The 72,089-nt window shown below is 39.0% G+C and overlaps 1 protein-coding gene across 1 annotated transcript; it reads left to right on the top strand.

Moving 5' to 3' along the window:
• The first annotated feature begins 37,613 nt into the window (after positions 1–37,613).
• On the top strand, positions 37,614–39,424 carry LOC132343464 (uncharacterized). Its single transcript, XM_059879953.1, has one exon. It carries the CDS (start codon positions 37,614–37,616, stop codon positions 38,385–38,387), a length of 774 nt encoding a protein of 257 aa, XP_059735936.1. The 3' UTR covers positions 38,388–39,424.
• The last annotated feature ends 32,665 nt before the right edge of the window (positions 39,425–72,089 follow it).

The raw sequence follows: 72,089 nt of genomic DNA, 5'->3' as shown, positions 1-72,089 counted from the left end.
ATGAGGTGGCCAAAGTACTGGAGTTTCAGCTTTAGCATGATTCCTTCCAAAGAAATCCCAGGGCTGATCTCCTTCAGAATGGACTGGTTGGATGTCCTTGCAGTCCAAGGGACTCTCAAGAGTCTTCTCCAACACCACAGTTCAAAAGCATCAATTCTTTGGCGCTCAGCCTTCTTCACAGTCCAACTCTCACATCCATACATGACCACAAGAAAAACCATAGCCTTGATTTATAATGTTACATTAGTTTTAGATGTACAGCAGAGTGACTCAGTATCTTACAGCTTAAGCTTCTTTAAAAGTTACTACAAAATAATGGCTATAATTCCCTGGGCTACACAATATATACCCTTTTTGCTTATCTATTTTATATACTGAAGTTTGTATCTCTTAATATCATACCTTCTACATGCCTCTCTCCTCTTCCCTCTCCCCACAGGTAACCTCCAGCTTGATTTCTATAACCATGAGTCTATTCCTGTTTTGTTATATAGATTCATTTGCATTATTTTTTTAGATTCCACATATAAGTGATGTCATACAGTATTTGTCTCTGTCTGTTTCACTAAACCTACTACTCTCTAGGTCCAGAAGTCACTCTACATGTAAAACTGAACAGTTAAGTAAATGGACAATCCCCTGGAGGAGGAAATGGCAACCCATTTCAGTGTTTTTGCCTAGAGAATTCCATGGACACAGGAGACTGTCAGGCTTCAGCCTGTGGGGTTGCAGAGTCAGACACAACTGAGCAATGAAGCCCCCCCCCACACACACACCTAAATGGATAGTGGAGAGTGGTAGCTGGGTTTCCTATCATTGGAGCAGTAGTTCATATTTGAGAAAAGAGAGGAAGCCCGGAGGATTCATATGCTAATGGTTTAAAGACATCAGTAAGAACTTATGTTTAGTTTAATATAGCTATAGTTAAACACAGAAATATTTATAAATATTTGTATATACACAGGTTGGCATAAGCACGTATGTTTCTTTGCTCTGCCACCTACTTGGGAGAGTCTAAAAGGCACTGAAGCCACCACTCGAAGAGATTCCAATGGCCAAAGCTCAAAGAATGCAAGAAACAAAATAAAGTAGTACTGGATTATAATCCAAATTTTAAAAAGTCAGTATTTGTATTCATATAAATAAATGATTGAATAAATAAATTGATAAAAGACACAAATCTTTCTTGCAGATGAACTCAAAATAATTTACATGGATACACTGTTTCAAGCAGGCAACTGTATCTCCACTCTTTATGTCTGAGTTTTGCATACAGAAATTTCCCCAAAGATGAGAGTATGGGAATAGAGTAATAAAGGGTAATCTAACAGTAGAGATAGCAAACACATCTCAGCCAAATGATCAAGGTCAAAACCACCAGCAATAAATCATGTAAGCGGTAGGTATTCTTGTGATGACATTTTACCTCTATGGTCTTCCTCTCAAATGGAGAAGGCAATGGCACCCCACTCCAGTACTCTTGCCTGGAAAATCCCATGGATGGAGAAGCCTGGTGGGCTGCAGTCCATGGGGCACTGAGTCGGACATGACTGAGCGACTTCACTTTCACTTTTCATTTTCATGAATTGGAGAAGGAAATGGCAACCCACTCCAGTGTTATTGCCTGGAGAATTCCAGGCATGCGGGAGCCTGGTGGGCTGCTGGCTATGGGGTCGCACAGAGTCGGACACAACTGAAGTGACTTAGCAGCAGCAGCAGCAGTTTCCTCTCAAAAACACAGCACTGGTGGATGACTGAGAAAAACATGAGACAGACTCCAATAGAGGGGCATCCTACAAAACACTTCTCCAGAATTTCTCAAAAATGTCAAAGTCATCACAGGAAGTCTGAAAAAGTGTCACAGTGGAGAGGTGCCCCAAAAGACACAGAATCCAAATGTAATATGATGTCCTAGAAAGGATACTAGAAAAGACAAAGACATCAGGTGAACAATAAGAATATCAGGGACTTTCCTGGTGGCCCAGTGGTTAAGAATCTGCCTTCCAATGCAGGGGATGTGAGTTCGATCCCTAGTTGGGGAGATAAGAGCCCACATGCCATGGGCCCCACGTATCACAACTAGAGAGCCCTCATGCCACAACCAGCAAGTCTGCACACTCCAGAGCCACAGCACAAGAATCTCTTATACCACAATTAGAGAAAACCCATGCACCACAGCAAAGACCCAGCCCAGCCAAAATTAAAAAACTTAAAAATGAAGAATAATAACATCAGATTAAAATATGGATTTTAGTTAATAATAGTGCAACGGTTATGGTTAATCTATTGTGGCAAATGTACCCTACTAATATCAGATGGCAATATCAGGGAAACTAGGTGTGTGGGTGTTGATATTCCCTGTACTACATTCAATTTTTCTATAAGTCAAAGAGTACTATAAAACATAGCGTCCTCTTAAAAAAATATACTTGTCAGAGAACTCTAATATGTACATCACCTGTCCTGTGGACCACGCTTTGTCAGAACTCTCCGCCATGATCCGTCAGTCTTGGGTGGCCTTACACAGCATGGCTCATAGTTTCATTGAGCTAGACAAGGCTGTGGTCCATGTAATCAGTTTGGTTAGTTTTCTGTGATTATGGTTTGCCAAGAGAACGCACTGGTCATACCAAACACCCTCTTCCAACAATAGAAGAGAAGACTCCACACATGGATTTCAACAGATGGTCAATACCAAAATCAGATTGATTTTATTCTTTGCAGCCAAAGGTGGAGAAGCTTTATACAGTCAGCAAAAATAAGACTGGAAGTTGACTATGGCTCAGATAATGAACTCCTTATTGCCAAATTCAGACTTATTGAAGAAAGTTGGGAAAAGGAGGAAAACCAATACCAATACCATTCAGGTATGACCTAGATCAAATCCCTTATGATTATACAGTGGAAGTGAAAAATAGATTCAAGGGATTAGATCTAACAACAGAGTGCCTGAAGGACTATGGACAGAGGTTCGTGACATTGTATAAGAGGCAGTGATCAAGACCATCCCCAAGAAAAAGAAAGGCAAAATGGTTGTCTGGTGAGGCCTTACAAATAGCTGAGGAAAGAAGAGACGCTAAAGGCAAAGGAGAAAAGGAAAGATATACCCATTTGAATGCAGAGCTCCAAAGAATAGCAAGGAGAGAAAAGAAAGCCTTCCTCAGTGATCAATGCAAAGAAATAGAGGAAAACAGTATAATGGGAAAGACTAGAGATCTCTTCAAGAAAATCAGAGATACCAAGGGAACATTTCATGCAAAGATGGGCTCAATAAAGGACAGAAATGGTATGGACCTAACAGAAGCAGAAGATATTAAGAAGAGGTAGCAAGAATACACAGAAAAACTATACAAAAAGATCTTCATGACCCAGATAACCACGATGGTGTGATCACTCATCTAAAGCCAGACATCCTGAAATGTGAAGCAGGCCTTAGGAAGAATCACTATGAACAAAGCTAGTGGTGGTGATGGAATTCCAGTTGAGCTATTTTATGTTCCAAAAGAAGATGCTGTGAACGTGCTGCACTCAATATGCCAGCAAATTTGGAAAACTCAGCAGTGGCCACAGAACTGGAAAAGGTCAGTTTTCATTCCAATCCCAAAGAAAGTCAATGCCAAAGAATGTTCTAACTACGCACAATTGCACTCATCTCACACACTAGCAAAGTAATGCTCAAAATTCTCCAAGCCAGGCTTCAGCAATACGTGAACCATGAACTTCCAGATGTTCAAGCTGGATTTAGAAAAGGCAGAGGAACAAGATATCAAAATACCAACATCTAATGGATCATTGAAAAAGCAAGAGAGTTCCAGAAAAACATCTACTTTTGCTTTACTGGCTATGCCAAAGCCTTTGACTGTGTGGATCACAGCAAACTGTGGAAAATTCTGAAAGAGATGGGAACACCAGACCACCTTACCTGCCTCCTGAGAAATCTGTATGCAGGTCAAGAAGTAAGTTAGAACTGGACATGGAACAACAGACTGGTTTGAAATTGGGAAAGGAGTATGTCAATGCTATATATTGTCACCCTGCTTATTTAACTTATATGCAGAATATATCATGCGAAATGCTGGACTGGATGAAGCACAAGCTGGAATCAAGATTGCTGGGAGAAATATCAATAACCTCAGATACGCAGATGACATCACCCTTATGGCAGAAAGCGAAGAGTAACTAAAGAGCCTCTTGATGAAAGTGAAAGAAGAAAGTGAAAAAGTTGGCTTAAAACTCAACATTCAGAAAACTAAGATCATGGCATTTGGTCCCATCACTTCATGGCAAATAAATGTGGAAATAATGGAAACAGTGGCTAACCTTATTTTGGGGGGCTCCAAAATCACCACAGATGGTGATTGCAGCCATGAAATCAAAATATGCTTGGTCCTTGGAAGAAAAGCTATGACCAACCTAGACAGCATATTAAAAAGCAGAGACATTACTTTACCAACAGAAGTCTGTCTGGTCAAAGCTATGGATTTTCCAGTAGTCATGTATGGATGTGAGAGCTGGATTATAAAGAAACCTGAGTGCCAAAGAATTGATCCTTTTGAACTGTGATGTTGGAGAAGACTCTTGAGAGTCTCTTGGACTGCAAGGAGATCCAACCAGTCCATCCTAAAGGAAATCAGTCCTGAATATTTATTGGAAGGACTTATGCTGAAGCTGAAACTCCAATATTTTGGACACCTGATACAAAGAACCAACTCATTGCAAAAGACCCTGATGCTGGGAAAGATTAAAGGTGGGACGAGAAGGGGACGACAGAGGATGAGATGGTTGGATGGCATCACCAACACGATGGACGTGAGTCTGAGTAAGCTCCAGGAGTTGGTGATGGACGAGGAGCCTGGCGTGCTGCAGTCCATGGGGTCGCGGAATCGGACACGACTGAGCGATTGAACTGAACTGAAGATTACCTTTTTGTTGATGTCTGCTAATTTTCTTTTTCCAATCAAATTATTGTCAGAGTTCTTGGTATGACAGTTAATTGTTTTAAGTTTAAACCTGGAAACTTGGGGGCACTGCCCGAATGTCCCTTAAATCCCTTTTTTTAGCAGGAACCCTCTTACACTGCTCCACTGGGAATAAAGCATCACTACCTCATTACTGGCAGCTGCAGGTGGAACTCTAGTCTTCCCATGTAGGCTCTGTTAATAACCAGGGAAAGGGGCTTCTTTACTCTGCTGAGTAAGTTTAGGAGTTCTTGGGTCGCACAGTGACAATCATGGGGTGGGTGTTCTAGTTACTGCACGGTGGTTGTTAGACTCTAACTCTCTACTAGAATTCTTCTGATGTCAAGTCACGGGGGAAAGGAAGGAGCAACTCATCACCACCCTCTGGGGACAGAAGTCTCAACTGACATGGAAGTGGGGGGAAAGAGAAGTGGAAGGGGTGGGAGGGTTAGCAGAGATCATCATTGCCCAGAAAGGACAAAAATCCAGGCTCCCTACTTACCCCTAACCCATTATCACCCTGGCAGAATGGAGGTAGGGATGGAGTGCCTTATTATAACCCAACAGTGGTGGCTTTCTAGGTTCCCTATGAGGAATATTCAGGGCAATTCTGGACTAGAATATGGAAGAAAAAAATTATTCTATCTGAAATTCATAGTGTATATAAAACCATGTCATGTTTGATTTAGATTTGAAGTCTTTCAAAGTTTGTGGGTAGAAAAAAACTGAGCTCTTTCTTCTTAAATAAAATGAAAGGTGACTGGGGGTGGCTGCAAGATGAGGAGGGATTGGCTTTCCAGTATTTGGCTGGACACTTGCTAGCTCTTCCTGCATATACAGGAAGAGAATTGGAGTGAGCTGGCACACAGGCAGTAGGCAGTTTGGGAGGAACATGGGAGTTTCCCAAAAATCAAATGGTATCTGAGTTTTAGTCCCCTGGTTCATTTAGAATTCCCAACTCAAGATCAGGGAAACCCCCTGCAATGTAATAACGTAAACATGCATTCCTATGGGACTTCCCTGGTGGTCCCAGGGTTAAGACTCAGCACTTCCAATGCAGGGGACTCGGGTTCCATACCTGATGGGGAGCTAAGATCTCACATGCTGCAGGACATCTAAGCCCGCATGCCACCTAAGCCCGTATGCCACAATGAAAGATCCTTCATTCCCCAACTAAGATCTGATGCAACCAAAAATAAAATAAATATTAAAAAAACCCACAAAAAACAAAACATGCATCCCATGAGAGAGGCAGAGTTTACAAGTCTGCCATTTGGAGGAGGTGAAAAGTCAGTCAGCACTGGCAAAAACAACAGGAGTGATCCATAACAAGAGCATAAAAATCTTGTCTTGTTAGTTAAGGAGAAGTTTCACTTATGCCTCCCCCACCTTCCAACTGTAGCTTCTTGGATGAACTGGACTCCTACAGGTCTCAGAGTTAGAAATCTTCTTCCTCTCTTGCTGCCTGGTCAGCATCTCGGCTCAATCTTGCACAGGCAGCAGCGACTGGTGGCAGAGGGATGGGGGATTATGCAGAGGATGATGAGGAAATGAATTTTAAATTGAGTTTGACTCTGAAGCTTTAAAATGGACCCAATTTTAATAACTGCCAGTGAATGGGTTTGCGTTTTCAAGCTGTAACATGATCCACATTTTAATAACTGCCAGTGAATGGAAAGCTGTGGAATTCACATGGTATCATTAGTGGATTGCAAAGTGAAATTCAACAAAGTAGTGCTGGAAAAAAATAAAGTTCTTTCACATTTCTACCCCACCAAGTTGAGACTTCTTGACAAGTTGTTTACTGAACAGAAGATATTTAAGACATGAACTGTTTTTCTTCTTTATCATCAGGTTTGTGACCATATGACTGTGTCGATTGTGATAAAACGGTTATATGATATGCCTAATGCCATTGACTAATACAGAAAAAAAAGTTATTCTTCATTTTCAGTGAGGGCCATTGAACATAACACTTCTACTTTCTGTCTTCCCGTTTACAAAGCAGACTAGGATACAATCCCTAGCTTTTACTGCTATTCTCCTTGACATTTCTCTTACCTGCTTTTCTTCCCCATTAGCCTGCCTTTGAGAGAGCATAGGCATTGATAGTAGATCAACTTAATAGTGGGGACATCTGGTGCAGCCTGACAGACAGATTGCCTGCCTACTTAGACCCACTGCATGCATTAAAAAAATCATAAGAACTTGGTCTTTCCAAAGTGGAGTGTCCTGATCAATGTCACCTCCTTCCTGGGGGAAAAAATACAGAAACAAACAAACAAACAGGACTCAAAATTGACAACTGTACAACATCAGAGATGAAACAAGAAGAAATTAAGAGTTGATGAGACTTGGTTGCCATTTGATTTGTGAAAAAATAATATTTTTAATCTTAAATTTCACATTTTGAAGTCATTTTAAAACTTTTAAATGTTGCAAAAAATAAAGAGTAAAAATAGTAAAAAGAACACCTGTCTTTTACTTCTATTTACCTACCCTTAGTATTTTACCACATCCCCTATATGTATGTTTCTCTATTATTTTTTTCCTGAGCCATGTGAAAATAAGCTGTATATATCATGGCCCCTTTATGCCTAATACTTCAGTGAGTATTTCCCAGGAATGGAAGTATTTTCTTGCACACCACTAGTAGAGTTAATAAATTCATAAATGTATATTGACAAAGTACTTTTTCCTAAACTATCACACACTATAACAAATTTATCTGTTGATTTAATAACATCCTTTATAGCATTTTCCAAAGAACAAAGTCCTCTGAAATTTAAGCTTAGTAAGGAATACATCATCTGAGCAAGCAAATATAAGAAACTGTATGGAATACATTCGTAATGTCCTACTGTGCCAGAAAAAATTGGAAGAAATTGGCAAAAGATGCTCTGCTACTTAGGTCTTTTCATGAAACGTATATAGTTATATAAGAAGAAGACAAAAAAAAAAAAAATCAAAGAAAGAGGAATATGACCTTAGGAAACTTCCTGGTCTAATCCATATTCTAAAAGATGTTCATAAGGTAACTATGAGAGTTTGGTTGTAATTATTCACTCAATATGTTCAACTGGAACCTAAATGGCAATTCATTACCAAAAGACTGCATTTCTGGTCTGTGAATCCAACTGCCTAGATGACTGATAACCAGGGAAATGCAAATCAAAACCACAGTGAGATATCATTTCACACTTGTCAGAATGGGTATCATCAAAAAGACAACAAATGAAAAATGTTGTTGAGTATGTGGAGGAAAGGGAGCCCTAGTGCACTGCTGGTGGGAAAGGAGGTTGGTGCAGCCATTCTGGAAAACAGAGGCGGTTTCTCAAAATTTTAAAATAGAACTATGACATGATACAGCAACTCCACTCCTGGGTATAAATCCAAACAAAAGGGAAGTAATAATTTGAAAGGATACCAGCACCCCGATATGTATAGCAGCCCTATCTACAATAGCCGAAATATGGAACCAACCTGTGTCCACTAACAGATGAACGGATGAAGCAGACATGGCGCGGAACATTACTCAGTCAGAACACAGAATGAAAGTTTACCATCTGCAACAACATGGGTGAATCTGGAAGCCATTATGCTTAATGAAGACAGAGAAAGACAAATACTGTGTGTTTTCACTTACATGTGGGATCTAAAAATTAAAGCAAAGGAATGAATATTACAAAACAGAAACAGGTTCGTAGATACACAGAACAAACTGGTAACTACCAGTAGGGAGACGGTTGGGGGAAGGGAATAAAGAGGAACACTACAAATAAGATGCAAGGATATAATGTAGCCAATATTTTATAATGCCTTTAAATTGAATATAATCTATAAGAATATCACAACCCTATGTTATACAGCTGAAAGTAATACAACATTGTAAATCACTGTACTTCAATAAAAAAGAAAAAAAAAATGGACAGTCAATCCAAGTGATCTTTTAATTAGTTCATCGAATCGTGTCCTTCCTAGCATTTTCAAAAGAACATGCACCTTGGAGCAGACTTGATCCACATGTGCTACCACGCATTGCAGGGTAGGGGCTGCATCTCAAGGTGCAGAGCTGAAATGATAAACCAGCCACGTGTTCTGCTCACAGGTGTCCAGGCCTCTTCCCAAGGCAACTCACAGCTCCTCCCATCAATGAGTGGAGACCAGTTTTTATTCTTTGTCTCTGGTTGACTATATGTGACTTTCTTTTTGCCTATGGGACAAGAGCAAATGTGATTCAGACAAAGACTTGAAAATTGCTTGAACACGGGGCTCACTCACTTTTTTCTCTTCTTTAGAATCCTGAAACCACCTTTTTTTCAGTTTCCTGGGGCCTCCATAACAAAGTACCACAAATGGGTAGCCTGCAACAAGGGACATTTATCCACTTACACTTCTGGAGGCTAGAAGTCTGAGATGACAGTGTCATTGGGGTTGGTTCCTTCTGAGAGTTATAAAGAAAAATCTACCCCACGCTTTCCCCTGAACTTCTGGGGTCTCCCAGGAATTTTTGACCTAGGCTGGCATGTAGCTGCATCAGTGCTGGCTCCCCACCAACTTGACATGGCCTTCTCCTGTGTGTGTATCTGTTTGTCCTCTCCCCCTTCTTAAAAGGACAGCTCACATGATCGAGCTGAAGACAATTGTTGTTTTCAGCCACTATGTTTTGAGGTGCGTGTTCATAGCAAAAGCTGATGGGGCTATTTTCAACACCTCTGGAGCAGGTTTGCTATCAAATCAACTTAAACCAATAGACAGAACACTACTCCAGTCTGTTTCCCTTTGTGATTTCTCAGATAGAGAAGTGAATGCGATAAAAGCTGGTGCTGAAGATACTGTAATGTTGGTAATTAACCCTTCAGAAGAGTCACTCACAAAGGCGAAAAGGTAGGTGGAGGGCAACACCAGCTTGTGTTAGTCGCTCAGTCATGTCTGACTCTGCGAGCCCATGGACTGTAGCCCACCAGGCTCCTCTATTCATGGGATTCTCCAGGAAAGAATACTGGAGAATGCATTCTCTTCTCCAGGGCATCTTCATGACCCAGGAATTGAACCCAGATTTCCCTTATTGCAGGCAGATTCTTTACCACCTGAGCCACTAGGGAAGCCCTGAAGATACTGTAATGTTGGTAATTAACCCTTCAGAAGAGTCACAAACAAAGGCAAAAGGCAGGTGGAGGGCAACACCTAAGATTATTATGTATCTTTGAACATGAATCTAGATTGACATCTGAAATACACAGTCCTTGAATTTAGTTCCATGGAAGCTCCTGATTACACAGTGTTCCTGGAGAGAGAATCATTACTTGGTCTCTGCCTCAAAACTCCTCAAAGATCAGAATTATTATGGTACTAGAGTTTGACTCAAGGTTGCAACTTACATCTATTCAGTTTTTAATTCAAACTCTGGGCTTCTGAATATTGAGAAGGAGAAAGTATGAGAAAATGTGTATGGGAGTAATTGTAATGGTCATTCATTTTTTTTGGGGACAAGGTTTAGAGGAGTTTTTCCTAAAATATTTCCAAAAGCAGACACTTTCGCTTAGTCCACAGTTTTCCTGAAAAGACCATTATTACTTCAATGGATTAAAAAAGAAACCTGTCACTTTTATTTTGAACAACAATCTATTTTTATTCTCCTTAAAATGTTTAAAGGGAATGTTTAAAGGGTGATAAACATGCAGAGAACTAAAGAGAATCTCAACAATAAATGTCATTGTTCAAAATGTAATTTACAGCCAGCAGTAGGAATGATGTGGTATTCCCAACATGTCTCTCTATCCTTTTTCTACTCCCTGGAGTGTTTCCTGAGTGCTATCATTATATAGCCTGCCGTATTTCAGCTCACATCTTCAAAATGGAAACAGATTTTTAAAGATATGTGACTTTCCCAAAAATAAGTTCTAGATTTAATAGACTTTTGACATAATGTATTATCTCTTTAAGAAGTCAGAAGAACTGGAGAAGAATAAAATTGAAAAACTATATATATTTTTATTCTTCTGGATTATAATGGCTCCCAATGCACAGAACAAGGAATAATGAAAGAGAGAGAGAGAAAGAAAAAAAAAAAGGAAATTTAAATGGTGGAACAAAGCCATTAGGAGGCTATCCATCTGTCTGGATGGTTCAGAAGCATCCTTGACAGGTGGCAGATACATGAAATGATGACCTCGGGAGGGCCCCTTCCAGAACTGTGAATAAATGAAACTGAGTAAAAGCGGAGTTAATAGAGTAATTAATTCCTCCTCTGATCATGTCTTGGTTTGTCTCCCTAGACATTTAAAATAATTATATTAAAAGGAAGAGCAAGAAGTTTTTAGAACAATTATCTCTATATTTTGATTGGCTGTTCCTCAGTCTAAGAAGGAAAAAGACTCTTGTTCTTGAAGGTGATTGAGAGATGCTATTAGAGCAATTAATTCATTGCTCTAATTGTTTCTTGTTCGTTTGCACGTGTGGGAAGAAAAGAGTACAAAAGATGACTTCAGTGGATTTTTTTTCCTGAAAAGCATTTTCTAAAAAACTTTTGAAAGCCAACTCAAGAGGGAAAAGTCCATGAATTTCTATAGTTTGATTTAAATGATAAAATGGAAAGAAAAAGATAATTCTTCCAGTAGATCCTGCAGCTCCTGATGGATACTTACATTTGATGTTTTTCAACATGCTTAAATTAAGGCTAACATAATGTCCACCTTTTGGAGAAGGAAATGGAAACCCACTCCAGTGTTCTTGCCTAGAGAATCCCAGGGACGGGGGAGCCTGGTGGGCTGCCGTCTATGGGGTTGCACGGAGTCGGACATGACTGAAGTGACTTAGCAGCAGCAATGTCCACCTTGAACTTCCCCGTACACAACAGGGAAACACAGGATTGTACTTCAGAAGCACAGGCGTTGCCATTATAAAAGCAAAAGTGATTTAAGCTGTTACCAAAACCAGCAAGGAAGTCAGGGGGACTGTACAGACCCCCTCTTTAGGTCTAGGGAGTCTATACAGTCATCAACCAAAGAGAAGATCTGCAAAACGCATGATAAGCTATATATGCAGAGCTAGCAATCATCTGTGAGAAGATGGGATTTTAAGCCCCTGTTAGAGGGTTCGTGTGGGAAGATCCCATAGAGAAGGGAATGGCAGCCCACTCCAGTATTCTTGCCTGGAGAATTCCATGGGCAGAGGAGCCTGGTGGGCTACAGTCCAAGAAACTGCCAGGAGTCGGACACAACTAAAGCGACTGAACACAGACATAGCAGCAAAAAGATGATCTTAGGAAAAGTTGAATTCACTTGGAGAAAAGAGTCCTTCCTTTCTTTAGCAGAGGAAGGACAGAGTGCTTCTAGAACAGCTCTTAGATTTAAAGGTATGTGCTGCAGAACTGTGGGTAAATTCATCCAAAACTACTCAGTGGAGAGTTTAGCTCCAGTGTAATATGAAATCTCTGAATAATGCTGAGGCTAAAGATCAACCATTCAGTCCAGCAGCTGTTATTCTAACTCTATACAACCTAGTTGCTACTATTCCAACTCTTGCTACTTCTTTCTAAAAATAATTATTTATTTATGGCTGCATACTGGCTTTCTCTAGTTGAGGTGAGCATGGGCTTCTCACGGTGGTATTTCTATTGTTGCAGAGCACAGGCTCTAGGGTGCATGGGCTGAGTTGCCCTGTGGCATGCAGAATCTTCCCTGACCAGGGATTGAACTTATGTCCCCTGCTTTGGCGAGTGGATTCTTAATCACTGGACCACCGGGGAAGTCTCCTGCCTCTTTTACACTTTTCAAGATTAGAGCTGGCTGTAAGAGGAAAAACTTGGTATATCTAAGCAAGATCTATACGATTTTAAAAAAGACACTATGACGTCTTTCTGTACAGTAGCATACATTAGAGACAGCAGCTGATAACCGCTTCCCCAGACCCAAGGAGTGCTCATAGACCCAGGACCAAGAATGTGGAACCCAGAGCAAAAACGCCAGAAAAGATGACCTCTGGGGGAAATAAGGAAGGGAATATTAATAGGTAATATACTACATTTCTTTTGTTTGCGTCTTCAGATGGACTCTCTCCATATTCCCTTCTGCATCTGTCTCAGAGGCAGAGGTATAACAGCTGCAGCTTTGGGATTCTGCATTCTCTGGATCCTGGTTGCATTTAGCCAGTTGGTGAGGCCCCAGCAAATGTGAGGAAGAAAGGAGACTATGGAGTTAGGTATTCCTCTGGCTCCTTCCATGAAACACAGCTAGGGCTAGCTGTGTCCTAGGACAAAAGTCACTGTGTTTCTGAAGACAGTCTCCTCTGCATAGTCCTCTAGTTCTAGAATCCAATAACCATTCCATTCACTCAGGACTTGGGGTGTTAGGAGCATCAAATTTTCCCACAATCAGTGCACTCTCCTTTATTTTTTTTTTAAGAAAAAAATTATTTGGCAATTCATTTTTAAGTAAATATTTGTTCTACTTTGTTCAAATTGTTCTAATTTGAGCACAGTTTTTGTTTCCTGTCTACATTCTGACTGATGCAGGGAACACATATACAGGAAAAGTCTTCACCTTTGAATACATCACTCAAGGCTTCACACAGATAATCAAGGAGCACGCATTATGTACATTCCCGACTTGCTGCTCTTTCTGTCTTCTCTGAGAGAGGAGATCTATGGTTTTCATGGTTTATGCTAAAACGGAAAAAATAAACCGCTGTCTCTTATTAGTGCTTGAGTTTATTCTATGAAAAGAAAAATGGCTGGTGGATATTTAAACCTTCAGATAGTCTTCCTCTAGCTTATTGATGCACATTTGTAAAAACTGCTCTGTCCTTTTCTGTGAGGCTTCCAAAAACCTCTGCAGCGGAGTCACTCATTGTAGGAAAGCTGGATGCACAGGAAAAAGAACCACCGCAGCCCAGGAAGTCTAGATCCTGACTCTGTCTGCACAATAGAACAGACAGTGTTTTTCTGAACTCTGAACAATGGGCACGTAAAGATACTGTCAGCTGCAGAGCTAAGCAGTTTGGATTGACAACAACATAAATCAGCTCTGACAGTGCATCCCCTTGGCCAAGTTCACTCATTCATCCAAATTAGAAACCAGAAGCTTAGAAGTACACGGCTCGCTATTGAAGGATAGAAAACATGTTTGGGGAAGTGACTTGTGGTAACATGCTAGATGGGCAATAAAATGGTGCAGGACTTAGCTGAGCAATTAGCACAGTCACTAGTACTCTTCAGATATATGATCCAATTGTTTCTTTTTTTTGTCTTAATACATATATTCGTTTTCTGAAATGACAGGAGAAATGAAAAATGATTTGGGTTGATAGGGATGACAGTAGAATCAGGAAGGCTGATAGGTCTGACAGGAGGGAGAGAAGGCAGGGAATATGAAATCATCTAGCACACAGGCTGGGGATGGATATTTGATAATGTGTTTCAGTAATGTTTCAATTTCAATAGTCCTGGGTTCAGCCAGCATTCTACCAACAGAACAAGGAAAGACGGTATTTGACAAGTCCACCCTCTCAGTGTGCTAACGTTCTCTTCCATAAATGAACACTGAAAAGGAAACACATTCAGTTTCCTATACTGTCAGGATTTTATAAACAGTCACTACTATTCGATTGTAGAGTTTCATAGATGACTGGACCTACAGAGAATGGATTATTGTAGCAAAGGTTTTCAGATTCCATATGTGAAATATGACAGCACTTAGACAACTCTCTTCACTGCATTGCCATCAAACTCCCATCCCTTCTCAGTGATATTCCTTAGATCTTGCCTGGAAAATGACCACCATTTTCTTACTAACGTCAACACCCTCATATTCTTCCCACTAGTTCTATAATTATCTTTTTAAACGGCAAGCCAGGCTGCGCTATTCCTTTGGTTTCTGACTGCTCCCAGGACTAAGTCTAATTGTTTGCTGTAGAATTCGAGGTGCTTCCTGCTCTGACTCCATCTCATTTTTAGCGGCAGCTGGAAGTCAGAAGAATCAGCGCGATTTCTGGCTGCTGGCAATGAACAATGTGACCTTTGATAAATTCCTTCTCCTTCCTTGAGTCAGCTTACCTATTGCCTGAAAAGAAAACCAGAGGAAGGGAGGAGGAAGGCAGGGAGGGAAGGACAAAATGAGGATGGAAGGGGGGAAGGAAGGGAGGGAAAAAACTAAAGCAGGTACCTCTAAGTCTTTTCCCAGTTAACACTATGAATCTGTCCCTGCACTGTCCTGTTTTAACCTTTTAATTCCTAACTCCATGTTTTTCTATCATTTTTTCTCTCAACGTGGAACACAGCATCTACCTTATGCACCCACTAAACTTCTAAACATATTCTGAAGCTCAGTTCAAAGGCCACCTTCCTAATGAAGTCTTAGGTGGCCAGGTAAACATAGCTTCCCTTCATCTGCACTTTAAGAAAATGTTAGTAGCAATTTTTCTAGAATTTATACTACAGCTAATGATTTCCCAGTCAGCTTTTCTCTGGTAGTCTTTCTATACCGTTTTGTCTAGAGCAGCATTCCACAAACTTTATGTTACCAGGGCGCAGTTTCACGGAAGACAACTTCCCCATAGACCGAGGCTGGGCGGGTGGGGTGGGTGTGTGGTTTCGGTTTCACCCGCTGCTCACCTCCTGTTGTGCAGCCAGGTTCCTAACAGGCCATGGGCCGGTACTCGTCCTTGGCCCAGGGGGTGAGGACCCCTGGTCTAGAACATATCCTGACAAACAGTTTTATCAACAGAATGAGTGAAATGGTATCTCCATCAGGAAGTAGAAGGGGGAGTACCGGATGATGACATTTTTGGTACCATCATCCACAGGTCCTGCACGCAAAGACACAGAGTTTCTCCTGTTGCCAGATGAGCCAATTCCAACCCAGGCTGAGGAACAGACTGGAACAAATGGTCTACAGCACTCTGGACCCTTTTAAAAGTCATCACAAACGTTATGGAGAAATCTGAACGTACTTTTGGCCAACCAATACATTAAACATTAGAATCCCGAGGTGGCGGCGGTGGGGGCGGGTGCAGGCAATCCTTCAGGTAAGGAATTTGGGGCTGATCTGGTTTCATGCATTGATTAAGCAGAAGTAGAACCTGTGACCAGGAAAAACAGGGACGCCTTCCTAGTGATGGCAATGCAGGATCTGATGCCCAGTTCTTGACTCTTTCTAAGACCTCGCTCCTTATACTGCTGAACCCCCACACTGGCTTCCATCTTATCAAGAAACACCTTCCTCTAGTATGTCTCGGGAGAGATGGAGCTTGTCACAATCCCTGAACCACTGACCTAGCAGCAGCCTACCCCTGTAAGCTCCCCATAATCATTTTATCCTCTGAATCACCTCAAACTGCACCACTAGGAACTTCTTAAAGTTACTATGAACAGCACCTTTAAGAGAATGCTGATAATCCATCTCAAGTGTCAGGCAGGGAAGAAAACTTGTAAGGGACCAGAGTGTTTTTAAGTATCTCAAAACTTTATTTCCTACCCCATCATATCAGAATGCCACTACTTAATACTTTAGTGATACTTTAAGTAGAAAAAGTACTCTCCTCACAGTTCAAGAGGGTAAACATGCTCTAAAATGTAAGACCATCTCACATGGTTTTCTTTGTAGTTTTCTTTTAGTTCTTAGCCTTGATACCCTGCCATACTGCCTAATTTTATACCTACAGTGTGCGAATAGTCCTACCACGTTTAAGGGAACTCCATCCCTTCCACAGAGACAACAATCCCTATCTTTCTCTCACAACTCAGCACATGGGCAGGCCTTGATTCATCACTGTATTTCCCAAAGTCTGAATTATTCTAGTTGGAGAATATCACAAATTCAGTTTCCTCAGATGATAAGAAGTATATACATTTTTCTGGAGAAACTGGCTTTAAAGTGTCTGTAGGCATGTATGTCAAAAAACTGCTAGTTATATATGAATAACTACTCTCCATTTCTGTCCTGCTAGCAAGAATGCCCATGGTATTTGGTAAGAATATATGCTCACCTTCAAAAAGACAACAAATAAAGCATTTTATAGGTATCACCATGTGACTTGAGCAGAAGGTGACTGGCCTGGACAGGCAAGGAGGCTATTTTGCGTACATATATATTTATAGGTTTGGTTGACATCCTTTCTTCCATCCGGGAAGGTAGACACAATGCCCGGAAGCTCTGCAGCCATTCTGTGTCCCAGGACCAAGGATGACAGAGCAGAACGGCAAAAGGAGTATTCTGGAAGCCACAGCACTAACCCTGCACTGCCTACCTTTGGATGCTTTGCAATCTGAGAAAACAAGTAAATGGTTGAGTGAGACGTGTTTGGTTTCTTCTCCATGTGGCTGAATCATAAAGATGAAGCACTGAACAAGAGGTGGAAGAATTAAGATGCTCATTCATTAAGTCTGCTAGCAGCACAGTCTCTGGTTGACCTCTATGAAAATATTAAGGGGAGAAAGTACAAGAGTTTCCCCCACATAGACTTTAAAATATGAAGTGAAATACTTCCCAGTAAAATTGTTCCAGACACAGGGTGATTAATATAAATTTCTTTCTGATTGTCCCAACAGCCTTATGAGATACATATTTCACTTCCATTTTGCAGGTGAGGAAAGGAGATTTAGAGCACATAACTGTTTTAGTTAAACTTTACTCAGTGCTACAAGTCATGGAACTTGGATCCAAAGTCAGCTCTGTTGGCCAAAAAATCACACTTCTCAGTGTATCCTTAAAGTAACTTGAAAAACTTATCAAGGACACAGAAGAATGAAAATGGACCCAGCTTTTGTAACAGGGGACATGGAATGCTCTGAGTAAGATCTCTGCGTTTTTGCTACCAAAGATGTAATGGTGCAAAACTATAGAAATGGACACTGAGTAGCTATTGATTTTTTGGCTAAAGAGTTAATCACAAGCGCATTCTTCCTCTCCCCTCATGCAACAACAGAATGAGAAGCCATTCCTAGTATCTTACAGAAACAAGATTCCCTAAAGAAATACTTGTACTTTAAAGTTACATATTGTGGTTGAACAAGGCATTCAGAAGCTAAAGATAGCTGTAAATGACCACAGGAATAGGACAGCAGAAGAGCAGACACTGATTTCTCAGCACCAATGGGAAGAGGATGAACAGAGCATGGATCACTCAGAAGAGTAGCAGTGGAACTTGGACACATCAGGAAAATTTATACTAGTTAGCCAGCCTGTTTTCTTACTTAGGACTAATGAAATGTTTCCATTAGTTGAAAATTCATAGCACATCTTACACACATTTTAATTACATGCAATTATGCTTGAGTAAACTGTCTAGGAAATTTTACATTGTTTTCATTGCAAAGCCATGTGCCTAGTACCATTTATCTCATCTCTGTGTTATTTCATTAAATTGCTCAGGTGTTAAATCCCTTCAGATATTGGTGTAATGACACATGGATTGAGAGGATGCGATTTTAAAATTTACATCAATATTCAGGTGTACTGGTGAGAAAGTTGTGGAAGCAAAGCCTTTTTCTTTAACCAGGCTTGTTCTAGACTAAGTACGGCATATGTTATTTTGATGTGATAACACATAGTGTATACAGCAGAGATAGGAATGTGTTATTGTGTCATTTACAATCTCTCAGTAAATATAAAATAAATCTGAGCTTTCTTCCAATTTCCAGCACAAATTATGCTCAAGAGTCCAAGCCATTTGTTTTTCATCCTTTACTCTCTTTAAAAAATCTCACCGCTCCTGTTTCTCAGAGTTTGTGCTGATACCCTCTTCCTCTGGGACACTGAATGCTTGTTACCTGTCACCCCATGAGCTCCAAATCACTGGACTAGGAATAGCTACTTGAAACAGGACACAATCAGACTCTCTGCAGTCAGTCCCAGGTGATTCTCAAAGTGAGCACACAGAGATCCGGAAATAGGCTCGGACACAGGTTTCTGAAAATGTTTGCAGATTTTCCTCTATACAGTGAGTCTGTCTGAAATCCAGCCCGTATTTCACTTTCCATGGAGAAGGAAATGGCAGCCCACTCCAGTACTCCTGCCTGCGAAATCCCACAGATAGAGGAGCTACAGTCCATGAGGTTACAAAAGTCAGACACAACTGAGCGATGAAACAACAATTTCACTTGCCAAGTGTATTTAACAGACAAAGAACACCTCTCCCTAATTCTCCCAGTGGCACTATATGAACTCACGGCTTCCAGGCTGGGATAGGCAGGTTTACTAACTCTGTTAAGAGATTCCAAGACCCAAGAGGTGCAGAGACAAGGAAGCAAGAAAGGGTAAATCTGCAAACAAGAGAGCCGCGGGGCTGAGCCTCACTGTAGGTAGCTGAGAGCTCTCTTCTTTCTCAATACAGTTCCAGGTAAAGGTCCGCTGCTCTTGAGGCCCTTGGTTTTTGTGTGTGGTTATTTGCAGACACAGCTACACATGGGACTTCCCTGACTTCCTTGGACTTCCTTCGAGATCCAAGAGGGAACGTAGGTTTTCTTTGGAAACGCTGCAGTGTAAAAGGGCCTCCTCAAACGTGCAGGGGAGAATTTCGTGGTTTGCGTGGAGTTGTGGCGAGAAGCTTAGGGTTGCTCTTGAGTTGCGTGTGGACCTGGGGGACCCAGGTTCAGTAACGCTTTGGCCTGTTCAGTGGTTAAGACTGCATTTTCAATGTAGAGGGTGCAAGTTCAATCCCTGGTCTAGGATCCCACACGTGGTAAGATCCCACATGTGATACAGCATGGCCAAAAACCAAAACCCAAAAAGGAATTACAATCCTCCTTCTCTCTGGTCTGTAAATCTACTTCTATAACCAGGCAGTACCCTCTGGGGCCTTCCAGGACAGACCACCCCACCCCATGTCCTCCACCTGCCTCTTGTCTGTAAAACAAACTTTAGCCTCCAAGGTTTTCCTGCCTTTCCAAAGAGTAAATTTAATTAGAGAAGAGAGACAATGCAGAAAGCAAGGAAGACAGTCAAGCAAGATGAAATAATACTAGTTTAGCCATTAAACAAAGTTAGGCACCTCTAGTTACTCCTCAGTGAATAGGCAGTATTCTGAGTCATGTCCTTTGAGCTGCTTTTGCAGATATGGAACCCCCACCAGGTGGAAGAAGTGAACTGGAGGCTGCCCACAGGCATGTAGACCCCAGACTGCTTGAAACCAGAAGGTTGATGATGTTGACTTCCAATCAGAAAACATCCACTAGAGCTCATCATACACTCCGCATATCCCTGCCCTCACCCCATCTTTAAAACCTTTCCCTGAAAGATTTCATGGAGTTCAGGCCTTTTCAGCACTAGCTACCTGGACTCCTTACTTGGTACCCGGGGATAATGCTACACTTTCCTTCACCACAGCCTTGTGTCAGTAGATTGACTTAATTGTATGTGAACAAGCAGATTTGAGTGTGGTTCAGTAATGCTTTGGCCTGTAGAATGTGAAGGAAGTTCCACTGTGACAGCTCCAAGTGCAGACCTCAAGAGGCTGAGTGTACTTCTCTACTCCTGGGAGCTCTGCCAGCCACCACCAGAATTGGTCCAGGTTACTTTTGGGATGATAACAGGCATGGCCAAGTGACTCCTAACATCCCAGTCAATGGCCACTAACCCTCAGAAGCAGAGCCATGTGGTTGCCAGGCCACCACCACAGACGTCTGACCAGAGCCTAGCAGAGACCAAAAGAACCCCACTGCTGAGAGCAGTGCAAGTTTCTGACAAGAAAAGCATGCTCCAGACCAGAGGTGGGCACAGTTTTGCTGGAAAGGGCCAGATAATCATTTACGCTTTGTAAGCCATGTATCTCATATTCTTTGCTATTTGTATATAATGCTTACAAAATGGGAAAACCATTCCTAGCTCTTGATTTGTACTAAAACTCTCTCCTGGTCAGATTTGGCCCATTAGCCCTAATTGGCTGGCCTCTGATATCTATACATGTTTCTTCCTTTAAGACTACTATCAGGATTCCCTAGTAGTCCAGTGGCTAAGATGCTGCACTCCCGAAGCAGAGGACCCAGGTTTGATCCCTGATTGGGGAACTAGATCCCACATGGCACAACTAAAGATTCTGCATGCTGCAACAACAATGGAAGGCCACGTGCACTGCAACTAAGCCGAAGAATAGCCAAAGAAATTAATAAATAATTTTTTAAAAGGCTGCTATAGACTGAGTATAAAAGTTGGCTTAAAACTCAACATTCAGAAAACTAAGATCATGGCATCTGGTCCCATCAGTTCATGGCAAATAGACGGGGAAACAGTGGAAGCAATTACAGACTTCATTTTGGGGGGCTCCAAAATCACTGCAGATTGTGACTGCAGCCATGAAATTAAAACACGCTTGCTCCTTGGAAGAAAAGTTAGGACCAAACTAGACAGCATATTAAAAAGCAGAGACATTACTTTGCCAACAAAGGTCCATCTAATCAAAGCTTTGGTTTTTCCAGTAGTCATGTATAGATCTGAGAGTTGGACTACAAAGAAAGATGAGTGCCGAAGAATTGATGCTTTTGAACGGTGGTGTTGGAGAAGACTCTTGAGAGTCCCTTGGACTGCGAGGAGATCCAACCAGTCCATCCTAAAGGAAATCACTCCTGAATATTCATTGGAAGGACTGATGCTGAAACTGAAACTCCAATACTTTGGCCACCTGATGTGAGGAACTGACTCATTGGAAAAGACCTTGATACTGGGAAAGATTGAAGGTGAGAGGAAAAGGGGACGACAGAGGATGAGATTGTTGGATGGCATCACCGACTCGATGAATGTGAGTTTGAGTAAACTCCAGGAGTTGGTGATCAACAGGGAGGCCTAACATGCTGCAGTCCATGGGGTCACAAAGAGTCAGACACAACTTAGTGACTGAACTAAGCTGAACTGAGACTGAGTCCTAGTGTTCCCCTGAAATTCATACATTTAAACTTAATCTCCAATGTGAGAATATCTGGAAATGGGGTCTCGGGAGGTGATTAGTTTATCAGGGTGGAGCCCTCATAAATGGGCAGTGCCCTTATATAAGAGACCCCAGAGAGCTCCTTGGTCCTTCCCCTATGTGAGGATGAAGTAAGAAGAAGGAGATCTATGAACCAGGAACTAGGTTCTCACCAAACACCAAATCTGCTAGCACCTTAATCTTGTACTTCTTAGCTTCCAGACCTATGAAAATTAAATGCTTCTTGCTTAAGCTGCCCAGTCTAGGTATGCTTTGACAGAGCAGCCTGAACAGACTGAGACAAATGCCCTAGTTTGGGGATGGTTTGCTCTATAGGAGAAACCAGCTGACACAATATGAGATACTTCTATCACTTTAAACAAATTTTCCACAATTTTATTTTTTTGCAACCCAAGTTGCCACATTGAAATTACACAGTGCATGATGGAAGAAGTCAGTATCACACTGAAATAATCTGAAATGGCATGGTTGGAATCTGTCAAGAATCTGTGGCCTCTGTTTAGAATGAGTTCATATGTCTCTTTCTTACAAAAAGACCTTCTTTTTGAACCCTGAAAATCTAACATACTCAGAAAGCAAACTATTCTCTGCATTATTTCTTGTACTTAATGTAGCTTAGTTTTGTTCTAAATGTGATTCTTTACAACATATGCTTGCTCTGATGGAAGAAATTAGCAAAGGATTATTGCTTTCCCTAAGTCGATTAGGCTGAAAAGAAATGAGTTGTTCTTTCTTTTGCTGTCACACCAGCTTTATTTCTAAGACAACACGTGTGGGGATTGGATTCTATTAATGAAAGGATCACTGCAAAATTTGCCATCTTATGTTCTATGCATACCTTGCTTCACTCTTACTGGAATTGAACTTGGAATGTATATTCTGATGTAAATAAAATCAGGAAAACTTATTAAATATAAAAAAGCCTTGTGTAATGAGGTAAGGTGTGTGTGTCTGTGTGTGTGTGTGCATATAAGAGAGTGAGGGAGGGAGAAACAGAGCATTTTTTTTTTTTTTTACTTTCTTTCAAAGTTATAAAAGATAGGTTTTTAGAGAAAGGCAACCAGAAAACTTAAATTTCTTTACATGGAACATTTCTTTTCAGTTAGAAACCTAGCTTTGTAGAGATGTGGCTTTAAAAAGATGCTAATGTAACAGCCTCCTTCCTTATCTCTTAAAACTGTATTTGGTTCATTAACAAGGAGCATGATCAAAAACAAAGGAGATATCCTTTTTGTTTTCCAAAGTAGCCAAGTAAATAACATGAATTGCTTCGTTGAGCAACTGTGGCTGTCTGTAGACCAACACAACATTAGGAATCAATAGAAGGGTTTCTCTATATAGTATCTGAAAAACCTGAAACAGATAAGGATTTCTATCACAGAGGTAGAAATGAAGAGCTCAAAGTCTTCAGTTAGCTGGCTCCTTGGGCAATACACTGTTGACAAGATTGAATTCAATCATGAGTCATAATAAATAAAAGATATCAATAAATTCTATTGACATTAAGTGAAATTAAAGGCTTAGTTAAGAAACTTTAACATTTGCCCCAGAGCAGTATCTTTAAGTATATTAGTTAGAACCCTATAAATAGAAGTAAATCCCCTCTCCCTGTCCGCCTCCCTCCCTCCCTCCCCTCCTTCAGGAATAATGATTTATATCCTTTATGCAAATATAGCATAATGTATACAGGCAGGGTCAACAGACAATTTCACAATACTTTCCAGTGTTTAGCCAGGCCAAGATTCCAACTGTCTATTGCAGCCTGATTTCCATAGGGAAATACTGAATTATTCCACACGCCTAAGCCCCTCAGGATTTCTGTGATTTCTTCTTCTTTTTCAGGTTACCTTGAGTAGTCATTTAGAGACTGCATCTATCTTTTCCGTATATGGACAAAAAAATACCTTTTTCTTTCTTTTTTTTTGGCCTGCATATGGTTATATGTTAGGGCTTCCCTGTATCTCAGAGGGTAAAGAATCTGCCTATAATGCAGAAGATCAGGGTTTGATCCCCAGGTTGGGAAGATACCCTGGAGAAGGGAATGGCAATCCACCCCAGTATGCTTGCCTGGAGAATCCCGTGGACAGAGGAGCCTGGTGGGCTACAGTCCACAGGGTGGCAAAGAGTTGGACATGACTATTACACATTAACATATTGTAGAACAGGATTTTTAAGGTGTTTCATATTAAAACTATTTTCATATACCCTGGACAAATCTAATTACTTGCCCTTGTTGTAATACATATGTTATCATATCTATGTATGGTTGGTCTCATATATAATATATAAAATCACATATTATATACATGATTTTTTACATCACTCAGTACTCATCACCTTTTTTTTTACTTTCTTGTGCAAACCTCTCATTCTTTCATTCTTTGATTATTTATTGAGAACCTGCTATGTGTTAGGCTTTATCTCCTATTTAAGAATACAAAAATGATAAGATAGAGATTTTCTTTAACAATCAGGGTCTTCAGAAAAACTGAACAAAAAGGAGATATCCCTATCCATCTCTCTCTTTATCTCTCTATCTCGAGAGCTTTATTTTAAGAAATGGACTCATGCAATGTGGTGATTATCAAGTACAAAGAGTGCAGGATACTCTAGCATGCTAAAGAAGATTTGATGCTGCAGTTCAAGTCCAAAGGTTGACTGATAGTAGGATTTCCTCTTCATCAGGGAAAATCAGTCTTTTTCTATTATAGGCCTTCCACTGATTAGATGAGGCCCACCCACATTATGGAAGATCATCTGCTTCACTCAAAGCAAAAGTGAAAGTCATTCAGTTGTATATGACTCTTTGCAACCCCATGGACTATATAGTCCATGGAATTCTCTGGGCCAGAATACTAGAATGGGCAGCCTTTTCCTTATCCAGGGGATCTTTCCAACCCAGGGATTGAACCTAGGTCTCTTGCATTGTGGGCAGATTCTTTACCAGCTGAGCCCCAAGGAAGCCCAGCTTTACTCAAAGTATGGTGACTTAATGTTAATCTCATCCACAAATTGTTTCACAGAAATATCTAGAATAACATTTGACCAAACATCTGGGTGTCATGGCCTTGCCAAGTTGACACATAGAATTAACCATCATAGCTCTCAAGGAACTCTGAGTCCAGGATGAGGGTGAATCGACAATGGCTGATTATATCTGGAAGGTAAATGCTTGGACTGCACTCTGTGAAGACTGAGGAGAGGCCCTTACTCCACATGGAGTAGCCGAGGAGGATCCTTAAGAGGAGAGAGGCTCTAGTATTGATATAGAGTTTGAATAGGTAGTCACTAGGCAGATGAATGTCAGAACCAGACAATGAATTCCAGCTCAGAGGTATAAAGCATGTTAAAAATAAAAATAAATAGCAGAGATAATGAATGCAAAACAAATGTATGTTAGAGACTAGAAGTAATGCATTATATGTGGTGATAATGACAAGGAGCAGCAGTAGGAGGGGGTGAAATGAGGGGTGAGCAAGACCTTCTCAAACGCCCATGTTCTTCCTGAAACACCTCCGTCTACTGGTGAACACATCCTTACTTTCTGATACAAGACATTCCAGTCTCACTTTTGCTGGCTTGTTAATTGCTTTGGCTACAGTTCTGACTATACTATGTGGAATGATTTTGACATAGATGAAGCATGATGTAATGCAAAGAAATTTCCAGGGGAAGAGGCTGCCCCCTACTAAATGGAGGTCTTGGATAAACTACTTCCTGTTTCTGGGCTTCAGTTTACCCATGTGTGAAATAAAGATGACAGTTACCTTACATGCTTGGCATTCAGAAAAATGGCTGCCACTAGATAAAAGTGCCAAGCAAATGGTAGCTATTGTTATTATTTGGCTTTGAATTAAGAAATCTGCAAGTTTTCTTGGTAAGGAAAGAGGAGAAATTTAAAGAAAAGATAAAAGAAATTTGCACTGAATGGTTCATCATTGACATGAATGAGGTCAGGGAATTAGATTAAATTTAACAAAGTCCCATCTAATTCTCTTTAGGTTTGATTTAAAGATTATACAGAACATAAACTAAAAAAGACATTTCTCTGGAGTCACAGTGGCCTCTCTCAGGTCTTTTCCTTGCCTGGAACACAGCCATTTCTTCTAGCTGGACCCTAAGGAACATGATTCTGGGAGAAGTGGCTTTCAAGTATCAATCTCTCATCGACACTTGAGCCCATCTCTCAGCTGGTATCCTGCTTTGTCAAATGCAGATGATAATTCCGAATTCAGAGTGTGTTGTGATGACTAGTTGACAAGTTGTAAATCAAAGGGTGTTGCAAGTGGAATAGAGTTGACTCTGAATACACATATCAGCATCTCCCTCTAATTGACACTGGTCACAGAGAATGAAATCCTTCCTCTTTGCTTTCCTGTTAAAATAACCGTAATCCTTTCTGAGGCCATAGGTTGTTGCTTTGTTTGTTGTTCAGTCACTAAGTCATGTCCAACTCTTTGGGACCCCATCAACTATAGCCCACCAGGCCCCTCTATCTGTGGGATTTCCCAGGTAAGGGAATGGGTTGCCATTTCCTTCTCCAGGGGATCTTCCTGACCCAGGGATTGAACCCAGGTCTCCTGCATTGGCAGGCGGATTCTTTACTGCTAAGCCACCAGGGAAGCTAATGGCTAAATCCAGGGATAGGTATATACAAGTACCAAAAAAGAAAATTATGGAGATTCATTCTCTGTGACCAGTGTCAATTAGAGGGAGATGCTGATATGTGTATTCAGAGTCAACTCTATTCCACTTGCAACACCCTTTGATTTACAAACAACTTGTCAACTAGTCATCACAACACACTCTGAATTCGGAATTATCATCTGCATTTGACAAAGCAGGATACCAGCTGAGAGATGAGCTCAAGTGTCGATGAGAGATTGATACTTGAAAGCCACTTCTCCCAGAATCATGTTCCTTAGGGTCCAGCTAGAAGAAATGGCTGTGTTCCAGGCAAGGAAAAGACCTGAGAGAGGCCACTGTGACTCCAGAGAAATGTCTTTTTTAGTTTATGTTCTGTATAATCTTTAAATCAAACCTAAAGAGAATTAGATGGGACTTTTAATTCTCTGATGTTCTTAATGTATTTCAGATACGGAGCTAAGTATTTTGTGTCAAGTATTTGTTTCACAAAAGCAATGTGGGTTAGATACTATTAGCTTCATTTTATAGATGAGGATACAAGCTTATCATAGCTTGCCCAAGATTTTATTCATTTGTAAATTATTGAGTGAGCTCCTTTGATATGCCAGATAATACACCAGGCATTAGAAATACAAAGATGAATTCAGGAAAGCCTTGATTTCAGAGGGTAGACTTCCCAGTAGGTCAAAGAGAAAGCACATGACTAGTTAGCGTGTGATGCTAGCACAGGGGCACAAAGTTCATCATGGATGTAAGGCCAGTGTATGTAAAGCTTGTGTGTGCAGGGCAGATGCTAGGGAGGGTATTGCACAGAACCACAAATACAGTGCATAGGCCAGTAACTGTTGTGGCTAAAACACAGCAACAACTGGATCTTACTTTTAACAAGATTCTGTACATGATCTGAAATCTACTCTTCAAGCTCTGCTGCAGAACAGTTAATGATTTTTTAAAAGACTTCACAGTCAGTTATATATTTTGCAACAAGTTCTATGTACCAGGTAGCTTACACACTTCTGATATCCTGACACCCATGATAATTTCAAACTCCAGATCATGACAGACAAAAATATATTACTGCTGCTACTCAATCCTGCCACCATGCTCTATGCGACATGAATGAAGAACTTACTAAAAATACCTCTAAATTAGCGTAAATGCACAAAGAAACTGTGCTCATTAAAGGAATTTCTAAGACACATCAAAACCATCAATATCTCTGGGTTATCCAGGCAATAAAAAAAAAAAAATCAATTAGAACTGATAGGCATCTCCACCTAACAGATGTCTCTTGCATTTTTCATATAGTATCTGTGCTAATTAGGAAACAAACAATGTAAGACTATTGGCTTTAGAGACAGATCTATGTACTGTATAAGCAAGATTTTTACCATGTGTCAGCAATAAACTCATATTGGGTTTCAATTAAAGAAGAGTCTGTAAAGCTAAAAATGGTAAGAAAAGTATGCAGTCATGCTGATGAAGCACCCCTTGCAGTGAGGGCTTAACTTTCTTAATAGAGCTTTATGCGATGGGTAATTTCCCCCTTTTCAATACTTCCATCCAAGATAAACTCTACTTAACAAGCTATTTGACCTGAACTGGACGATATAACTAGCTGTTTTTGAAAAGAGATAGATGAATGGCTATAGATGGATCACTAATTTTACTCAGCATAACCTGAAGTATCCAAGAGAGATTTAACTTCCTGGATGAGAATGTATTTAGCTAATGAATGCTTCTTCTGGATGTTCATGGTAGTCATCTGTGTTTTGCACCTTTGGACTACTGTTCTCCCCAGTCAGCTTCATGGTGTTTCGAGACAATCCTTCTCCTTCACAGTTGTCCATACTGCCTTCACACTTCATCAAAGTACAGAAGAAAAAAAAAAGATTTTTTACCAATGATTCACATATCCACTCAGCCAATACTCAGCTGAAAATAGAGTAGGTTAACAAAGATGAAATCATCACTGATGGGAAGACAGAAAAGAAGCATACTTCGGTATCACATGATAACCATTAAAATAATGTATGTGTTTATGTGAAGAGGGTAAGTAGAGTGACGCTTGGAGTAGGTGGGATGACTGCACAGTTTATTATGCAAAGCAGGACACTTTCCAAAACAAAATGGATATGCCTAATAATGATACCAGAACCAGTTGTAAAGCTGGACTTGTCCATGCTATCTCACATATGTAGTCACCCCAGAGATAAGGAATGCAACATCTTTTCATCATGGTCAGTACTTAATGAACAGACTCAATATTGACTAAGACATATTGCTTGAACTTGATACCCAAGTAAACCTTGTGATGTTTGAGACATACTTCACAGTTCTATTTCTAGCAACAGCTTAGTGGCTTGCATATACCTCCTTAACACAGACTTGGGTAACTTGGGTTGTGCAACTGAGAAAGTTTTGAGGGAATGGCTAAACTCTTGCTGATACGATGATGATTAGTGGCACATGAGAAATACTCATATCTGTTCAGATTTCTGGCACATGAGAAATACTCATATCTGTTCAGTGACACACCCTGAAGGAGTATGTGGGAGTGTTTTCCTTCAACCTTCAGAAAGTCCACAGAGTAGAAGTGAAAAAAGGGGATATTACCACCCCTTGCTACTCAAGAAGGAGATCTTGTGTTTAACTGAAACCTTCCCTACTGCCGTAAAGTCCTATGTAAGTATCTCCCTCTTCCTGCATCCAGGGTAAACCTCTCGAATGTTCTCCCTTTGGTCTGTTCTCTACTGCTTGCCCTTAGATTGGAATCTGGCTCCTGTTCTCCCACCACCCAACTGGGTTTTTCTCCATACTCTGCCTCTTGTTTTCCGGCTCCTCTTGATCCACCCTAACCTGCTTCCATTAGACTCCCATGTATCTTTAGGTCACAAGCCTGACCATGCTCAGCCAAAATCACATCTACCCAGACAATATACTTTTGTTAGTTCTATGTAATATTTTGGTGAGCAATCACCATGTTTCAACATAAGCTCCCTATGGTCATACAAACATGACTAATTCTAGGCATCATATTTTGGATTTCACCTTTGCCCAAACTAACAAGACATGGAAGAAAGAGAAAGCATGAAATATATTTAAGCCAGACAAGTTCTCTGGCTGTAATTGTTAGAATACCATTTCATAGCATTAACCAGCAAAACTAGAGAACTGTACCTGAAAATGTTGAAATAAGGGAAAGCAATATCCTTATAAGAGGGTATAAACATTTTAATTTATGAACAAATTATTAGAATATCAGAGCTATTTTTTTTCCTTATGCCATTTTTTTTTTTAGAATCCTTATCTACGTAATTTAAAAACTCAAGTACTTCAAAAAAAAACAATCTGGCAATTTGGAAGTGTAAACATTTAGTAAAATACAGGACATATTTTGAATACGTAAGAAATACTGCCATCATTTTAGAGGCTAATCAGCTGCCTAATCTCCCTCTCAACTCAAGTGTCAGAGTGAAACTATTCATACCAATATCAATTTACTCTGCTTTCTTTCATTGGTTTTTCAGATTTTTCTCAGTGGTTAGATTCCTTCCTGTTGTGTATTTTCCTTTTCTAATGCTAGTAAAGCTAACTCAAAATCACTTTTAATATGATAATGTTCCCAAGTTCAGAGTGGACGACTTCATAACGAAGCAAATTTACTGTGATTTTTTTTTTTTTAGGTTAAACTAATCATAGACATCATCATTTTGAAAGCTAAATGAACTTTTTGTTTAGCTACAACTAGTTGCACCATAAATTAGGTTGGGTAGATGGGAATATAGATACAAATAAAACAAAGCCCTTGCACTCAGGAAACCTAAGGCCAAGACAAAGATTAGAAATATATTAACCCAGAAGTTTGGGCAGAGAAGAGAGACAAATGAAAAAATATCATTGACTGATACACTAAGTCACTCAAAGGGACTTTAAATTTCCAGCTTTGTATATGGATGTATCTATTTTATTCATTAACACAAAGTTCAGGGACTACCCTGGTGGTCCAGTGACTAAGACTGTGCTCCCAGTGCAGGGGGCTGGGTACACTCCCTGCTCAGGGAACTAGATCCAACATGCCTCAACTAAGATCAAAGATTCCACATGCCACAACTAGGAACTGGCACGGCCAAATAAATTAATATATTAAAAAATTAATAATTGTCCATTAAAAAAAACAAGGTTCATTGCATTCAAACATATCCATTAAAAAAAACTAGGTTCATTCTAGTCTGTGAAGAACACTGACAAATAGTATTAAAACTACTACAGACAAGAGTTTTCATTTAGTCCAAAAGTGCTTTATACAAAGAATGATGGTCAGACCATATAAGGAACTTTCTGAAAGTCTCAGAGTTGGGACTACACATTTCAGTCAAAAGATATCTCGTCCAATCAGAGTTTGGTACTCCTAGCAGTTCTAAGGTAAAATTCTAATGAGAATGGAAGCTTTGATTCTGCTGTTAATAAATATAAAATGGAAACATAACTCTATAAACAAAAGATTAATTTAGCAGTTTTGTTAGACACAAATATCACCATGTTTTACTAAATGAAACAATTCCAAAATGGAGAGAACAAACTCCATACATGGCAAACTCCAGTGACAAATTCTTTGAATCATTATGTAAAACAAATTGAGTTAAACAGTTATTAAGCAAAAAGCATAATTCAGAGGCTCTGAGATATTAAATAGTAATTAGAATGCAAGCAGAATTATATTTGTTGAACTTTGGAGAGCTAAAACAGAATACATAAATGCAAGAATCCCATAAAATCCTGCTGTTGTGTTGAGGCCAATTTTTAAAGAAGAGGAAAGAAAAAAATGTATTTGCTCTAAGAGCTGAACTTGGTCACCTTTTTCTCCTCAGGATCACCGTGAAGATTAGCAATCTTCTTATACTAAAATGAACATATAGACATTTCTACACTGTGAGGATTCAAATATGCTTATCAACTCTTTATATTCATAAATCACTATTTAAACACAATTCTTCTGAAGCTATACCACCAGAAGGTTACATGGGGGAGGAAGTGGCTATTGAAGAATGCTTAGAAAAATACAACATTACATAGCAGAAAAATATAAAGGATGGAAAGGGGTATAAAACAATTTTACATGTCCATAAAAATGTGTAAACCATGACACTTCAATCAATTCAGCAATCAACTTCTGTCAGCAAAATCACAATATTATTGAAAACTAAGAGCAGTGAAACAAGCCAGTAAGACCTTTTCTTTTCAGTTGCTCACAGAAATACAGACACCCAGTCAACTGTCTCATATAATCAGAATGTTAATACTCTCTAATGTGTTGAAAACTGGGTGTGATTGTGATTAATTCACTACAAAACGTAGTTCACTTGTGATTTTGGATATATCCACTCCCCGCCTCTCCCCCCCCGCTACACACACATTCTCAAGAAAGGAGAGCACTTTCACATGAAATTAGCCTGGAATATAAACCCTTCCTCCACGTCAGTGGCTATTATTTCATAATCATCCCTTCAATCTCCTTGATGGTGTTTGATATTTAGAAGGTGCACTGATAGTCTGAGTGCTTCTCCAAGGTCACCTATGGTTTAGAACAAGGAAACAGAGTGTTTACACAGAGAATTATCTTCACAAAGACCAAAGAAGGGCACATATACAAAAGCTAACAGTTATTTCTAGTGGATGCTACCATGGCCCGTGCTGTGCCCCACATAGATGCCCTCTACAAGACTGGGGCATCTGATACAGGCTGGGGTCTAGGTCCCTTTGCTGCACTGCTTGCAGCTGGACAAACATCTCCTCGAGCAACAAAATACAAAGAAACTATATGGGACTAAATGTACCAGTGCATGCTGCAGTTGGGGCAAATCCTGAACCAAAAGATACAAAAAGACCAAAAAAGCCCAACTGCTGCTTTTGAAGAGCCTGGAGCAAAAACTGGGTGTTGGCAGAAAAAGCCGGGTACTGCACATGCCCCTCTGCAGTCAATACCACCAGAGTGGTGGGCAAAACTACCTGAGCCACCCCTTGAGCCCAATCCCTGGACACATTCCTGCCCTCTTGCCAAAGAGGAAGGGACAAGCTTGCCACCACCCAGGGAGCAAGCAAGCAAGGGAGCCTGCTGTTTGTTCCTGCTCCCTACTATGGCATCAGGGATCCCAGTAAAGCCTCACCTGGACTTCCTGTCTGGCCTGTAGTCAATGTCTATTGATTGCGAAAGGCCAAGAATCCTGGTCAGTATCACATTCATCCCCCTGCTGTGGAAAGTGCTGACTCCTAAGTGCTGACTCAGAGCCACCCTCCATTCTTAAAGATTTCCCTGAGGAATGGAGGACGGAAGGTGCTCTCCTTCACTTCTGCAGGGGGATAGACTGCAATCAATGAAAAACTGACATGAGGGGCAAAAAAGACACCCTACCTCAAGGAGGGACAATTCTGGTACAATTCCTAGTTGAGTGCTCCTGTGAGATGAGGCTAAAGTTGACCACAGCGAAGAACATACCTGCAGCTCACTCCCCTTCCCGTGTATAGAATCTTAAATGGATAAGTTGACATGTGCTGAGTCAAGCCCTTAGCCCTACCAAGGCTCTCCTAAATACTGTGGGACTAAATGAGATTCTATTTTGTCTTCTAGAAACTTACAGGCGAGTTCCCTAGGTTCCCCCAATGTCATCTGACTTAACAGATGTTCACTGGGGAAAACCAGTCATGCATGCAAACCTTTCAAATTTCTAGATTTTTATGCCAGCTCTACATGTTGGCCAAATGCCTTTGTTCCTTTACACAGAAGAGGTTCTGTGTGAGGGATAAACTTCACACAGAACCTTAGCCAAAATGAAAGATCTGAAAATGTCTTTGTTTTTTGATAATGTATCCAGCTTTTCCTAGTTGTTGCGATAGAAATACTTGTTCTCTCTAAGCTTTGTCATCTTACCAAGAAACAGAAGTTGTTAGAATAGAGTTGTAATACGTACTACATAAGCACATAATATAAATCACACAAGATAAAGTTTTGCTTTAGAAGAAGTGTCTAAGAGAAAAAGGTAGTTTTAAAAAATATTTACTCAGTTTTTAAAATCATATATGGTATTTTTCATTGCTTCTTCAAGAATCAAGTGTCATCTGATAGCATGTTCCTTCAAACTTAAGACCATCCTTCAGCATTTTTGGATTTTAGGTCTGCAACTGATGAATTCTAAGTTTATTTTACTTGAAAATGTTTTCGTTTCATTTTCATTCTTGAATATTTTTACTAAATATGGAGTTGGCTGCGTTATTTTCTTTCTTTCAGCATTGTAAACCTGCTGCTTTCCTGTCTTTTAATTCCCATGATTCTTTTCTTCTAAGAAGTCAGCATTCACTCAAATAATTATTTTACACATATAACGTTTTGGTTTTCTCTGACTGCTTTAAGACCTCTATATCATTTGTATTCAGCAATTTGAGTATTATATGCTAATGCATTTTTATGTTATCCTGTGTTCTGTCCATCGTGTTCCTTGAGTTCATAAATTTCTGTTTTTAACCAAATTAGGGAAATATTTTCTCTTTCCTACGTTCATTCTCTTCTCCTTTTGGAAGTCTAAATGCACCTATGTTAGATTTCTTGATATAGTCTCATAGGTCCCTGTGATTCTGTTCATATTTATTCAACTTCATTTTTCTTTGTTCTGATTTGATAAATTATATTGATTAATCTGTAAATTCTCAATGTTTTCACCTGTAATCTCCACATTTTTTCTGTTAAACCAACTGGATAATTTTTCATTCTGATATTATAATTTTCATTTCTAAATTTTATCATTTCTATTTATAGGCTGATATGTACTGTTTTATTATTTTGAGCATGTTTTCTCTATATCATTGAGTATACGTATAATAGCTTTTTAAATGTTTTGTCTACCAGTTCCAACATACACATCATTTCATGGTTAGCAACCTTTGTTGCTTCTCCTGAATATGGGTCACACTGCCCTTGTTCTTTACATGATTAATAATTTTTGATTAGATCCAAAATTGTAGGGGAAGTTATGATATGAATTCTATTAAATTCCTCTGATTTTTTCCCCCAAACCAATCGATATGCTTAAACTTATATTGTGAGCTCTATATTTGTGGTTCAAATCTCAGGGTAACTAGATAAGCCTTTCCTACACTGTTTTAGTCTGTTTCTCATATAAGTGATTCACTAAAAAGCATGAGACTTGTGCGGTGTTTACATGGCACTCCCTTCTAGATTAGTTTTCTCAGTTCTCAGTGGACACCGAGCACAGCCTAGACTCCTTCCTTCTCTCTGACCACCTTGCTGCTGTACACTACAGCCTACACTTGAAGTCACAATACAAATGAATGGGAATTTCTTCTACAATTATTGAGTCTCCTCCAAAATCTGTCAACTTAAAACATTTTTTTAATTTTTTCAGAATTACTAAGTATTTATCTCTTTTTATTCTGTCCAGAAGTGTAGATGTCATCACCAGCAGGGTTGGTCTCTAGGAAGTGATTACACCACCAGACTTTAAAGGCAACCTCTGCCTCATGAACTCTTGGTAATTTTACAATAGTTTACTTTCCATAGCAGCCTGTTTTTTGTTTAATGACTGAATATCTTCTCTAACTTTCTGACAATATAAATTAGAAATTTAAAAATACTCTTATCTTATTGTCTCTAACATTTATTTATGTTAAAATTAGTGGGTCTGCTTTATTTAGTTAGTTTCTCCTCTCTGAATACCAAAATGTTAAAAGTACTGACTCTGAACCTTTAATTCCTAATGTGGATGCTGAACAAGGGTGCTGGAGGCAAAGGAGCAGAGAGGGTGATGTCAACCCAAACCATCAAAAGGCAAAGTTCTTTATATTTTTAAAACAGCTTTCTTGAGAGATACTTGATAGGAAATGCACATATTTAATGGGTACAATCTGATAAGCTTGAACACAAGTGAACATCTCTGATGCCATTACTACAATCAAATGAATAGATCTACTCAATAGATTTATCCAATAATTCCCAAAGTCTCCTTGTGACCCTTTGTTTTCGTGACCGTAATACATTCTGAAGTGTACAATACTGTGTTTTTAACTCTGGGCAGCATGTTGTACGGTGGCTCTCTAGACTGATTTATCTAGCACAATTAAAACTTCATACTCATGAAACAACAGGCCTTTGTTCCCCCCAACCCCTAGTTGAGGGGAACCACTACTATGTGCTTCTGAGTTGACTCTCTTGGATACATCATTTAAGTGCAACCTTTATGTTCTTTTAACTTTTCTGTCTTTCTTTTAACTAGTCTACTGTTCCTATCATGGGACAGCGGCCTTGATGTTTCAATACATGCACCAATTTGTAAATCCATTTCCATCTTCTACTGCATGGACTGTGAGCTACCATTATTTCTGCTCTGGTTCAGCTTTCTTCTATCCACATTTAGAGTTACTGGAAAAAATGAAAATAAAAAGCCTTGTTTTTCTGATTGCCTCCACGCTGTCTGCCTTTAGTCTATGTATGCTATTGGCATTTCAAATAATATTTTACAAAGAATAAGAAGTCAAAAGTCAACACGTGTCTTCATTTAGAAGAGTCCCAATACAGTTTTAACAAATTACTTTAACGGGGAAAGTAAAAATAAACCAATTAACATGGTAAGCAAATAGAACATCCTATTTAGTCTGGTAAATACTATCTTTGAACGAAACGTAAGCAAATACTCTCTCAAAGTGAGAGTAGAGGCCATATTTATTATCCAGATGTAACAATTTTGTGTGAGAGGGGTCTAAAATAATTAACAGCTGGTAACTGATCTACACTAAGCATAAATTGAGACTATGACCATCCAAGACTCAGGGCTTTTTTTCTCTTTTATCCACTCTTTTGATTCCAAGACCTTTGTTTTCTAAATATGGGAGAATCGTAAACTGATAAGAACCTCTGAAAATAAATGTCACTGGATTGGACAAATCCCCAGTCTGCAAAGTGCTGTCAGCCATTTCAATATTCCATTCCACCGGTCAATCTGCATAGCTGCTTTGGGATGATCAGGTCTATGGAAAGCCAGTGAATTCCAAAGGTATGAACGAGTGCAAATGTAGTTATTTCCTTTCTTCTCCTTCTCTATGAAATGCCTGGTGAGAGAGTAATGTTACTAGTCCAGTTTCTTCCCTCAGCTGCCTGCAGGTGACATTCCCCTATAGACAGCTGAATATCTCTAAAGCTGGGATTCCCAATGTGTGTTCCCCCAAAATTGCTCCTTGAAGAAACTGTTTCTGCGGCCAAGAAGTGTGGCAGCTCTTAAAAGACATATGACTAAAATAACTCTGCCATGACTATGAAGACAGAATTTCAGATTCCTTCTTCTTGAACTACTGATTCATATTTTAATACTTAACTGATGGGAAAAATGAATTTGAAGTGTCTTACAATGTAACTGTATGTAATGAGTGTGTTACACACACACATACACAGTCTAATTCAAATGCTACAAGTCAAATACAGTCACCTACTAAGCAAACCTGGTTAACATGATTGAATATGAGAGCTAGTTCTAAATTTTCTCAAAGACACTGTAAAGAGAGAAACTTAATTTTCTTTTGAAAGAGGATGTGAAGTAACCAATCACAGAGTTATCTTCTCCTTGGTACAAAATTTCAAAATAAGACTATAATATGGAATTTTATAAGTAACTATTGATTAATAGTTACTTATATTGCCAAATTCAAACTTAAATTGAGAAAGTAGGGAAAACCACTAGACCATTCAGGTATGACCTAAATCAAATCCCTTATGATTATACAGTGGAAGTGAGAACTAGATTTAAGGGCCTAGATCTGATAGATAGAGTGCCTGATGAACTATGGAATGAGGTTCGTGACATTGTATAGGAGACAGGGATCAAGACCATTCCCATGGAAAAGAAATGCAAAAAAGCAAAATGGCTGTCTGGGGAGGCCTTACAAATAGCTGTGAAAAGAAGAGAAGCAAAAAGCAAAGGAGAAAAGGAAAGATATAAACATCTGAATGCAGAGTTCCAAAGAATAGCAAGAAGAGATAAGAAAGCCTTCTTCAGCGATCAATGCAAAGAAATAGAGGAAAACAACAGAATGGGAAAGACTAGGGATCTCTTCAAGAAAATCAGAGATACCAAAGGAACATTTCATGCAAAGATGAGCTCGATAAAGGACAGAAATGGTATGGACCTAACAGAAGCAGAAGATATTAAGAAGAGATGGCAAGAATACACAGAAGAACTGTACAAAAAAGATCTTCACGACCCAGATAATCACGATGGTGTGATCACTCACTTAGAGCCAGACATCCTGGAATGTGAAGTCAAGTGGGCCTTAGAAAGCATCACTACGAACAAAGCTAGTGGAGGTGATGGAATTCCAGTTGAGCTATTCCAAATCCTGAAAGATGATGCTGTGAAAGTGCTGCACTCAATATGCCAGCAAATTTGGAAAACTCAGCAGTGGCCACAGGACTGGAAAATGTCAGTTTTCATTCCAATCCCAAAGAAAGGCAATGCCAAAGAATGCTCAAACTACCACACAATTGCACTCATCTCATACGCTAGTAAAGTAATGCTCAAAATTCTCCAAGCCAGGCTTCAGCAATATGTGAACCGTGAACTTCCTGATGTTCAAACTGGTTTTAGGAAAGGCAGAGGAACCAGAGATCAAATTGCCAACATCCGCTGGATCATCGAAAAAGCAAGAGAGTTCCAGAAAAACATCTATTTCTGCTTTATTGACTATGCCAAAGCCTTTGACTGTGTGGATCACAAGAAACTGGGAAATTCTGAAAGAGATGGGAATACCAGACCACCTGATCTGCCTCTTGAGAAATTTGTATGCAGGTCAGGAAGCAACAGTTAGAACTGGACATGGAACAACAGACTGGTTCCAAATAGGAAAAGAAGTACGTCAAGGCTGTATATTGTCACCCTGCTTATTTAAATTATATGCAGAGTAAATCATGAGAAACGCTGGACTGGAAGAAACACATGCTGGAATCAAGATTGCTGGGAGAAATATCAATAACCTCAGATATGCAGATGACACCACCCTTATGGCAGAAAGTGAAGAGGAACTCAAAAGCCTCTTGATGAAAGTGAAAGTGGAGAGGGAAAAAGTTGGCTTAAAGCTCAACATTCAGAAAACAAAGATTATGGCATCCGGTCCCACCACTTCATGGGAAATAGATGGGGAAACAGTGGAAACAGTGTCAGACTTTATTTTCTGGGGCTCCAAAATCACTGCAGATGGTGACTGCAGCAATGAAATTAAAAGACGCTTACTCCTTGGAAGGAAAGTTATGACCAACCTAGATAGCATGTTCAAAAGCAGAGACATTACTTTGCCAACAAAAGTCCGTCTAGTCAAGGCTATGGTTTTTCCTGTGGTCATGTATGAATGTGAGAGTTGGACTGTGAAGAAGGCTGAGTGGCGAAGTATCGATGCTTTTGAACTGTGGTGTTGGAGAAGACTCTTGAGAGTCCCTTGGACTGCAAGGAGATCCAACCAGTCCATTCTGAAGGAGATCAACCCTGGGATTTCTTTGGAAGGAATGATGCTAAAGCTGAAACTCCATTACTTTGGCCACCTCATGCGAAGAGTTGACTCATTGGAAAAGACTCTGATGCTGGGAGGGATTGGGGGCAGGAGGAGAAGGGGACGACAGAGGATGAGATGGGTGGATGGCATCACTGACTCGATGGATATGAGTCTGAGTGAACTCCGGGAGTTGGTGATGGACAGGGAGGCCTGGTGTGCTGCGGTTCATTGGGTCGCAAAGAGTTGGACATGACTGAGCGACTGATCTGATCTGATCTGATTGATTAATAACATTTTGTGAAATGCTTAAAAATAAAGATATTTTTCAGTTTTACTTTATTGATTTACTGATTTTTTTTTGCCTGATTTATTCAAGCCTTTAAAATAAAGGTTTGATAGAGTATTATTTAACCTCATTCACAAGTCCAACTTATCTCTTTTTATCTATGTATTTATATATTTGTTGCTGCTAAGTTGCTTCAGTCATGTCCGACTCTGTGCGACCCCATAGACAGCAGCCCACCAGGCTTCCCTGTCCCTGGGATTCTCCACGCAAGAACACTGGAGTGGGTTGCCATTTCCTTTTCCAATGCATGAAAGTGAAAAGGGAAAGTGAAGTCGCTCAGTTGTGTCTGACTCTAGCAATCCCATGGACTGTAGCCTACTAGGTTCCTCCATCCATGGAATTTTCCAGGCAAAAGTACTGGAGTAGGGTGCCATTGCCTTCTCCCCATTTATATATTTAGGATTACTAAATTCTGCATCCAGGTGGTGCTCTGGGGGAAGATGTCACCATTTACAGAGTTTGACAAATGTAAATGCTGCACAACTCCTTCTTTAATTATACTGAAAGTATCGCAATATTTAGAGACTGTGCACTCCTTCATTCAAGGATGCTTTATGCCTTGTTTAACTTTATTAATCCAAGAGCTTGCCAAAGTAATTTGACTTTTGAAGCTCCTTTTCGTAATTAATTTTTCATAAAACCTAATAAATTACTTTGGTGAATGATAGCATAAATAATCCATATCAGTTGCTATATACAGACATTTAAAAAAATAATCACAGTTCGACATTTGATCAATGTCTGCTTTTATTGTTTGTTAATTGTCCTACCTTAAAAATCATCATTCACATATATATATGAACTGATGAGGGGACGGTTACAATACATATATTCCACAATCATAAGAAAATTATTGGTCAAATCAGTATGGCTGAAGCAGAAGTCAGTGAAGACATGTGTGAAAATGTTTTACCCAGTCAACAATTTGGAAATTTAAAATTTTCAAAATGTTGAGTCTGATGGCTAGACTTAACATTACTGGCCAACTTTCACGGCATAGCTACACATGTTTCTTTGGCAAAAGCTATTCTTTATGTAATATATCAACTTATAAAATGCCAATAAAGTTATTTTTAATAGTTTCTGTTGGTTAATTTAATTCCCAAATACATACACTATAGTGATGTGGGTCCACCAGCCTCATCACTCCACCCTACCATCCAAAAGGTGGTCACATAATAACCCTTAAGAAATGTATTCCACAAAATAAATAGGTGGTCCCTCAACTTTCACAAAGCAGATGGGAACGATTAAAATTTCACCAACACATGTGTAAATAAATTGAAATGCTTTTAGAAGGAAAATTTCAAGTGATTTTTAAAGAACAGGGTCCACCTTTCTTCAGTTCAGTTCAGTCGCTCAGTCGTGTCCGACGCTTTGTGACCCCATGAATCGCAGCACACCAGGCCTCCCTGTCCATCACCAACTCCCGGAGTTCACTCAGACTCACGTCCATCGAGTCAGTGATGCCATCCAGCCATCTCATCCTCTGTTGTCCCCTTCTCCTCCTGCCCCCAATCCCTCCCAGCATCAGAGTCTTTTCCAATGAGTCAACTCTTCGCATGAGGTGGCCAAAGTAATGGAGTTTCAGCTTTAGCATCATTCCTTCCAAAGAACACCCAGGACCGATCTCCTTTAGAATGGACTGGTTGGATCTCCTTGCAGTCCAAGGAACTCTCAAGAGTCTTCTCCAACACCACAGTTCAAAAGCATCAATTCTTTGGTGCTCAGCTTTCTTCATAGTCCAACTCTCACATCCATACATGACCACTGGAAAAACCATAGCCTTGACTAGACGGGTCTTTGTTGGCAAAGTAATGTCTCTGCTTTTGAACATGCTATCTAGGTTGGTCATAACTTTCCTTTCTTACTGTCTCAGATAGAGAGGAAAAGTAATTCATATCTTTAAATTAGCTTTGAGTAATGGTGAAGAGAGATTTGAATGAAAGTAATTATCAGGTGTATAATCTCATTAACTTGAAATAAAAATGAACTTGGGAACTGCAGTTCTGAGTATTCGTTTCCCAAATCTGTTCATAAAAGCATACATACCGTCCAACTTTTCTCCTATATCACCAACTATATATTCAGAGAAAATAATTTTGTAATGAGTAATATAAGACTTGGAAAACATAAAGAGGAGAAAAATAAAATTTGGACCAAGGGTGGTTGATGGATCCAAAGAGCATACGTAAGGATACTTCAGAGACTCAAAAGAATAATTTTACTTCAAATTTAAATTATTTAACACAGCCTTTCCTCATTATTTATTGTTTTCAAGTTTACAAAATCTTATATGTACATAAGTTTTAAAGACTCAAGCTATCAAAGTACAGAGTATAGAAATAGTATTCTTCTTTCATCTTCTTTCAGCATGTCATTTATGAGCTTCTAGTGAGATCTGCTGGGCATGTAAATATTATATATTGTATATTTTTATAAGTAAATACAATGTATACTGAACATTTTCCAGCCATTTATGTTTTTAATTTAAAATATACCATAAACCCCATTTTATGACAGTTCATATAGACTAGCTTCCTATAAAGGATTGCAGAATATTTGGCAATATGTAGATAATGTAATTTATTTATCTAGTTTTCTACTGAAGGATATTTAGGTGATTTTCATTGATTTTATATTATACATGGTGCCCTAAAGTGGATTCTATTCAGTGTACACAGAACCTTCTTAAGAATATGTATAGATAGCATCTCTGAAGTGGTAGGTTTGAAATGTGTAAAGGATAATGTACTTTGCATATTCCACTTGGGTGCAATCATAGCTTCTATTCATCTGTGGATGTGCATGGAAGCTGTGAAATAAACTTGCAGAAAAGTTTTACAATTTTTTTGACCTTGTTCTTGGGATTTTATTATTATTGGGAATAATTTTTAAATATGCTAGCATCAAGATTTCAGGTGTCTTTGAACATTTCAGCCCCAAAATGTTTGAAATATGCTTTCATGACAGCAGAGAGGGATAAAAACTGAAGTACTACCGTTAGGTGCTCTTACAAAGGCAAGCACAGGTATCATCTACTTATTATAAAGGAGCTTCTATTGAAATTGCTGCAGAATTTTATATTTTGAGTAGTCACAGGAGGGGAATTACAATATTATGCTGCTGCAAAAGAAATCTTTGCATTACACACCATGATGAATATTTGATTCCCAGACTTATTTTTCATTCCTTGCCTCTCTAAATACATCAGAAACTACATTCTTTTTTGTCCAAAACATTTGGAAATAACCCTGGTTTTTTAGAGAGTCTCAAGCTAGCCATGTTTTTAAAATGGCTTGTTCTTTAAGACATTTTCAGGATGTTTACTGTTTAAGAACATTCAGGATTTATTACTGCACCTTTGACAACTGAATACATTTTATCCTGATCACGAATATTTTTGTCTTGAGTGTGTTAGTCACCCAGTCATGTCCAAGTATTTGCAACCCCATGAACTGCAGCCTGCCAGGCTCCTCTGTCCATGTAATTCTCTAGGCAAGAACATTGGAGGGGGTAGCCTTCTCCAGGGGATCTTCCCAACCCAGGGATCGAACCTAGGTCTCCTGCACTGCAGTCAAATTATTTACTGTCTAAACCACCAGGGAAGCTTGAATTAGACACAGTTCCAGCTGTGAGGCTCACAATATCTTTGAGAATATGGCAGCAGGTTAGGGAGAGAATGTGGAGTGAGCACCACTCATCCTGACCCAAATGGGATAACTTCAATATGAGGATATCATGAGGCTCTGGGTCATAAATGACAACTGTTTCTACCTATGGGAACTGTAAAAGTAAAACCCATTTTCATTTCCCACTATAAAGATGCTTTAGGTTGAAGTAAAAAAAATCTGTGGTCATGCCTCACTCTTCTACCATATACCAATTGTGGCACTTGGAACTGTCACTTACCCTCCTAAGCCCCAGTTTCCCTGCCTTTGAAACTGAAGAGTACAACAATTATCGATCACAGGCTTTTTCACCATGTTGCTCGAGAGGAAATAACACCCTTTTGCTTTGTCTTCATCCCACTCCTCATCCCCACCAATCTCTGCTGGTAACGTTCTTAGAATTTTGCAACCCATCTCTGAGTTCACTCCCCTTGGAAATATTACTAGCTTCTTTTGACAGAAGTTGTTACTCCCTGTGTGTGATACCCTGACACATTTCATGTAACTCTACTATAATAGAACAGGGAGGTGGAATTGGAAATTAACACATTTTTGGAGAACTTGCTGTGTGCCAGGCACTGTGCAAAGGATATTCACACGTTCTTAGTTAATTCTAAAAACAACTTTTAAAGGAGGCGATGATATCTCCATTACTCAAGTGAGAAAAGAGCCTCTGGCGGTTAAAGTCATAGAACTGGGGATCAAGGAGCTCACACAAGAGCCCATTTCAGATGATGCTGGGGTTTGTATTCTTTATGCTAAGTAGCACTCACTGTATTGCTTTATTATTTTACTTTATGTTATATATTACCCTTGTTTTTTTCTGAAGATTCCATTTAAATGGCATTCTTTTTAACAGTTTAATCGTGAAGTATAATTCACATAATATACAGTTCAGTTAAGTGGTTCAATGGTTTTTAATCATTCACAAATATGAGCAAATTAAAACCATAGTCAGGACTTCTCTGGTGGTCCAGTGGTTAAGAATCCACCTTCCAATGCTAGGGACACATGTTATATCCCTAGTCCAGGAAGATTCCACATGCCATGGGGCATCAAAGCCCGTATGGCACAACTACTGAGCTGTTTGCTCCAGAGCTCATTCTTCACAGCGAGAGAAGCCACCACAATGAGAAGCTCATGGACACAATAAAGAGTAGCCCCCTCTCACTGCAACTAGAGAAAGCCTGCAAGCAGCAATGAAAACACAGTCAGCCAAAAAATAAATAAATGAAACAAAGAAAATCAACATCATATTTTTTTTTTAAAAGTCAATTTTAGAACATTTCATCACTTCTAAAAGAAACTTTGGCTACCACCCTTTAGTTATCAGCCCCCTACCAATCCACTCCTAGCCCTAAGTAACCACCAACCTACTTTCTGTCTCTACAGATTTTCAAATTTTGGACATTCACAGGAATGGACTCATATTTTATATGTAGACGCATGTAACTGCTTTCTATCACTAGCATAAAGTTTTTTAAAGTCCATCTAAGTTGTGGCATGTATCAGTACTTCATTCCTTTTTATGGTTGAATACTACTCTATTTTATCTGTAGAATGCATCTTGTTTATACATCTATCAGTTGATAGACATCTGGATTGTTTCCACATTTTGGATATTACTTTGTGAGTAATTATGCTATAAACATTCATATACAAGTTTCTGTATAGACATATGTTTTCATTTATTTCGGTATATAATGAGGAATGGAATTATTGGGTCATAAGGGAGCTCTTTGTTCAATCATCTGAACAACTGCCAGACTGTTTTCTAAATTAAATACAGTTTTTTTTTTTTTTTCCACTAGCAGCATATGAAAGTTCCAGTTTCTCTACATCGTTGTCAACACTTGTTATTATCTGACTTTTTGATCTTAGCCACCCTAGTGTGTGTATGAAGTGATATCTCTCTCACTGAGATTTTGATTTACATTTCCCCAATAACAGTGGAAACAGTGTCAGAATTTATTTTTTGGGCTCCAAAATCACTGCAGATGGTGACTGCAGCCATGAAATTAAAATATGCTTACTTCTTGGAAGAAAAGTTATGACCAACCTAGATAGCATATTGAAAAGCAGAGACATTACTTTGCCAACAAAGGTCCGTCTAGTCAAGGCTGTGGTTTTTCCAGTGGTCATGTATGGATGTGAGAGTTGGACTGTGAAGAAAGCTGAGCGCCAAAAAATTGATGCTTTTGAATTGTGGTGTTGGAGAAGACTCTTGAAAGCCCTTTGGATTGCAAGAAGATCCAAACAGTCCATTCTGAAGGAGATCAGCCCTGGGTGTTCTTTGGAAGGAATGATGCTAAAGCTGAAACTCCATTACTTTGGCCACCTCATGCGAAGAGTTGACTCATTGGAAAAGACTCTGATGCTGGGAGGGATTGGGGGCAGGAGGAGAAGGGGACGACAGAGGATGAGATGGGTGGATGGTATCACTGACTCGATGGACATGAGTCTGAGTGAACTCCTAGAGTTGGTGATGGACAGGGAGGCCTGGCGTGCTGTGATTCATGGGGTCGCAGAGTCGGACACGACAGAGCGACTGAACTGAACTGAACTGAATGACTAATATGAACATCTTCTCATGTACTTATTGGCCATGTGTATATCTTACTTAGAGAAATGTTGATTCAAATTCTTCACTCATTTTAAAATTGGGTTATTTGTCTTTTTATTACTGAGTTGTGTTTATATGTATATTCCAGATACATCTTAATCAGACACACAATTTGGAAATATTTTCTGCATGCTGTGTTTTCATTTTCTTTATACTGTCCTTTAAAGCATAACATTTTAAATTCTGATTTAAAAGTAATCTCTTTGGCTTTCTTCTTGCCTCCTTCCCTATACTAATGACAATTATCTTAAAAGTTCAGTGCTGGCAACTTGGTCATAAGTGACTGCCCATAAAATTGAATTGAACTGAACTGGACAAATCTGCTGGGTTGCTATGAGGATTCTGTGAGATAACTGAAGCCAATGAGGTCTGAGGCCATCAAAGTGCTAAGTAAAGATCAAAGGTCACAAGGTCTGAGTTTCAACTTCACCAGGACAAAGAGAATTTTCAAGTATCTGTGAATGTTACGTGAATAAAGTTTTCATTTTGCAATTTAAATTTCACTACCTTCCTGGGAGTTCCATCATTTATTGGTTTTGAATTACATCAAATAATTTTTCTGCCTCTATTGAGATGGTTCTTTTTCGTTCATTCTGTTAATGTAGTGAATCCCACTGATCACTTTTCAAATGCTAATCTTGGAATTCCTGAAACAACTACTGAGTCATGATATATTTTTATAGATTACTTTCATAACATTCTGGATAAATTACATTATAATTTGACAATATTTTGGAGTTCTGTATATTTTCCTGATATATCAGCTTGCAATTTTCTTTTGTTGTAATATTCTTGTCAAATTCTCATTTCTGCATTAGTCTGGCTTTACAAGAAAGCTGAGAAGTATGTTCTGTCTTTCCTAAAAGATTTTGTAAAAAAAATTGGTACAATTTCTTTTTTCAAATGTTCCGAAAAATTCACCTGAGTAGCTATCCTATCTTGAAAATTCCTTCATAGAGAAGATGCTAAATCACTTCTTTTGTAAAGACATTTAGGAATAGCCATATTTTCTATTACTTTTGATCCATAATGGTAAGTTTAGTTTTTCAAAGTTTTTTTTTTAATTCATTAAATTTTTGAGTAATAAGCATAATACATTTCACTAAATTTTTAATGTTTAGACGTTCTGCAGGATGATGCTTCTTTTTCATTCCTGATATTGGAGATCTGTGTAACCTTTCTTTTTTCCTGATTAGTTTTGCCAGATGCTTTTCAATTTTATTACTTAAATTACTTTAATCTTTGCTCATGAAATTGTATATTTGTGTTCTTTTTTTTCTGCTCTCATCTTTCTTATTTCTTTCTTTCAAATTTTGGGATTGAGTTTGCTCTTATTGTTCCAGCTTTCTAAGATGAATTTTAGTAATTGGTTTTCCACTTTACTAATATATGCATTTATTGTTATATAGTTGGTGACAACCCTCAAGTTTGGTACATAAATTTAAAAAGTTTCTCATTCAAAATTTCAAAAAATTCTCTGAAGAAAAAATAATTCTCTGATGTTTTTTTTTTTTTTTCCTTTGATCAAAGAGGCTTTTTTAGAAATGTGTTTCTTATTTTCCAAACTAACTTTTAGTTACTGATTTCTAGTTTCATTTCACTGTGGGCAGAGAAAACACTCAATATGAAACCCCACCCAACACACACACACAAGATTTACTCTTTCTTCCATTAGGAAGAGAGGACTAGTGAGGGATCTCCTGTATTCATTCCATAACTGAGCCAGATGGAGGTTAGCTTGCAGGTTTATCTGGACTTGTTTCACTTCTGGTTTTATCTCTTCAGAGAAATACCTGTGATATGTCTGTTTAGACTCTCCTCCTGTTGAGGATTTGTGCTGTTCACATGAGGAGCCTGAGAAAGACTCTGTACTGCATTTCTCTTCCAGGCCTCCAACACCCTCTGCTGCCTCTGATCCCAGCAGGACTTTCTGGAGATAACTAACCATCTTTTATTTATTTATTTTTATTTTATTTTTTTAAATTTAATTTTATTTTTAAACTTTAGAGATAACTAACCATCTTTTAGATGTCAATATGCCACACCAGCCCATGCAGCTGTCAAAATCTGCAAATTGATTGTTTTCCTAGTAAAGACACACTAACTAGGACAAACCAGAGTCTCCCCTCATCTCCAGGTCTGGCAAATGGCTAACTGTCTCACTCACCCAGGAAGGGTTTCCCTAGCTTTGCTTCTCCATCTTTTTGATCTCTTTAATAATGTGATACATTCAGGTGTTGCACTTTGGGGTTTTTCTAGATGCTGTTGGAGGATGAGTGAGCTGCCATTACCTAGAACAAGCTTATTGAAAGCAGGGGTCCCCTTTGTGACTTCCTATATTTGTTTTTCCTTATTCACTACTTTGATTTACTTTTTGTTAGTGTGCAAACTGAGATGAATAGGAAGCTTTGCCTCCTTGACGCTTCTCACACATACAGATGTCAGGTAAAATACAACAAGAAATGTAAGATATACAGACTTCCCAGGTGGTGCTAGTGGTAAAAACCCACCTGCCAATGCAGAAGAGGTAAGAGATGCAGGTTCAATGCCTTGGTCGGGAAGATCCCCTTAAGAAGGAAATGGCAACCCACTCCAGTGTCCTTGCCTGGGAAATCCTATGGACAGAGGAGCCTGGCGGGCTACAGTTCATGGGGTTGCATCTGAGCATCTGAGAACAGAACCTCACTACACACACAATCTTAGGAGCAAATGGAAAACTCAAAGTACCAGTAGTAGCAATGAACTTCTACCACACAGGTCTAAGTGGGAGATCAAGCCAAAAGGAAGAGAGTTTATTGAAAACAGATACATTCATGGGTGTGATAGAACATCCCAGGAGAAACTCATACACAGTAGAGACTAAGTAATCATCCTTTTCTCCCATAAAAGCAAGGAAAGAGAACAACAACAGAAGCAGCAACTACGATGAAACCTTTAGATAGTTAAGTGTCTAGAGACACCATCATTAGGCCAAGGCTAGGAACACACACCTGCAGTAGCCCTAGGTGTAGAGGGTTAATCTCAATGACTAAACTCATAGTTTATTAAGCCAAGAAATTAACTGAAATCACTCCTGTAAAATAGTTAGGGCTTCTGTAGAAGAAAGTTCATATCAAAGCCCTAAGAATATTCCCATGGCTCAGAATAACATCCCTAAAAACAATGGCAGCTGAAGGGGACGTTGCAGAAACATAGAAAGCACTTGAAGAAATACCATGATATTAAAGTTAGTAGACAAAGAAATGGGAGGGCTGCCTCCCAGGAACACAGATAATAGAGCAATTGGGAAAATAATTTTAATTTAGTATATTTTAAATAGAAAAGTAACAAAGAATGTTTCCTCTACGCTGATCTGAAAGTACTCTTCCTACAAATACCTAGGAAGCCTGGGTAAAATATAACAAAAGAATATCTTAAAGGCATAAAAGCACACTTGCAAACAAAAAGTAAACCACCAGGTGTTGAAATGAAGACAGAATAAAAATCAAAATTCTAAGCATCTGTTTATTACTACTATCCCAGAGGCTGAACAGAGGGAAAGAAAGCCAGGTGGATGCATGCCTGTCACATTTGCGTTTGGGTTTCGGCACCCTTTACAGGCAGGTAAAAAGGGCTTACTTGGGGTGTGATGTTGGAATAAAAACGACTGCACAAAGCTGGGAACTAGAGAGGATCACAGGAACTAGAAAAAATGCTAACTTACTAGCACAGGTGGATCATGGAGTCTTCTCTATTTCTCTTGTGGAACTGATTAAAAGGTTTCTCCTGAGATAGCCAACCCTGAGGGAGGGATCTGTATGAGAACATCATAAATTACTGTTTTAAATGACTGCAGAAATAAAAGGAATAACTGAAACTAATGACACAAAAAGACATCACGACAAAAGGGAATAAGCAGATTTATTTAAAGAAAATTACATAAAATTTCTCTAGAAAAAAATTAAAACTGAAATACAGAGTGCAGGGAGGAGAGAACAAAAGTAAGGAAGAAAGAGTAAGATACATGGAGTATGGGAAGAGAAGCTATGATGCTGTGACAATAGTCCTAGAGGTGATGGGAAGGGGTTTTGAAAGTTCATGGCAGTAAGTCTTGTGTTTAAGAGACACAAACATGAGTCTCAAGCATGATAAATAATAAATCTACAACTATATGACTTGCATACAAATATAGATAAAAATGATTTCAATAGCAAACAAAAAGAAAAGACTACTTCAAAAGGAATAATAATGAAAATGGTTGCAAACTTTTTAATAGAGACAAACAGAGACCTGTATAAAAATGAGCAAACCAAATAAATAGGAAGCCTGGTAAACAAATGGAAAAAAAAATAACCAATGTGGTGTAAATGAATGCAAATTTATCAATAATTCTCAGTAATATTAAGTAATTAAACATGTAATTTATAAAATAAAAATGTATAGATTAAATAAGAAATAAAGGGCTTCCCTGGTGGCTTAGTGGTAAAGAATCCATCAGCCAATACAGGATACAAGGGTTAGAGCCCTGAACCAGGAAGATCCTACAAGCCTCAGAGCAACTAAGCTTGTGAGCCATAACTACTGAGCCTGTGAGCAACTACTGAGCCTGCGGTGCCCTAGAGTCCATGCTATGCAACGAAAGACGCCACCGCACTGAGCAGCCTGCACACTGAAACTAGAGAGTAGCCCCTGCTCACTGCAGAGAAAGCCCATGCAGCAATGAAGACCCAGAGCATCCAAAAATAAAGTTAAAAAAAAATAAAGAAAGAAATGTCTGCTCTATATTAAACCACATACCATGGAGAATTACAGAAGGAAAATTAAAAATACTGGTATTTTCTTGAATTATTTATTACTTAATCTATGTGCAGGTCAAGAAACAACAGAACCAGACATGGAACAATAGCCTGGTTCAAAATCAGGAAAGGAGTACGTCCAGGCTATATATTGTCACCCTGCTTACTTAACTTATATGCAGAGTACATTGTGCAAAATGCTAGGTTGGATGAAGCATAAACTTGAACAAGATTGCCAGGAGAAGTAATAATAACCTCAGATATACAGATGATACTATCCTTATGGCAGAAAGTGAAGAGTAACTAAAGAGCCTTTTGATGAAAGTGAAAGAGGAGAGTGAAAAAGCTGACTTAAAACTCAACATTCAAAAAATGAAGATCATGGCATCTGATCCCATCACTTCATGGAAAACAGATAGGGAAAATAATTTTCCCCATAGATAGATGGGGAGATCATTTGCAGTGATCTCCAAAATCACTGCAGATGGTGGCCACAGCCATGAAATTAAAAGATGCTTGCTTCTTGGAAGAAAAGCTATGACAAACCTAGATGGCATATTAAAAAGCAGAGACATCACTTTACTGACAAAGGTCTGTCTAGTCAAAACTATGGTTTTTCCAGTAGTCACATTTGGATGTGAGAATTGAAAGCTGAGAAATATAAAGAAAGCTGAGAGCCAAAGAATTGATGCTTTCGAACTGTGGTGTTGGAGAAGACTGTTGAGAGTCCCTTGGACTGCAAGGAGAGCAAACTAGTCAATCTAAATGAAATCAGCCCTGAATATTCATTGGAAGGACTGATGCTGAAGTTCCAATGGTTTGGCCATCTTATGTAAAGAACTGACTCATTAGGAAAGACCCTGATTCTGGGAAAGATTGAAGGCAGGAGGAAAAGGGGACGACAGAGGATGAGATGGTTGGATGGCATCATGGACTCGATGGACAAGAATTTGAGCACCCTCCACGAGTTGGTGATGAACAAGGAAACCTGGTGTGCTGCAGTCCATGGGGCTGCAAAGAGTCGGACATGACTGAGCGACTGAACTGAACCAGAAATACAGAAATTAGTATAAAATGTATTTATTTCCTCAGTTTCAATAGCCGTGCATTAGAAATACAGTCACTTTGAAAGGGACAAATTATGCCTAAAATTTTCTTGCACTTTATCTATTACATGACCTGCAACATAACTTCTTGGCCCCAAAACTCCACCCATATTTATGGGGAGATTCACAATAAAGGGAGATTGAAAAAAGGCAAACCCGTGAACCCTGAAACAGATCCTGCCACATCCCATCCAATCCAGTGATATCAGTTGCCTGATGAACATTCAGTCTCTCTCACCTACCCTCTCCAATAGGGTAGTAACATTGTAATAACATTAGGATTCAGAGTTTGTAGTATAAAGTGGACAAATACATCTGTTTCACTGAAACCCATTCTTTATTTTTTATATTCATAATTCAAAATAATTTTATGCTAATAATTGATTCAAGAGCAAAATGATTCTATTCTTTTAATCTTGGGCATTTATGTGCAGTGTTATTGGGCAGTATATTTCCTATTTAGTGAAATGTCCTGTTTTCAAATCTAGAGGCACTTTACAAACCTACAGGCCACTGTTAGTCTGACTCCTTAAAGACAAAAAGCAAAAGTCAGAAGTTAAGAAACACCTGGAGTAACAGGCAAATTTGGCCTTGGAGTACAGAATGAAGCAGGGCAAAGGCTAATAGAGTTTTGCTAAGAGAGTGCACCGGTCATAGCAAACACCCTCTTCCACCAACACAAAAGAAGACTCTACACATGGACATCACCAGACAGTCAATACCGAAATCAGATTGATTATATTTTTTGCAGCCAAAGACTGAGAAGGTCTATACAGCCAGCAAAAACAAGACCAGGAGTGGACTGTGGCTCAAATCATGAACTCCTTATTGCCAAATTCAGACTTAAATTGAAGAAAGTAGGGAAAATCACTAGACCATTCAGGTATGACCTAAATCAAATCCCTTACTATTATAGAGTGGAAGTAACAAATAAATTCAAGGCATTAGATATGATAGAGTGCTTGAAAAACTATGGACAGAGGTTCATGACATTGTACAAGAGGCAGTGATCAATACCATCCCCAAGAAAAAGAAATGCAAAAAGGCAAATGGTTGTCTGACGAGGCCTTACAAACAGCTGAGAAAAGAAGAGGAGCTAAAGGGAAAGGAGAAAAGGAAAGATATAACCATGTGAATGCAGAGTTCCAAAGAATATCAAAGAGAGATAAGAAAGCCTTCCTAAGTGATCAATGCAAAGAAATAGAAGAAAACAATAGAATGGGAAAACCTAAAGATGGCTTCAAAAAAATTAGAGATACCAACAGAACTTTTCATGCAAAGATGGGCTCCATAAAGGACAGAAATGGTATGGACCTAACAGAAACAGAAGATACTAAGAAGAGGTGGCAAGAATACACAGAAGAACTGTACTAAAAAGATCTTCACAACCCAGATAACCACAATGGTGTGATCACTTACCTAGAGCCAGACATTTGGAATATGAAGTCAAGTGGGCCTTAGGAAGCTTCACTATGAAGAAAGCTAATAGAGGTGATGGAATTCCAGTTGAACTATTTCAAATCCTAAAAGATGATGCTGTGAAAGTGCTGCACTCAATATGCCACATATTTGGAAAACTCAGCAGTGGCCACAGGACTGGAAAAGGTCAGTTTTCATTCCAATCCCAAAGAAAGTCAATGCCAAAGAATGTTCAAACTACTGCACAGTTTTACTCATCTCACATGTTAGCAAATTAATGCTCAAAAGCCTCCTAGCCAGGCTTCAACAGTACATGAACTGTGAACTTCCAGATGTTCAAGTTGGATTTAGCAAAGGCAGTGGAACCAGAGATCAAATTGCCAACATCCGTTGGATCATCGAAAAAGCAAGAGAGTCCCAGAAAAACATCTACTTCTGCTGTATTGATTATGCCAAACCTTTCGCTGTGTGGATCACAACAAACTGTGGAAAATTCTTCAAGAGATGGGAATACCAGACCACTTGACCTGCCTCCTGAGAAATCTGTATGCCAGTCAAGAAGCAACAGTTAGAACTGGACATGAACAACAGACTAGTTCCAAATTGGGAAAGGAGTACGTCAAGGCTGTATATTGTCACCCTGCTTATTTAACTTATATGCAGAGTACATCATGAGAAATGCTGGGTGGGATGAAGCACAAGCTGGAATCAAGATTGCTGGCAGAAATATCAATAACCTCAGATATGCATATGACATCACACTTATGACAGAAAGTGAAGAAGAACTAAAGAGCCTCTTGATGAAAGGGAAAAAGGAGAGTGAAAAATTTGGCTTAAAGCTCAACATTCAGAAAACTAAGATCATGGCATCTGGTCCCATCACTTCATAGCAAATAGATAGGGAAACAATGGAAACAGTGAGAGACTTTATTTTCTTAGGCTCCAAAATCACTGCAGATGGTGGCCACAGCCGTGAAATTAAAAGACACTTGCTCCTTGGAATAAAAGCTATGACAAACCTAGACAGCGTATTAAAAAGCAGAGACATAACTTTGCCAACAATGGTCCATCCAGTCAAAGCTATGGTTTTTCCAGTAGTCATTTATGGATGTGAGATTTGGACTTAAAGAAAGCTGAGTGCCAAAGTATTGATGCTTTTGAACTGTGGTTTTGGAGAAGACTCTTGAGAGTTGCTTGGACTGCAAGGAGATCCAACCAGTCCATCCTAAAGGAAATCAGTCCAGAGTATTCATCGGAAGGACTGATGCTTAAGCTGAAACTCCAGTATGCTGGCCACCTGATGAGAAGAACTGACTGGTTGGAAAAGACCCTGATGCTGGGAAAGACTGAAGGCGGGAGAAGGGATGACAGAGGATGAGATGGTTGGATGCCATCACCAACTCAATGGACATTGAGTCTGAGTAGACTCCAGGTGTTGGTAATGGACAGGAGGCCTGGTGTGCTGCAGTCCATGGGGTTGCAAAGAGTCGGACATGACTGAGTGATTGAACTGAACTGAATACTAAGAATCTGAAAGCTACACTAAAACTTGAACACCTTATTTTAGCTAGTCCTTCCAGCCTTTATTCCAGTTCATTTTCTTGTCGTTTAGGCTAATGCTAACACACTTAGTATCTGGTTTCTCAATCTAGGGCACAAAATAAAGAGCCAAATAGAAAAGGAAGACGGGAGGGCTGTTGGAAAGGAAAACAAGGGCACGAGTCATAAGTGACACCTATTAGCAACACCTAATTAGTGCAGCCTAATTAGGTGACACCCATGTTGTTTAGTCACTAAGTCATGTCCAACTCTTTTGTGACCCCATGGACTTTAGCCCACTAGTCTCCTCTGTCCATGTGCAATCCATTTTTTTTTAATCCAAGTGATCTAACATTCAATTGGTAAACTGAGGATGGATATGATTGTAATATGAAAAAAAATCTTTGGTCTTACAAGATTTCCCCCAACACAGTAGTGACTTGAAACATTCAAGGGTAAGTTTCCTCACATGGAAAAAGAAAAGACTAAGCAATATATACAAACAAATGTGCAAAAGTGGAAGTCCTAAAGAGTATTAATACCTACTTTCAGTGAAAGTAATAGCTGGCTGATATGGCCGATACACTTTCGGGGGTCCCCAATGACTCAGACACTTAAATAATCCCTTCCTCTTGCATATCATTGGAACCTGCTACTTTAAGCAAACAGTATCTTGAAGGTGAAGGGATAGCAGTTCCAGTGATGAAGTTATGTCAGGTAAGAAGACTGGAATAGAGAGTCACCTTCTAGCCTAGAAGTAGCTACAGTGTTGCAAGAGGGGGTTGAGTGAGAGTCTGTAAGAAGGACACGAGACAGGGTCACATAGGCAGCTCGAGAGGCTGACAGCAGCCCTCACCCGCCGCCAGCAAGAAGAGGAGGACCTCAGTCCTGCAATAGCAAGAAACTGGATTCTCCCAACAACTATGTAAGCTGGGAAGGTCCCAGGATCCCCAAGAGAAAAACAGCCTGGCTGACACCTGGGTTGCCGCCTTGAGAGACCCTGAGCAGAAGACCCAGCTTAACCAGTCAGACTGTGATCCAAAGAAATTGTGAGCTAATGAATGTGCCCTGTCTGAAGTCCCTAAGCTGGTGATAATTTATTACACAGCAATAGAAAACAAGCACAATTGTTTTAGTGGCTTGAAAAACTGCCATACTTTCCATCATGTTAAATTATATGAGGAACTGGGGAATACGGATGAAGAAGCTGCAAAGATATTTCCCTCAGGATTAGATTAATTGACATCGACACTCTAGATTAGATTTTTAGTTTTAAAGACACTTTCTTCCAAGCAAATGACCTCGAGTTCCTCATTTTGAAGGAAGCAGCCCAGTTTTAGGCTGCAAAGAATCAGGTGGTTGAGATGATTGTGACAATCATATCGATGACAGTGAAGACTAAACTGTGCTAGGCTTTGTTTTGTTTTGATTTTTAAATTTCTCCCAGTGTTATAGATACAGAGTTTCATAACTTTTTTATGTTTTTGTCTTTGCTCTATCTTTCCCGTAAGCTCTATAAATTTTAGTGTGGGGTATGCATGCACACACGTACAGTTGGCCTTTAAACAACACAGTTTGAACTGCACTTTTTCAACAGTAAACGCCCTAGTACTATAGGACCCAGGGTCGGTTGAATCTGCAGATGCAGAACAGTGGGTACTGGGAAGTTATACACTGAGAAAGTTACACTGAAATATTTTGCTGTGCAGAGGGCTAGCTCCCCTAACCCTGTGTTGGTCAAAGGTCAACTTCAAGAAACAGATACACACAAACATGCACACTGACAGATATACACACACAAATATAGACAGAGATATACACATACACACAAAGATACAGGTATACACTCACTCATACACACATACATGGCATTACAGCAGAGACACATATATTTTGACCTTCTCCATTCTCACAAATCACAAATAACAGCAGAGTGGAGATGCTATACACTTAACTTCTCCTTTGGACCCTGTTCTCTTCAAGGCACAGCAAATCCACTAGAAAATTAAAGTCCTGTATGTTCTGCCTTAAGGCCCACCACAAATCTCTGGGTAAGTGTCAGTCTAGTAGGGGATGAGGGTTATGCTCAATGTTTGGTTCTCCGATATCTTCTCTGCCACACTGCTGCTGCTGCTAAGTCACTTCAGTCTTGTCCGACTCTGTGCGACCCCATAGATGGCAGCCCACCAGGCTCCCCCCTGCCACACTGACATACACTGTATATGGTGCTGGTAAAGAAACCATATTTTCATACAAATACTCATTTTATTAATTAAGGTCAATGTAATGGGCATATTTTTTACTGAGACAACCGCTATAACTGTGTCAATAAAGCTTCTCTCTATTTCCAACCAGATGTATATTAATCCTTGTTTCTTGTCTCCTGGGGTGTAAAACAAACTATTTTTCAATACAGATGAGGTGATATGCCAAAAGATAGAACAGGGGTTATCAAACTATGACCCATAGGTCACAATCCTGCCCGGTCTCTGTTTCTATAAATAAAGTTTTATTGCAACATAGCCACATTCATTCATTTACATATCATCCATGACCTCTTTGGAGCTACAATGGGAGAGCTGAGCAGTTGTGACAGACAGTATGGTCCAGAGAACTGAATTAGAAATGACACAGAATATGTACTATTTCTCCTTTTAGAAAAAAATATGCCAACCCCTGAGATTGAATCCTAGGTCTCTAAAAACTACAATTAGAGTTTCTATTTCTCTTGCCTATTCTCCACCCCAGAGTAAGGCATCAATTGGCTGCCTTTGCAATCAGTAACTCCTATCTTCCTAAAAGTACATTAAGAGATAGAAAATGCTTCCATCAACCACTGTTACTTCTTCTCTAACCAAATAAGGAAAAGTAAAGGATTTTAAAAGTTCTTATTTTGGCAAAAGAAGTTGATTTGATCTTCAATTGGGAAAAAAAATAATTGATAACTTAATTCCAGTCCTTGCACCCACATTTGTGATGATTTTGCCCGCTTTATACAGTAAGTCCCTGACATTCAAATACGTTCCCTTCTAAAAGCAAGTTTTTAACACCAACTTGTTCATAAGTCAAACAAAGTTGGCCTAGGTACCCAACTGATTAGCTATGTAGCATCGTACTATAATAGGTTTATAATACTTTTCACACAAATACACAAAAAATAAACACAAAAAATAAAACATTTTTAACCTCACAGTACAGTACCTTGAAAAATACAGTAGGACAGTACCACAGCTGGCATACAGGGGCTGGCACCAGGTGAGCAGCAAGAAGGGTCACTGACTGGAGAGGGAGAAGAGGTGGGAGATGGTAGAGCTGAAGGATCACCGCGGGCTGCAATTTCACTCATTCCTGACATAGACGGAATGCACATTGGCATCTTTGAAAGTTCACAACTTGAAGATTCGTATGTAGGGGACTTACTATACCATGCACTGGAATGTGTATATCGTGAAAGTGAAGTCGCTCAGTTGTGTCCTCGTCTGCGGCCCCATGGACTGTAGTCTACCAGGCTTCTCCGTCCATGGAATTTCCCAGGCAAGAGTACTGGAATGGGTTGCTATTTCACTCTCCAGGAGATCTTCCCGACCCAGGGATGGAACCTCGGTATCCCGCATTGTAGGCAGATTGTTTACCGTCTGAGCCACCAGGGAAGTCATGTCATAGATACACATATACACAAGTGTCACATACAGCATGTGATACTATTGTCTCCTCTACCCCCTCCTAAAACAAATCAATCAGATACAAGCTCTCCTCAGGTATGTCTTGGTTATCTTTCAGCTTCAACGATAATCTTCATAATTTGTACCACTTGAGATGTACCTTGAACCCCACACCTAATGTGTAAGTTGAAAGAACTTAGCCATCTCCTCTCTGAGCTATTTAAATTCTGTTGAAAGACATTAGGTGAGAAAGGTTCATGCTAAAATAATGCAGACAAATGGTGGCTAATACAAGTGAAATGATAAATGAACATTTGAATTCTGTCTCCAGTGGAGATGTGGAGTGCTGATGAGCTCCATGTGTGGTGCTGAGGTCTCCTATTTGTCATAATTATAGAATAGATTTTAGGTCATTTACCTAGAAAGAGTGTCTAGAGTTTATTGTTTAAATGGAAACCTTTCTCTGCTGGGAAATCTTTCTGTAATCTTTTATTATCTGAGATAGATGGAGCGGTCATCCCTGACAAATTGAATGATGCTGTTATTAGTTGGGAAACTCTATGTCCTGGAAAGTCTCATTCTTGTTCACTGCTCTTAAATATTATGTGACTGGCTATTTTCTCTTTTGTCTCTATAAACATGAGGGGATGTATGTATGTTGGTAAACACACTATTGGGCTTAAATGTCCAGGATGCCCAGTCTTTGTCATTAGTACTTGGAGAAAACCTTCCCAATCTGGCATGTCCTCATCCTCCCAATCTAACCTAAGAATAGTGGAACCTGAAGGAGCCTTTTAGAAAAGTATAGATGCTCTCCTGAAAAGTGCCAGTCGCATCTCACACATTTGACATTGGTATCTTTTCTAATATAGAATATATTTAAAATAAAATGTAAGACAAACAAAATTCTAAGAAAATTAAATCACCATTACTTCCTCTCTATCTCGCTATCAACTGATACCCTTGTTTATACTGCACTAAAGGAACAGAAGCAATCGTAGGAACATATCTATAAGTCCCATCATATAAACCCAGCCACCTACATGTGGGCTCACATGCTTTACTTTCTCTCCCATTCCAGGATGACCCATCCATGCTCCCACTGAAGGTCAGCACATCTGTTTGTTCACTATGGCAATGATTTTCCTCACTATTAGGTGATTCCTATCAGCATTAAAAGAAATTCTTATTTCTCCATTTGAACAAGCCCTCAAACAAACAAACACAGATCTCTTGACTTACTTTACCCTCCAATATGGTATTATTTCTCTCTATAGCCTTATATCTAATTCCTGGAAAGAAATCATGACTGACTTTCATTTCTTTTTTCCCTCAGCATAATAAATGGCAAATATGAAAACCCCTCAGAGAACATCATATTCAATGGTAAAATACTAAATGTCTTTAATATCAAGATCAAGGTAAGGTTATTGGTTTTCACCACTTCTAGTCAACACAGTACTGGAATAACCAGAACAATTAGGAAAGAAAAAGAAATAAAAAGCACCAAAAATATATAGAAAAAAAGTAAAATTGTTTCTGTTCCCAAATTATATGATTCTATATACAGAAAAACATAAAGATTCTGCAACATTTTTTAGAATAAGTGAGTTCATCAAATAGGATATAAAGGCAATATGCGAAAATAAGTTGCATTTCTACACAATGACAATCTGAAGAGAAAATTCAAAAATAATTTCATTTATAATAGCATCAAAAAGAACAAAACACTTAGAAATTAGCTTAATCAAGGAGATAAAATATTTCTTGTAGTATAAAGAAAACTACCAAACACTGCTGAAAGAAATGAAAGAACACTTAAACAACTGAAAAGACATTCCCTGTTCACAGACTGAATGACAATATTGTTAAGATGACAGTATTACCCAGAACAAACTACAGATTCAGTGCAGTTCCTCTCAAAATCCCCATGATGTCTTGCAGCAATAGGAAAACTCATCCTAAAATTCACATGGAATCTCAAGGAACCCTAAATAACGCAAACCATCTTGACAAAGAAAAACCAACTCTGGAGGACTCACACTGTGTCCTGATTTCAAAACTCACTACAGAGTTTCAGGAATCAATATAGTTGGGCACTGGTATAAAGACAGACACTTGGAATCAAGAGCCCATAACAACCCTCACGCGTATGATCAAATAATTTTAAACCAGAAGGGCAAGATGATTCAATTCAATGACAGTCTTTTCAACAATCGGTTCTGGTAAAACTGGATATCCACATGCAAAAGAATGAAGTTGAACCTTCACCCAATGCCTTATACATAAATTAACTCAAAATGAATCAAAGACCTAAATGTAGGACCTAAAAGTAATAACCTCTTAGAATAAAACCATAAGGAAAAGCTTCACGACAGGGATATGGCAGTAATTTCTTGGTGCTAGTGGTAAAGAACCTATCTGCCAATGCAGGAGGTGTAGGAGACGTGAGTTTGTGTCTTTCGTGCATCAAAAGGTACTTTCAACAGAGTAAAAAGGCAATCTACCAAACGGAAGAAAATATTTTCAAATCACATATCTGATAAGGGATTGATAAATATTAACACATAGGAAACTCAGTGATGACAACAGCAACAGCGAATGATTCAAAAGTGTGCAAAGAACCTGAGCAGACACTTGTCCACCGAAGATTACACTCATGGCCAACGATCACAGGAAAAGCATTCAATATCACTAATGATCCATGGATGCAAATAAAAACTACAGTGAGATACCACCTCACGCCCATTTGAAGGCAAGGGGGCAGAGGGAGGGAGGGAGGAAGGAAAGAAATAACACGTGTTGGTGAGATACGCACCGTTGGTGGGATCGCAGTATGGTACAGCCTCTGTTGGTGGGATCGCAGTATGGTACAGCCTCTGTGGAAAACAGGACAGCAGTTCCTCAACACATAAAAGCTAAAATACTGATATAAGTCAGCATTTCTATTTCTGAATGCATACCCAACAGAAATGAAAACAGGTTCTCAAATAGATATTTGTACAGTCATGTTCATAGCAGCATTATTCACAATAGGTAATGCGGAAGCAACCCAAGTGTCCACCAAAGATGAAAGGGTAAGAAAAACAAGGTCTATGCATACAAAGGAATGTTTATTCAGTGCTTAAAAGGAATAAAATTATGACATATGCTACAACATGGATGCGCTTTGAGGACTTAATGCTAAGTGAAATATAGCAACCATAAAAAAGACAAATATTGCATTACTTCATTTATGTGATGGATCCAGAACTGTCAAAATTACAGAGACAGGAAGTAGAGACATAAATTGAGTAGAGGGACTTGGGTGGGGAAGGAGGAAGAAAATTGCTATTTAATTTGTACAGAGACTCATTTTCACTAGATGAGAAGAGTTCTGGAGATGAAGTGGGGTGATGGCTGCACACTAATATGAATGGAGTCAACACCACTGCCCTGTGTACTTAAAAATGGTTAAGATAATAACATTTTATATGTACTTTATCACAATAAAAATATCATTTAATTTAAATCTCAGTTTTATAAGAATAAAGATATGAAGTAAAATATATTAATCAGTTTTTTGCAAAGCTCTTGGATCAAATGTGACTTAATTCATGCTCAGGAAATAGAAATCTTGGTAATTTTCCAGACAAACCAATGAGAAAAAAAGAAAGTCATCAAATAAACAATCACAGTCCAAATAAAATGCTTTAAGATGGAAGTTTATCTCTATTGTTAATACATGGGCACTCGTTTTATTCACAGTGATAACAGCATGTGTCAATCCATGTTTAATGCCCACTTTGGTTTTGTTTCGTCTCTCTTCCAACATACTCTGTAAAATCAGCTTCTCCTTCCCCAGAATTTTACCTAGATGATGTTCCTCCCTTCAATCCTCTACAATTCCTTTACTCCAATCATTCCTTCCCTATGAAAAGATTTTTTTTCTTTCCATCTGTGTGTGTGTTATTTTTAAGAAAAAGTGGAAAACTGTGGACACTCCATTTAAAACAAAAAAAATCTTACAAGCAACATACAAAGATTTACCGAAACTGGTAACTAAGCAACTAAAAAAGAATCTAGATAATGTCAAATTGTTAGTAAGATCTGAGAACACACTGAACATTTCCTACTTCCTCACTGAAGGTCATTAATGCTATGTGGTGGCAAATTCTAATTCTGTCTTCATTACAGTCATTTGGACATTTGTCAGCAATCCTGAATTCTTTGAAAAACCAACAATTTCAAGCATGCAAATGGTGCAGTCCAGATATGAACAGTTAAAAATACACACTAGGACTTCCCTGGTGGCCCCATGGTTAAGAATCTCCCTGGCAATGCAGGGGACACAGGTTTGATCTCTGGTCCTGGAAGGTTCCACATGCTGCAGGGCAACTAAGCCTGTGAGCCACAGTTACTGAGCCCACGTGCTGCAACTACTGAAAACCGCACACAGAGGCCGTGAGAAGCCACTGCTATGAGAACCCTGCACACAGCAGCAAAGAGTAGCCCTTGCTTACCACAGACAAAGCCCAGGCACAGCAACAAAGACTCAGTGCAGACAAAAGTAGTAAATAAATAACAAACACTAGAAAGAAAACAGAGTATCAATATCCGAGTTGATTCCCCAAGTTCAAAAGTTTCTTACAAGTTATACATATTCATCCAATATTTACGCAACATGTGAGAACATGTACATGTATTCACCATCTACATCTACCAGGTACCGTGATTTGTCTGTTCACACACATAATTTAATTCTCATATAATTTCTGTATCATTATTCCAATTTTATACATTAAAAGAGAAACTACTTAGTGAGAGATGCAACCAATTTTAAATTGCATCCCAGGGACGGGGGAGCCTGGTGGGCTGCTGTCTATGGGGTCGCACAGTGTCGGACAGGACTGAAGTGACTTAATAGTAGTAGATGTCTGTGTAATTAAAAGGATAATATAGCTTCTACTGGTATACATCAGTTCATTCATCAAATATGTATTGACATTCTCCTTGGTGCAATAGTTCTTGGAATAGTTATTTAAAATATAGTGTCTTTCATCAAAAGCTTACTTTCTCATTGGATAGTAACAATGAAAATTAAGACAACTATAATATATGGAAGGGTATGATCGATTTCATGGGAACTTTATAAACTAAACGCTGTAGAATAATTGATGTAGGTAACTCTGGAGGGCAGAATATCATTTTGGAGGAAAATGGAACAATCTAAGTGAAAACTAATAAAAATTGCCTGATCAATAGTAAGAGCTAACATTTATTGAGTCCTGCCAGGTGGTTTATATATATTAATTCATTTTATTTTTCAGCCATTCCATGAAGTTGTATCATTCCTTTTGTCTACAGTAAGTGCTGTATGCAACCTCATCCATCTAATAAGTGATAAAACTAAGATCCAAGACCAGGCAGTCAATCCAAAATTCTGCTTCCCAATAGTTATGCCTTACTACATACCAAGTAAAGAATATGACATCTCAGGAACAAGTTTATCAAAGAATGTAGATACGGTATATGTAGATACAATGTACATGAAAAACTACATTATAGTGAGGATGGCAAAAGGAACGTAGGCGGTTCCATTAATACAAAAGGCGTCTCTAGTTTGAAGTGGTACAGAGTTAGCTCTAAGTAGGTGGTGAAAGGTCATGTATAGTTCGTTTCCCTCGAGGAGGCATTCTTTGCTGTATCATAGGTCCCTAGAAGTTTGAGATTATACCTATCATGTCTTTGCTGTACCCCAGCACCTAACATTGGAGAAGGCGATGGCACCCCACTCCAGTACTCTTGCTTGGAAAATCCCATGGACAGAGGAGCCTGGTAGGCTGCAGTCCATGGGGTGGCTAAGAGTCGGACACGACTGAGCAACTTCACTTTAACTTCTCACTTTCATGCATTGGAGAAGGAAATGGCAACCCACTCCAGTGTTCTTGCCTGGAGAATCCCAGGGACGGGGACCCCTGGTGGGCTGCCATCTCTACAGTCACACAGAGTTGGACATGACTGAAGTGACTTAGCAGTAGCAGTAGCAGTGAGCCCATGCCGTCTATGGGGTCGCGCAGAGTCAGACACGACTGAAGCGACTTAATAGTAGTAGTAGCATCTAACATAGTGAGTTCCAGGCCTGTATACTTAATATATTTTGTTATTTAATTGACTGTATCCTTAAAATATTTCAAGTATTCCATTTTAATTTATCTACTGGCATGATGCATCACTATGTTAGATGCTGGGGTACACCAAAGACATGATAGGTATAATCTCAGACCTCTAGGGACTAATGATTCAGCAAAGAATATAAGTATTTTAAATTGGTAAGTGAACATATTAACTTTAGGAACATGGCTATTTTTGTCCAGTAAGGGAAGGAGGAAAAAGATTGGAGGATACATTTACATGTATACACACACACACACACATACACAGTTAAGTAAATCTGGCAAGTTTACTCTGTGTATGTGTGTGTCTCTGTGTGTGAAGAACTTGTGAAGATTTCTCAAGGGCACTACTGACTTTTGGATTTAGACAATTCTTTGTGTGGTGGACAGTCATGTGCATTCTAGAATGTTTAACACCATCTTTAGGCTCCACTCACTAGAGGAGATTAGATATATACAGACACAAACATATACATGTAAATGACTACATGTAAATCATTATTAGAATGTAATGCATTAATGTAATGTATTAGAATGAATATATTAATGTTCAGTTCAGTTCAGTTGCTTAGTCATGTCCGACTCTTTGCAACCCCATGAATTACAGCACGCCAGGCCTCCCTGTCCATCACCACCTCCCGGAGTTCCCTCATACTCACATCCATCGAGTCGGTGATGCCATCCAGCCATCTCATCCTCATCCCTTCTCCTCCTGCCCCCAATCCCTCCCAGCATCAGAGTCTTTTCCAATGAGTCAACTCTTCACATGAGGTGGCCAAAGTACTGCAGTTTCAGCTTTAGCATCATTCCTTCCAAAGAACACCCAGGACTGATCTCCTTTAGAATGGACTGGTTGGATCTCCTTGCAGTCCAAGGAACTCTCAAGAGTCTTCTCCAACACCACAGTTCAAAAGCATCAGTTCTTCGGCGCTCAGCTTTATTTATAGTCCAACTCTCACATCCATACATGACTACTGGAAAAACCACAGCCTTGACTAGATGGACCTTTGTTGGCAAAGTAATGTCTCTGCTTTTCAAAACGATATCTAGGTTGGTCATAACTTTTCTTCCAAGGAGTAAGCGTCTTTTAATTTCATGGCTGCAGTCACCATCTACAGTGATTTTGGAGCCCCCCAAAATAAAGTCTGACACTGTTCCCACTGTTTCCCCATCTATTTCCCATGAAGTGATGGGACCAGATGCCATGATCTTCGTTTTCTGAATGTTGAGCTTTAAGCCAACTTTTTCACTCTCCACTTTCACTTTCATCAAGAGGCTTTTTAGTTCCTCTTCACTTTCTTCCATAAGGGTGGTGTCATCTGCATATCTGGGGTTATTGAGATTTCTCCCGGCAATCTTGATTCCAGCTTGTGCTTCTTCCAGTCCAGCGTTTCTCATGATGTACTGTGCATATAAGTTAAATAAGCAGGGTGACAATATACAGCCTTGATGTACTCCTTTTCCTATTTGGAACCAGTCTGTTGTCCCATGTCCAGTTCTAACTGTTGCTTCCTGACCTGCATATAGGTTTCTCAAGAGGCAGGTCAGGTGGTCTGGTATTCTCATCTCTTTCAGAATTTTCCACAGTTTATTGTGATCCACACAGTCAAAGGTTTTGGCATAGTCAATAAAGCAGTCAATAATAAATAAATACTAGGTTTAATTAATTAATATATATTAATATGTGTTTTGTCTTATTAGTGAGCTCTGGCATGCATATTGGCATGGAAATATTTATAACTCTTAAAAATATTACAATTAATTTATGAATATATAAGAAGGGTGATTAATGGCATAATGGAAAATACTGAATAATGGTACCAAGTTATTTGGTGGTTCTGAAAAAAACAGAATCTAAGGTCAGATTTAAAAGTTGAGTGAGAATTAATAGGACAAGAAAGAGTGTAAAAATCATTGTTTTAAACTAATATGTAATATACTGTAGTGTAATCCCCCTAAATTCGTTATCTTTCAAGTTGGCTTGATGTTCTTGACCTTTTGCAGTACATTTTATATTGGAGAATTGATTTGTCAATACTAGAATGCTGATTGAGATTTGATTAAATTCACAGATCAATCTGAAGAGTGTTGCATCAAAACAGTATTGAGTTCTCCAACATCGAGCATGGTAAGACCACCTACTTATTTAAATGTTCTTTCATTTTCCTAAATATGATTGTAGCTTCAAGGGCAGAGGCTTGCACACCTTCTATGATATCTATTCTTTTATTTGAACTATTTGATGTTATTGTAATGCTATTTTACGTGACTTCTTTTTGCTGATGGAATTATAATTTTATAGTAAGTTACACACAGTAAACTTGCTACATTTACTTACTAATTCCAATAGCTTGTCAATACTTAATGTTCACAAAAATGCCATCAACAAGAACAAATGCAAGTTATTTATCAATTACTATGGATTTTTAGTTTTTTCTTGCCATATTGCACTAGCTGAAGCATTGAGTAAAGTAACAATTGAAGTGGTGATAATAGCTGTTCTGTTCTTGTTCCCTGTCTCTCCAGGAAAGATTTCAGCTATGTACTTAACAGTGGGCTGCCTGAGACAGGGAATAAGAAGCCCTTGACAGGCAGAATTACCAGGAGAGAGCACTATTTTCAAAGCCAAGTTAGGAGGGGATTTTAAGAGGCTGGTGATATACTCTTTGAGATCTGTAGAGTTTTTAAGCAAAACGAGACTTGAAGAATTTGTTGTGATCAATTATTCTTTATTTGTCAAAGGCAACTAATAACAACTCCCTTAGAGACATGTTTTGGAAAGATCAAATACAGAAATATAGAAGAAGATCTACACTATTTGCACATCTAAAAGTTTTAGTTTCTTTTTTATTCTCCATCTAAAATAAATGAAAATTTGTCATACCAATAGGGTTTAGTAAACACTGAGATGATACACTGTTATTTACCAAATTGCTTGCTTTCCTGTTAAGCTAAACCTTGATTTATTCACTAGATATAGTCTAGAAAAATGATGTGTATCCACATTTACTAGACACTTCTGAATGATTTGTTGTTTGTTTATGAACAGAAAAATCCTTTTATAATGCAAGCAATTAATTTGGAAGTATTAGTCTGGAAACATGGCCTTTCTTATGTAGACTAGAGATTTTATTTAGAATTTTCGCCAGTATTGCATTTCACTTTGTCAGTATAACAGTAACAGGCTGCTATATTGATTACATGTCTGCTCTGTCAGCAAATTAACACTTAAAAGAAATATTATCCAGAAACCCATATATATGGAAATAGTAGGTGAGGATAATTATCATTTTAGTAGCACTTGATACTTTACCATCTGTAAAGTGTAAACAACTTTTACCATAAATAAATTTTAAGAGGTGCTAAAAAATAATGCTTGACAGTTACTTGTACTGCAAATTTAGGGAGCGAATAAATCTTTGGGTACTACAACAACAGATAAATACTTTTCCAGAGGTGGCTAAAAAATTGACAACTTGAAATGGAATGTTTCTTTAGTGGTCTGGGTGAATAAAAAAACTCAGAACAAGTAGGATGCCATCATGAAATAACTGTAGCTCACTGATCCTCTCAGACCCCACTGTTCCTTCTGAACTTTCCTCTAAGATTAGTGTTTTTCTTTGTCTCCAAGTGACCACTTAGCCAAGAAACACCACTTCTCTATTTACTCTTAAGTAATTAAAGAAGAAGGGCATTGGTCACTTCTATCCATTAGAATGGTCTCAGTGTAATAATTCAGATGTCCAGTTCTCCAAAATAAATTAAAGCTTCTCTTTTCAACCAGCTCCGGCTCCAGGATGGTGGAAAACCTGATGAGAATAGAGGACAAGTTTGACCTTTTCACTACTATTCTTACTTCCTCCAAATTCCCAACTCAGCCTTGGTTCCAGATCCCTCCACTGTTGAACTGGAAAGTCTGGAGAGGGGGAGGTGGGTGGGGTGGGTGGGAATAAAGGACACAAAATATCTTAATTAGTCCCCTTTGACAAGTATCTCTCTTACCTTCATGTTCAAAGTTGAGTCTGTTTCCTGCAGGGTGATTTTATAGATTCTTGGAAGAGTCCCCCTTTCTCTAATGTGGGGGTTCTTTGGTGGTACACGCAAATCTCACCTTACAAGCTACGCTGTCATCTCCTCACAGGCTCTCTTACTTACGGTTTTACTGTCCACAAAGGCTTATTTATTTCTTTACCTTTTAACAAGGCTTTTTTTCTCCATAGGAAGCTTGGACTTTTATTCTGCAGCTGGTGCAAGTGAATGTTTTCCCAAATGGCAGACCTTACCTCCACTGACACAAACTATTACTGGGCAGCCTCATAACCTCCTCTTACTGGGGTGTGAGTCTGATTCTTCTGGGTACCTCCAGTCCTAACAAACTCGTGTCAAGGTCACCACGTAGATCTCTGTTGCCTCTCTTTCTAGGCCGAGGTAAGAAGAAAACAATCCCACTCAAAAACATAATCCCAATAACCATCTGTATTTATTAGTCATTGTAAAATGCAACAGACAACCAAGTAATCAAGACAAGAGTATATTAAATTTAGAAAAAGTAATTTTCCAGCAATTTTCTATAACTTTTACTAATTTTTAAAATGATTTTCATTAAGAAGTAAAGGAAGAAGCAGAAGGTGAAGCTAAAAGGATAATGGGTAAGGAAATGGAAAGTAGTAGAGAAAAAAATAGGAAGAGAGAAGGGATGATGTGGGAGGAAATAGGCATAGCACAAAAAGAAAAAAAATGTTACAAGATTTCACTAATGGAAGGTTTAAGACTGATTAGCTAGACAGATATGGCTTCCTTTACTTTATGAATTATCTATTTCTTCAACCCATTTAAAATTAACTAACAGAGGAGGCAAGATGGCAGAATAGAGGGCTGTGAGCTTACCTCTTCTTACAGAAACACCAAAATTACAGCTAATGGCTTAACAACCATCAATAAAAAATGCTATAACATACCAGAAAAGATACTCTATGTCCAAGGAAAAAGCAAAGCCACAGTGAGGTGATAGGAGGGGCACAATCATAATAAAATCAAATCCCATACTTGCCAGATAGGTGATCCACAAACTGGAAAATAATTATACCACAGAAGTTCTCCCACAAGAATGAAAGTTCTGAGCCCCATGTCAGGCTTCGCAGCCTGAGAGTCTGGCAACAGGAGGAAGAAGAGCACCCAGAGAATGTGGTTTTGAAGGCCAATGGGGTTTGATCGCAGCACTTTCATGGGGAAACAGGAACACCACTCTTAGAGTGCATACGCAGGGTCTCATGTGCACCAGAAACCAGAGAAAAAAGCAGTGACCTCATAAAAGCCTGGGCCAGACTTACCTGCTAGTGTTGGAGGGTCTCCTGCAAAGCTGGAAAGTGGATTGCTGTGGGGATGGGGATATTGGGAGTGGTGATCCTGGCAAGGGCTCACTGGGGTATGCCTTCTTTGAGGCCACAATTTTCTCATCAAGACCTGGCCCTGCCCAGCAGCCTGTAGGCTCCAGTGCTGTGACTCCTAAGCCAAACAATCAACAGGGTGGGAACATAGCCCCATCCATCAGCAGACAGACTGCTTAAAATCTTCCTGAATAAATAGCTGCCCAACAAACACACTCCCTGACACCACCCTGACCACCAGAGAAACAAGACCTAGTCCTACCCGCCTCTGGGAAATTACCAGTCCCTCCCTCCATGCAGCCTGCACAAGTCTCTTAGACACTCTCACCCACCACAGGGCACAGAGCAGTAGCAGGAAGAATTACAGTCCAGCAGCCAGTGAAACAAAACCACGATCACACAAAGGCAGACAAAACGATACAGCAAAGGAATATGTCCCAGATAAAGGAACAAGAGACAACTTCAAAGGAGCAAGTACGTGAAGTAGAGATAAGCAATCTACCTGAAAAAAGATTCAGAGTAATGATGTACACCCGTGGCGGATTCATGTTGATGTATGGCAAAACCAATACAATATTGTAAAGTAATTAGTCTCCAATTAAAATAAATAAACATGTGTACACCCGTGGTGGATGCATGTTGATGTATGGCAAAACCAGTACAATATTGTAAAGTAATTAGCCTCCAATTAAAATAAATAAATTTATATTTAAAAAAATAAAGATGATCCAAGATTTTGGAAAAAGAACAGAGGCAGAGATGAAGAAGATACAAGAAATATTTAACAGTGACCTAGAAGAACTAAAGAACAAACAGATGAACAATACAATAATTGAATTGAAAAATACACTAGAAGTAATCAACAGAGTAACTGAAGCAGAAAAATGGATAAATGAGCTGGAAAAAAGAATGGTTGAAATCACTGCCACAGAACAGAATAAAAAGAAATGAAGATAGTCTCAGAGACCTTTGGGACAATATTAAATGCACCAATATCTGCATAATAGGGGTCCCAGAAGAAGAAGAAACAGATAAAGAGCCTGAGAAAATATTTGAAGAAATAATATTAATTGCTGAAAATTTCCCTAACATGGGAAAGGAAACAGTCATCCAAATTCAGGAAGTGCAGAGAATACCAGGCAGGATAAACCCAAGGAGGAACATAGTAATCAAACTGACAAAAATTAAAGATAAAGAAAAAATATTAAAAGCAACAAAGAAAAAGCAACAAATAACATAGAAAGGAACTCCCATAAGATTTTAACTAATTTTCCAGCAGAAAATTTGCAGGCCAGAAGTGGGTGGCACAATGTAATTAAAGTAATAAAAGGGAAGAAACTACAACCAAGAATACTCTAGCCAGCAAGACTCTCATTCAGATTTAATAGAGCAATCAAAAGCTTCACAGATAAGCAAAAGATAGGAGAATTCAACACCACCAGACCAGCTTTGCAACAAATGATAGAGGAACTTCTCTAGATAAAAAACAAAAGGCCACAACTAGAAAGAAGAAAATTATAAATGGAAAAGCTCACTGGTAAAGACACGCATACAGTAAAGGGAGGAAATCATCTGCACACAAATGGGACATCAAAACTTGCAGTGTGGGACTTCCTCGGCAGTCCCGTGGTTAAAATTTCACCTTCCAACACAAGGGGTGTGGGTTCAGTTTTTGGTTGGGATCCCACAAGCCAAATGGCAAAAAACAAAAAACAAAACATAAACAGCAGAAGCAATACTGTAACAAATTCAATAAAAACTTTTAAAAGGATCTACATCTAAAAAAAAAAAAAAAAAAGGCAAGACAAGAAAAGAGCACAAATGCAGGATATTGGAAATGCATTTCAAATTAAAAGGCCAGAAACTTAAAACAATCTTATTTACATACAGACTGTTATATCAAAACTTCATGGTAATCACCAGCAAAACTCTATAATAAATACAATAAATACATAAACAAAAAGGAAAAGGAATCCAACCACAACTTTAAAATTGGTTATCAAATCACAAAAGAAGAGAATAATAAGAAAGCAAAGAAAAGAAAAACTACAAAAACAAATCCAAAACAATTAATGGAATGGGAATAAGAACATGCATAGCAATAATTATCTCAAACATAAATGGATTAAATGCTCCAATCAAAAGACAGACTGGCTGAATTGATACAAAAGTTAGACCCATGTATATGCAGCCTACAAAAGGCTTACTTCAGATTTAGGGACACATAAAGACTGAAAGTGATGGGATAAAAGAGGTATTCTATGCAAATGTAAATCAAAAGAAAGCTGGAATAGCATGCTCATATCATAGAAATAGACTTTAAGATAAAGACTAGTACAAG

This window comes from Bos taurus, chromosome 22 (genome assembly GCF_002263795.3).
Source record: "Bos taurus isolate L1 Dominette 01449 registration number 42190680 breed Hereford chromosome 22, ARS-UCD2.0, whole genome shotgun sequence".
In the NCBI taxonomy this organism is placed as follows: Eukaryota; Metazoa; Chordata; class Mammalia; order Artiodactyla; family Bovidae; genus Bos; species Bos taurus.
This window is presented reverse-complemented; position numbering and strand designations above follow the sequence as displayed.

Coding starts and splice junctions, on each gene's coding strand:
- LOC132343464 (XM_059879953.1), top strand. CDS start 37,614: ATGGGAAAGACTAGGGATCTCTTCAAGAAAATCAGAGATACCAAAGGA.